The 72,089-nt window shown below is 36.8% G+C and overlaps 1 protein-coding gene across 1 annotated transcript; it reads right to left on the reverse strand.

Moving 5' to 3' along the window:
* Positions 1–1,488: 1,488 nt before the first annotated feature.
* Positions 1,489–33,714, reverse strand: MARCHF1 (membrane associated ring-CH-type finger 1). Its single transcript, XM_041427997.1, has 4 exons — positions 33,560–33,714; positions 21,221–21,401; positions 5,125–5,272; positions 1,489–2,889 (listed from the first exon to the last, which is right to left on the reverse strand). The coding sequence occupies exons 1-4, from the start codon at positions 33,712–33,714 to the stop codon at positions 2,588–2,590; spliced, it is 786 nt and encodes a 261-aa protein (XP_041283931.1). The 3' UTR covers positions 1,489–2,587.
* Positions 33,715–72,089: the final 38,375 nt, after the last annotated feature.

Below are 72,089 nucleotides of genomic sequence, written 5' to 3' on the forward strand. Positions count from 1 at the left end.
AGTGCCAGAACAGTGTTTGAAGTTGAAGGCATTGGTATAAAAGTTTTCATATTGTCTTTTCTGTTGCTGACTCTTCAGTGTATTTTTAAAAAATGTAAAATCTTGTTGGATGCTACAGTTCTGCTTTCAGAATCTTCAGGTATTTTAGGTGAATTTTATATTTGTTCAAGAAAAAAACCCCAGTGCGAATTACTCTCCAGTAAACTGACAAAATAGGGGATAGGGTACTTCCAATGGGTTCATGATGCTACTGTAGTCAAAGAACAAGCTGGCTAGAGCAGCAGGGTTACTTTCACTTAGTAAGAAACTATTAGTTCAGAAAGCTCTTAATTATCTTTCATAATAATGTTGTCAGTGAATTTTGCCGAGGTTTACTGTAAACATCCTTCCAAACATTCAGTTAGTAATTTTAAGTGTCTGATGTCAGATATCATGAGTTACCTTTTAATGAGTAGCTTTTTGAAAACCATGCCATTGCAGACTCTCTTAAGCATGTGCAGTTGCTAGACATTCCTTAATTGTGTCATCATGCTCTGAAGACCTTCTGAAATCTCCTCCACAATTTTAAATGGAGAAATGATTTGGTTTTTCTTGTATGTCATTTCAAATAAGAAGCTGCTACAATTGGAAGTTGCAGTTGTGTAGTTGGGAAATTATTTTATATAAAAAGTGTGTGCCATTACATGAAAAAACTTCAAACATTAATCCAACTCACCTGGAGTAACTGACAGCAAATATTAACATGTATTAAGGACCCATTCAAGCACCAAGGTTTTGTGTCCTGTCTAGCCAGATAACCATCACTTAGTCACAGCCAAATTACAAGAGCAATTCCAATACAAAAGAATGTAATGGTCTGATTAAAGACATATTTCTTGCTAACACTGCTACTTCTAGTATTCCCTGAGCCTTAAGCCAGTAAACATTCACAAAGGAATACCTAGTATATAAATTCCAATACATCTTAGGCCCTAAAGCCTGGGTATTTGCAAGAATGGGATGAGTCTGTTATTTCACTGTAAATACTTGAGTGTACAAAGAGAAAATTTATGAGTAGAAACTTCAAGGCTTCTGTAGAACTCTAGTTCACTTGTAATTGTGGCAGATACCCCACCTGTAAGTGAATCTCTACTCTCCTGTCCTCATTACTCTGGTTCTTCATTTGCTTTTCCTCCTTTACTAAATACAAGATTAAAAAAAGAACTTTCAACTTCTTTTTAAAATACACATGTTCAGGCCCCAGACTTGTGCACACCAGTACAAAGCTACTCTGAATCAATACTTGCTCTTGTGTCCTTATAGTAAACACCACAGTTTTGCAAAGTGAATCACAAAATTGGTTCCTTATACATAATTCACCCTGTTGGACACAGGATTATATCTACATTCATTTATCTATTGCACCTTTTAATGCTATTCACACTTCATTTTTATATGCCAGTGCTCAAAACACGAAATTAACAACTGAACTGTTCAATCTCTAACACCTTAAGTTTACCTGTACAGAAGGAAACCATTGATCTGTTTTTTTCAGTCAGGAAGATAAAAACTAGCTTTTTAGAGCAAGGAGATAAAAACTAATGTTTTCTTAAGATATATAGGTAGGTATGTTCTCTTATATCTACCTTTCTGTATCATGAATCTTAAAAAATAAAACCAAAAGTAGCTTCCATCTTCATCCTTTTTCAGACCTTTGACAACAGACAATTTACTTCTGTGTAATTCTGCAGTAAACTGCTTTTTTTTTAATTTACAATTTTGCCTCAATACTTTGTGTATCCAATTGATGCCTAATTCATTCCTATGAAGTAAAATAAACAACGGAGCTGCTCTTCTAAATGCATATCTCCATATTCTTCCTGTACTTCCCTGACATTTAAAAAAAACTGTCTGCAGCTTATGGAGATGTGAGTTTATATTGGTTGGAACTGCTTAATTTTCAAAAATCCAGCCATAGTTAAAACAACTGGTTCAAATATCCATAGTTGACACAGCTGCCCAAACATTCAGGCTCCACTACAGTCACATGAAGGTGTTGCCGTACGAGGCTAAGAGAGGGAGTGCTGCAATACATCTCTCTGTACTTCGATTCTGTTAATGCATATTATTTGGATTGGTACCCTTTGAAGTGTATCTTTGAAAAGGTAAATAGCAAATACAACTTTTAGTAGTAAACAGATGAAAGGTTTTGTGTCTTCTGTAAACAAAATCATTGTATCACTTCTGTTTTCTACTTTCCCAGCCAGCCCAGTTAGGGGAAAAAAAAAAAAAAAAGTACATTGTTACATAGGTTTGGCATTGTCTGTTAAACCTGTTCTCTATTGCACTTTCTACACTTCCACTTTCACTACACTTGCTGACTAGTTGCAGAACTACGTCACGAACGGGCACATTCCATACATTAACAAGTTGCTTTGCTGGATCCATTTTCCTTGTACGGTTTTGGTTTTTGTATGGGGTATTTTTCTTGTTTGGTTGGGGTCTTCTTTAACCGAAAAAATGCACAGTCATTTCTACTTTCTTGTAGCATTTGTAGTGTAGCAGACACTACAGCTTACTCTGCAAGGAAGAAGCAATGCTGTCCGTGTCAAACTGGCATGACCTCCGACATCGCCTCTTCCGCCGCCGGCTGAGAGTTTGTACCTGTGTGTGCTACTGGCACCACCACCGCGTCCTTCACCTCCGAGGGCTGAGTGCACGGAGAGCTTTTCTCCTCCAGTTTTTTGATGGTGTCTGGGCAGTTCTGAACAAAGATCACTCTGTTGTAGGCTTTCAACCTGCGCCACAGCTGGACGTAAACCTTACACTGCACATACATGAAGACCAGGCCTCCTGTGAATCCAATGGCCACCACAACGAGTTTTGTCCAAAATGGCCATTCAAGGACACCTTTGAAATAGAAAGTTTATGTTATAAATTGAATATCAAGCACTGTTTCAGTAATGTCTAAGAAAATAAGCCACTGGCTAAGAATGCCCGGGTATGTGCACGCTATTGGGGCAGTTGTGGCTCTAGAAAATAGATGGGGTTTCCTATTCCATAGGCTGGCCAAGAAACTGCCCATGGAACACGAAACTGCTTCCTACTTTTAACTGATTTGACCACCATTTGGTCAAATAAATCAACCAAAAAATCAATGCCACTCTCAAAATCTTTCTTTCAGGATTTCTTTCACCTTTTACCATTAAAGATAGGCTGCTGCTGCTTCTGTGGTAACACCTTTTTTTATTAACTGGTATGGGACAGAGAGTTTTGTATCTTTCATTTTTTTCCAGGATTGCCATGTTTTCAGACTTGAGCTTTCTTAGGAGAAAAGTCAGCTGAACCTAGACCTCTTTCTTCAAGCAGAATAAATATACATTAAACTTGATTCCTTTCTGCTGGTGCCATATAAATTCTAGAATATTTTAAATATACTTTAAATCCACTTTTCTGTACAGCAGTGTCAGGTTTAGCAATTAAAGGGTTTGCATCATATACTTCCCTAAAGAGAAAAATAACCCCAACCCCTTAAATAATTTGAGTAGCCATTTAAAATGTGATTTTTAAAGTAGAATATTAACAAACAATACTACTATTATTCAGGGTTTCAATTTTTCTCCTTCTCCAAATATGTTTATAAAGTGTTTTTTCTCCAGTGCTTACTTGTCTTTGCCTTGGCAATTCCCATTTAAAGAGAAAAAATGGGGAATAAAGCAAACTACATGTATGTCCCTCTTATTCTCCACAAATACATGTTTGCTTTTGTAACAGTACTTTCCCCTGCAACAAACAAATTTTGGACCAAAAGTGTCCTCTTCACACTTACTTCTGCATGTTGTAAGTAGCTCCAGGGCATCTCTTTGTCCATTTTTCAGTGTAAAGAATCAACCACTATATTGGCAAATACTGAATGCTACACAAATCATAAATACTTTTTGAGCCTACCAGGAATAATTAACATGATTCTTATGCATTGTGTGTAACAACAAAACTGCCTGTTAGCTGTTTTGTTATGGAAATTCAGCTAATCTACAGAAATAGCTTCCCCTTTGTAATGAGTAGGATGATGTAGTTGTACTCATAAACAGAAATTCAAAGCCATCCCTAGTCCTGTCCTCTGGGCCAGGTTTTTTGAGATAAAAAACAAGGTTACCCATTTCAAAAGAATTCAAAACAAGACTTTGTAGTGTGTATTCATCTGTGACTTTCTGAGGTTTGTTGCTTATTTTCCTCTCTAAGGCAAGAAAGGCAAGCATCAGGAGTATCATCAAATATTTATCTAACTAGCAAGGCACAAAGCTTCACCTGTTTTGTTTTCCATGTTAACTTTGGAATATAACACAAAGCTAGAGACCTTTGTTCCTCTAGGGTGCTTAAATTCAATTCAGATCAAAACTCAAAAGCTTTTTATCGTCACATTTAAGACTGAATTTAAGATCAAATAAACTTAGATTTGAAATGGAAAACAGTAGTTAAATTTAGGATATATTTTCCACATATGCTAAGTATGGCTCTTACTGACATTAAGCATGCATTTTTTTACACGTGTCCAGTTGGATTTTCAGTATCTCTGCAGATAGAGTCTCATGACTTCTCTGTTCCAGCACGTAACCAATAAATACAGCTGGAACATGGACATTCACAGTGAAATTCTATTTGAAAGGACACAGGAATGGCTTTCCATGCTATCAAGTCCAACATGAAGGACTCAAACAAATGGAAAACAGTCTCTTGGAAGTTTGTATTAGGAAGGCGGTAAATTAAGAGGCTCTACTGTACTTTACGTCCTATCAAAATTCAAGTGATTAATATAAATAAATTGCTATTTAAGGACCTGAACTTGCACTGAGCTGTTTGAACTTGACTCATCTTTTTGCCTGAGCTTTAGAATTATCTAGATAATGGGAGATTAACCCAGAAAGAACCAGCAGGCCAGTTAAGCTGCTGTAATGATTACACAAAGCAGAGTTCTCTCTGTTGGGGCATAAGGTAAGATTGACGCATTCAGAAGTTCTGCATTAAAGCCTCTGGTGTAGGCATGTGAGCTGTTATTTAAGAACAGAATGTGACTGGTTACAGAGCTGCCTTTCAAAGCCAGGCCCTGCATTACCAGCAGCACTGAAGAAGGTAAAAGATACTTACCGTTATCATTGCCTTGTTTAATTTCTTCAGCCGTTCTGTCAATTAAAACATACAATGACCAAACAACGCAGGTAATTGCAATTATATGGAATGTGACTGAACAAACAATTTTTCTCCTCTCACTTGTTGTCATCTGTAATTTCTCCCACTGAAATTAAAAAAAAAAAAAAAAGTAATTAAAAAATCTGACTGGTAAAATTTTACATTAAACTGATTAGGCCCATTGTGGCTCCTTCTACCAAAACCACAAGCAGTAATAAAATTAACAAATCCTTTAGTTTTGGTAATATGCATTACAGGAGTGTGTCCGTTGTCCCTGTTAAATTCAAAATTATCTCATTTTCACAGATTCAGAGGAATGAAGAATACTGTTCTGTTTCTGTCTGCTTGTGAATGATAGCCTAAGTAATTTCATTACAGTACAGCCATAAGATGTTAACAGACAGATAAAAAGATTAACATTTACTTTAAATTTGCATTTCTGGTGGTGAGAAGAAAAAGCCTAAACATCTGTTTGCAATATGTATTAAAATTATAGGAATACAGCTATGGAACAGTCTTCCCATAAAATAAAAGCACAGGAAATGCAACTGCATTGAGGATTAAATTCAATAAACTCAAAAAGATGATTACATGGAAATGATCATATGATAGCAGTCAAATAGCCTCAGTAACGCAAGGAGGATCTTCCAGGCACGTGTTTGTGAATTATGGTGCTAAATCCTGGCTTAAGTTAAGGCTATTTTAAGATGAAATAGGCTATTTTCTGCAACTGAACAATGCAGCTCTTGAGGTGATTTTTTTTAATCTCACTTGTGACATGGGGGTTTTTCCCAGCACTTGTTCAAAACAAAACCCTTCTCTCCTAAAACATTTGCTTTTGAAAACAGATGAAAGAACAGAGCACTTAAAAGGAAAACGCCTCAATTCTGATGGATAATCTTGGAGCCAGTACTGGCATCTGAGGAAGGAAAGCAGTACAAAGCATGAGATTCGAGTGCCACCTCCCTGTGGCTCTGTGAACACTGGACTGAGCTGCACTCAGCTCGGTGACACAGCACTGCTGCCACCTGCTACAGCCAGGACAGCAGCCACAGCCTCTGCAGAGCACTGCCATGCTGCTCATTTACTGCCAAGCTGGGAGTTTGTCTTGGTTTTCCTTGTTTGGTTTTTGGATTGTTTTGGTTTTATTAGCTGTTTTCACTGTTTGGGATTTTTTAACATTTTGTTTCCGGGCAGTAAAAAATTTTTCTAAATTCCTTAAGGCTAGGGCTGGAGATGCCATCCAAGCTAGATGTTTAGCCTTTAACCTAAACCAACATAGCCATTCTACTCTGAACATTCTTTGCAGTCACGTTATGTTTTGAAGGAGCACAGCTGCAGTAAAACCTGAGGAGGGTCAGTGTCATGCCACCAAGGGGAATAACTCTCAGAAATACTTCTTCCTGCTTGTAGAGCAGGACATACCAGGCCAAAGAAACACCAGTTTTAATGGCAGCTAAATCTTGCATGTTTCAGGGCTGTTGCCTCAAAACACAATCTCTAGAACATTTTCTAGCCCTTGTCAAAATTCCATGAATCACAGAATACTTTGGCTTGGAAGGGACCTTAAGAGTCATCCAGTCCAGCCCCCCTGCAATGAGCAGGCACATCTGCAATTAGACCAGCCTGCTCAGAGCCCCATCCAACTTGACCATAATGTTTCCCAGGATGGGGCACCTACTACTTCCCTGGACAACCTGTTCCACTTTTTCACCATTCTCATAATAAGAAGTTTCTTCTAAATGTAGTCTAGATACACTCTTTTTTTTTTCTTTTCTTTTTTTTGTTTTGTTTAAAATCCTTACTCCTTGTACCACTGTAACAAGCCCTGCTAAAAAAGTTTGCTTTATCTTTCTTACAGGCCCCATTTAGGTACTGGAAGGCCACAATAAGGTCTTGAAGCCTTTTCTCCAGGCTGAACGACCCCACTTGTCAGCTTTTCCTCATAGGAGAGGTGCCCCAGCCCTCTGATCATTTTTTGTGGCCTCTTGTGGACTCTCTCCAACATGACCTCAGTGGGCACCCCAGAGCTGGATGCAGCAGTCCTGGTGAGGTCTTTCAAGAATCACTTCTCCCACGCTTCATGAACACAAAGCATAAATAGCTGTTTAGAAAAATGTAAATATTTCCTGAGTAATATACAAAAAGTCAGAGCCATTGGCTTATTTATTAGCTGAGACCTCATTTCAGTTTCTGATACATCTACTTTTGAGTGAAAACTAAGCTTGCTGGGTTTTGTATGGCAGTCTGGAAAAATGGGAGTTATAAAAAGGTTTGTTTTGGTTTTCTTTTAAGTAATAACCCCCAAACTTTATATTCATTATAGATCATGCAGGTAATATTCAGTGGTCAGACCAGACAGTATGTGGCATTATCAGTCTTATACCACTACAGTCACCAGGTTACACAGCCTTTGACCTGGAGATTTTCGGTTTTTTGCAGTGAAAATTCAATTCAAGTCTTCTAACAGACTTTCTTTCCAAAGAAAGAAACCTTGTCTTTGTCCAGGTGGAAGAAAGAATTTTACCTTAACCCTTCACTTACCTGTGGATGCTTTGTGAGAGATAACACAGAATAATGAACAAAGATGTGTTCTTAAATAGATTTTGTCTGTTATCTCAACTTTGATGCTACACCATTTGGTCTGTTGGAGAGAAGACTCTCAAAATTTTCATAGTCATATATATGTGCAGTCTCTTTATAGCCATTTTGCTCTCTAACATACTCAAAAGCCTTCGTGTAGATCTTAATGCCCAGGCAAAGACAAATGCTGGTCCCATTAGTCTAAATGTAAACATTGGTAGGTGGAAAAAAATCAAACCACCAACAAAATCAGCCAACCAACAGGCAGGATAGGTAAATAAAGGTTCAAAAACACACTACAACACCAGCTCACCGAGTTCTGCTGAGATTTACAAGAAAGGTATCTCAGGACAGGAAGCCAGCAGAAATTGGCCGAAGCAGGCCTTTTTGCTAACATCCCATGATCAAATCCAGCCAGAAGGCAAGCCAAGGCCTACTGGACTCTGCTTCTTCCTCCAGCTGGCCCCTCTTCTTCTCCCACAAGAGCCTGCCTTGCCTGCCCTGCCTGTCTGTCTATTCTATCCACATACTCATTACCACAGCAGACAGAAGGTGACTGCCAAGACACTGGGAGAGGTCACCAGGGCACAGGTCATTATGGGACTGGGAGATTGCAGAATATCTCGTACTCCCAGTTTGGGATACAGGAAAGGAATAAGGACCAAGGAGAGACTCCATCTGTCATGGACAGATACCTGGGAGCATTTTACAGCTCTTAGCGTGCTTCAAAGCTGCTCTTTTGTTTTGCCCTGCCCTTGCTTCAGTCATAATTCTCTCAACTATGGTGATGATGAGCTGAACTCAGAAGAAAAAAACCAATTAAACTTTGTGCTGTACTTCTGGTGATCCCAGTGGTAGCTGATGTAACTTCCCCATCCTACTCATGTACTTTAGATTGGCTGAACAGAGAGTACTTTGTGAATCGATGAATCATGCTCTACTACATGAGTGATGTTAGTAGATGAGCCAGCAATTTATGTCATCCTGCAGCAGAAAAGTGCAATTCCCTATTTTAGGATTTTTGCAATAGGCTTGTATCAAAAAATTAGCAGTTTTAGCACGGACTTGCTTGGACAAAAGCACAGTTATGTGAAATAAAAATTGCTTGAAAATCCCCAACAAAGGATGAGACAACAATGTAATGAACAATGAAAGCATCAGCCCCTTTTACTTTGTAGTCCAGGACTTGATACAGCCTAAAGTCGTGTGGGGAATTTTGGCAGGCGCTGCCTTTCATGTCACACAGTGTGTTAATGCCTCCTTAACCTCTGATAAATTCATCCCTGCTGTGTTTTGAAGCTCCTGCAGTTTTCATGGCTTTCCACATTCATAATAGAAAGATAAAAATAAATTGTGTCATGTTTTATTTTCTTCATCAGTGATCTCCAAGAAAATACAGCAATCGGGTTGATGACACTGTGACATGCCATGGATAGAATATCAGATGCTACCAAGAATAGAAAACAGCACAAAATTAAGTACACAGATGCAATTTTCTTTGAGAATTTAGATCTTAATGCTCCTAAGGTGCTTTAGATACTATAATGACAGAAATAAATGGTAACAGCCAGAGGAGACATTTATAATGACTTGCAAATTATTTAGTCACTAAGTTCATAGAAAAAGCTGTAGTTTTTGCCCAGCCTCCTACAAAACACCCCTTCACCGTTGTCCATCCAATTGTCACACCCACGGATTCTGTAATCCTGGAGCAATACAAACACAGACTGGAAATCATCACAAATGCAGATGGTTTAATGTCCTGCAAGCAACCGCATGAGTATCATAAAGCTTCACAGGTGTGCTAGAACACTTTGTAGCATCTAACTGGAACCAAAAGATCTTTTAAGCAAGTCACCAAATAAATCCAAAGTGTAACAAAAATCCAAATGTGTCCCCAGCAGAAAGCTTGGAATATTCCCAGCCCCCTTTTTATTTTCTGAATAAGCTTTCCGAACATGTGGCTTGCACTGTGCTCTGAAAACCACTGGAGGGTGGTAGGAGATTGCCTGACTCACAGGTTCCCAGCAAGAATGGAAAGAAGCTGGACTGTAAATGTGATCAGAAACAGTCGTTCCACCCCAAATACTACTTACAGCTGCTTCTAAGACACATTGTGCATCTCAGCTGGAATTCCTATGCTTTACTGCCAGAGAAGTTTGGAATAATCTTTAAAGAGGCAGCTGTAAAACTGTACCTATTCTAAAAATAAATGTAAAACCCTATTCTAGGTTTCTACCTCATGTTTTGCTTTTGTTTCCTAAAGAAAATTTCACTCAAACTTCAAGAGAATGGTTACTGATTTCAAATCCCACTCTTGTAATTACAAAATGTAGTCACGGGTCTTCCGGGAAAATAAAAAACACCCCACCAAACCCTAAAACATACAGGGAACTTTAAATCATGTGTAGCCAACCACTTCCTTTCCTGTAAAGTAGTTTGACAAAATCTCTCATACTTATTTTAAAGAACAAAAATCTACCTCCCTGCATACCACTTCTAATAAAAGCTTGATTAATCAATATGCAACAAGTAATTGCATATATTTATTTTCTTTAGTATTCTCTGGAAACACTCCTTGTGAGTGTGGGGGTGCTGCTTCATGTCCTACATACCAACACAGCCTCTCGCTTAACAGAAGCAAATCTGCAATTTTAATTCCCTCCATACATTAAGTTTTCTGCAGAGTGGTTTCACGACGGCCAATGCAGAGCCAAACGCTCCACATTGCTCACACAAAAGCTGTCCCCACACCTCTCAGTGGCACTTATCAAACTCTGCTGCCTGGGTTTCCTTTCCCCACCTCTGCATTGTCCATTTGCTGCCTGCCTGCTCCCATCCACCACTCCGTGCCCACGTGTTGCCTCCTGTCCATGGTAATATTCTGTCACGCTGGCTACAGATTTTTGTCTACACTGATGTCCTGAGGCAACTGCAGTTCTACTGCAGGTTTGCAGATTCACACCTCTACAGCGCAAGGTCTCTCTGCTGCAGGGGCTCAGCACTGAGGATGCCAAATAGTGAAGGTGAAGTTAATGGGCTGCTTTGCAACATATGATGAATGCCTGCACTTTTTAACCCCTGGGTATTTTCAGAAACCCTGTTTTAAAAATTGCATGTAAGGAGGTCTGACAGGAGAAGCTGGTATGGGGGGAATACTGCTAATGTTAAATATTTTTTGTGACATTTTTCTGCCTATCCATCATTTAGCAGAAAAAATGCCTATGTATAATGTAAACAACACCCACAGGTGGAAGAATTTCTGCTCTCACCTAGAGCTAAAGTCATGATGCAATATGTTTTGAATTCTTTCTACAGTCTGAAGAAATACTTTCAGCCAAACTTTGTCTTAAAGTAATTATGCCAGCAAAATAAAGGCTAAAATTATTTACTAGAGGCTGTTGTAGAAACTGCACTCTGCATACAGACTGAAAAACACACAGAAAAAGGTCTTTATCTGAAATTCAACCCACAGGATTTAGCCAGCACTTTTGAAAAAGAACTGGTTCAGTGTATGCTGAAGTGAACTGAGCAGTGAAGATATGTCAACAATGTGAACATGTAGCTCAGAGTTATTTATATTAGGGAGGGTTTTCTGGTCACTTGTTGCAGTACTAATTGGCTCAGGCTCCACAGTGAGCTGTTCACTGCTATCAACCTACCAGCTGGAGGAAAGCAGCTGCCATGGCAGTTTTCGGAATGGAATTTGTGCAGTGGGTGGAAGAGGAAGAAATAATAGTAATAAAGGACAACAGGGCTCCTCTCATGTTGGGAGAACAAAATAGCCTTGCAGAAACTGGAAGTCCTCGTAAGAGATGAGACTTCAAACCTTGTTATTTGAATAGAAGCATTCTGGGCCTCTCTGTGCCATCTAAACAACATGTGGTTGCAGCCTGTACCGTGGGGACAAGGCATGTGTCCCCACATCCTGCTCCAGTGTGAGAAGTGCCCCTCAGTCCAACAGAATGAGCCAGGTCTGATGGCTGACAAGAGAAGGGTTTGGGCCATGAAAACACCTACACTGTCTTCTTTTCCCCAAACATGTCCAGAGAGAAGCAAGAACGGAGCAGGTTCACAGAAAATATAGAAAACATATTTGTCATCACCTTTTTTCAAAAGATGTATCCCAGAGAAGAAACTCTTGTAAGGATAAAGAACAGAAGACCATAATTTGACCCCTGCTGTGTTAATTGCTGAACAAGGAAAAGAAAAGAATTTTTAAAATCCCATGTCACCTGGTGGATCATATGGCCCTATCTATGCACAACCTTACCTCCACCTAGTTAGCTCATCAGATGTTCCAGTATAGATCATTGTCTGGCAAACCTGTCTGAAGTTTGCTCAAAATCTATTTCTCTCCGTTAGGAGACACTAAACAAACCTGTCCAGAATTAAAAAGAATGTCTGTGGTGTATTTAAAACACCTATTAAAAAAAATTAAACTGAATCAGAAATGGGTGCATTTCTGAAGACAAACACATTTACTTCACTTTTGTATGATATGCATATCTACAGCAATAAAAGAAACACATAATGAAAAATCTCACTTTGATGAACACCTTAAGATTATCATCTGCAAACTAATAATTCAGTTTTATCATAACCAAGATGGCATCTTATTTCTTTTTTGTGACAATTAGAACAGACTTAAGTGATATAATCAGCATGCACTCTTCAGAAGCTTATGCAACGTTTTGCTGTGTACGTTATCAATTAGCAAAGCCTCAAATAATGTAAAAGAGAAGTGTAGAAATTAAGTTTTTGCTATATGAAAGTGGTATTGAGGATACTTGTCATTTGCCAGCTAAAAGAACTTCAGTACCTGCACCCTAATCATCCCAACAGAGACTAACAAAAAAAAAAAAAAAAAAAAAAAAGCCCAAACCAAAACCAAAACCAAACCAAACTAAAAAACAAAAAAACCCACGAAACAAAATACAACACCTATGCTTTGGAAATACAGGACTTCATGGCCCTCTCATCCAGTGCTCTGTCTCGGACAGAAGCCAACACCATATGCTTTGGAGAGATGTGCAAGAAACCCTGTGGGAAGTAATTACAGCATTTGCTTTACATCAATATATAGAATGCAAAAGTACGTGACCAAGTGTTTACTTTCCAAGCATCTTCTTCGAATGCTGAAGACATCAACCAATCTTTTGTTCAACAGAGCCTTCAGTGCTATCATGAACTCCTCATTCACAAGTATTTTTCTTTTCTTGCCTTGTAAGACCTTTAAGAAAAAGATCACTATCTCCGAGCACAGTACAATTTAGCCACCTTATCTAAAAAATAATCCTGGCAGAGAAACTGCAGGTAAAACATTTAACCACTGATCAGGAGTGAACTACCACCATAATGTAAACTATGGGGAGTATCTGGTACTACGAACAAGAGGCACATATCTAGAACTCTAAAAAATAATTACTTCAGGTATCTGGACATATGACTTTACTAGTCAAAAATCAAAAAAGAAGCTACATGTTGGTAACCCATAAAGAAACAGGGATAAAAGGGGTAGAATCTATGTCTCCATTAACTTTTATCACATTTAGTCAAGAACAGAAACGGATGCTGCTGTTGTCTGTTCTCCCTACAGCACTTCTATGATTGTTCTATCAAAGGATCACTTTTGTTCTCTTTACAGCTGTCGACTCCTGCCTCTGTCTACTCTGTATTTCCAAAAGAGCAGCATATCTAATTGAAGGCACAACATTTGCTCCAGTCACTAAGTAGCAAATACCTTTAAATCACAGTCCAGTCCTCAAACAACTTAGACACATACACACACGATGAAAACCATTAAAAAAATCCATCAGTCGAACTGCCATACCACAAGAGCACAGACCATAATTCTGCTAAAACACCAGTTATGCTGAGATTTCCCTTTCTGACCAAAGCAGGTAGGGCTGCTGCATTTTGTGGTATGTATTCCAGAGGCAATATAAAAGCAGCCATGACATATGCTCAGTGGTGGACTTGAGATGGATTCTGCTGGGGTCAAAGCAACCACAAGTCCTTTCTCCACTACAGGAGCTGTAACAAACCATCTCCCAGCAGTCTGTGCCTGAGTCTCTGTTTCTGAATACCAAGTAGGATTTCGCTTTGCACATCTGAGTGCTTATAGTGTGATGGACGTGGACAAAAAGCTCCTACAGCATGGGAGAAATTGGAAAAGGAGAGCAATTAGAAAAACTGATATAGCAACATGCTGGAGACCAGCATCCTATTACATGGTTTTGTAACCCTCTCCACTTCCTTTAGTTCTTCAGTCATGTCCAGTTGCAGGAATTTTCTCTGAAGAGATCTGTTGCTTTAGGCACTTAAAACAAGTTGTAGGATATAATTACAGTTTTGCTGGTCTTTACTTCGATTATCTTCTCTCCAGTATTCATCACAGAGCTTAATTTCCTCTATTTCAAATCGTCCAGCCTGCTGAGAATCAGTTCAAATTGTTACAAGATGTGCTTTGGTTTAAATGTCTGTTTGCCAAAACCCTGGTATTTTTAAATACATTGTTGTTTAAACATACCTGGACATATCCTTTTTTTTGCAGCTATATACACAGTATCTACACATATGTCTGAAATTCCATGTAACAAAGATTAAAAAAAGGAGTTGATGCTTTTAATTATCTATAAATATGGCTTTAGGAAGAATACTGACTTTCCAATGAATAGCTACAGTTGCTTTCTCTGTCTTTTAATTTTCCCACAAGAAAGATTCTTTTGATGCAATTAAATAGAATTAAAATAGAGGAAAGTTGTGCTGAGGAAAGCTATAGTAATTAAAATAAAACTACAGCCTAGTGCTCTAATAAAGAGCTGAGGGAAGCTATTCAATCTGAAAAAAAAAAAAGAGGAAATTCTAATTTTTTTTCCCAACAATTTTAATAAAATGCTACAGGAATAAAATTAAATTAACAAACACCATCAAACCGGAGTAAAGTAAAAATTATCCCATTTGGTTATAATTTAGATCCACCACTGGAATTTCTGTGTTCAAAAGAACATCACATCATCATTTTTCAAAAGAAAACCCATTTTTAGCATGCATTCCACCAACAAGCAAGCATCAACCTGTGAACAGATCATTCTCACATCAATAGGTCCCAGGCAAAAAAAACTGAGGCAGGTAACAACTGTAAAATTGTACGTGTTAATTATGTGACAGATAATTGCCTGCATTAATCAGATCATGAATAGCAGCGCTCTCCCATGGGAGCTGGTAAAGTTCCTAACTTCAAAATTAAACAGTAAAAATGGCATTCTTAAAAAACTCCATGAATTACAATGACTGGTTTAGGTCAATGCTTGGGTTGATTATGCTCTTTTAATTTCATATTACTAGCTATACGTTTTGTGTTAGCATTCCATTTACACTTGCTTTATTTGTAAAGCCAGAGATTCTCTTAATCATTGTCATGCTTCAGCCAGTCCTTCCTTGCTTATAACTATTGATGAGGTCAAGCTGTAAAACAAAACACTGAAAGGCCTGAAATATAAAAATGAAAAGGAGGCCCCAAGTTCTTAAAAAATAAGAGAGGCTGATAAACTACAGGATTGAGTAGGGCTCTCTAACTAAAATGGGAATTGAATCTTTTGATGCAAGTTTCATCTGTAAAACAACTCAGATCAAACTGTTTATTTCAGCCTCAGAAAGCACAGAAGATTTGTACCTCCCAGAGCTCATGTTCACAGGTCTGTGCAATAGTGGATAACACTACTAATACCCAGAGCAGATCAATCTCCCAAATTCCCTTTGCTTTTGCAAATGCTGCTAAGCAGCAAAGTAGCCAGTTTGGTTACTGGCCTTTAATTAGAAGAGGACACCACTTTCATTTAATTTTCTAGTATAATATTTTTTATTTGTTTCTTAAAAGTTCAAAGCAATATCTGTACAAACATCTTGCTCTATCTCCAGGAAGGATGCTGCACATGGGGGTGTCCCAGCAAAGTGTCACAGTAAGATGTCTTTTAGCAAGTCTAGGGATATGTTATGATGGTTTCAAGGTAAGAGGCACAAGAATCTTTTGTCAGAAGTCTGTGGGAACTGCTGTGTGAATAAAGCTGTGTTCTGAATGGAAGAGAAAGACATGTGGAAATGGCAGGCTAGCACAAATTCTACCACCATAAGAAAGCTAAGCTCTAGTTTGTTTTTGCGGCAGAAAATGCAAGACAGCAGTATTCTGTGAACTACAGCATGCCATCTTTATACACATAAATTAGCAGTAATGCTCTATTATCCTCAAAAATTAGGAATACAACTGTCTGAACAAAGTAGTCCCTTGCATCCCCAAGGCATCACAATAGGATATAAATGCTATAGAATCATTTTTACTTTACAAGCTCTAATATACACATTGTCCCTTGAGCCCAAAGTTATTTGCTATAATGACATGATAGCCAACAAGAAAGTAATAGCTTTGTGCCTTTGTGCATACTGGTGAAGTGTCTGACCCCACATATTGCAGGCAATTATTTGAGGCTACTGATGTTTTGAGACAGTTTACTGGAAGAAAGAATGCTAGAGCAGGTTGCCTTGACGACACTATGTAGCTGCACCAGAAATCAAAGAAAAATGCAGGAGCTCCTTCTATGTTGAGGACTGCAAAATATTCATCAAATTGGGTCAAAAGGGAACTAGTCCCACAGCAAGACCTGTGCAATATTTGATAGCACTTCTTATCACTAGCATTATTAGAAAAGCAACGACAAAGCCAGGTGGTTCATACCTCACAGCACAGGGCAGTAAGAACTGAACAGCAAGCACTATGGTAATGACTGCCTAAAAGTTTGGGTTTTTTTCTTGTGAGACTCTTCTGGTGACATCTGGATCTGAGAGTTTACTCTGGAAAAAGTAGTTTCTAATGGCCAGCACTTTTGATTTCAGAGCAGTATATCACAGAAATGTCACAGCAGGTTCTATGACTTTTGGCAGTGATCACCATACTCTTAAAAAAGAAATGTAAATATGAATTACCAAGCTAGCATTGAATCAAAAGTAAAAAACACCCTTACCATATTTTGCCATCAGTGAATGTTTCAGGCATGCTATGAGTTTTTTTATATCAGCATATAAGCAAATACAGAATACTAGAGGGATAAAGACTTAGAAGATACATGTACACATTCAAAATAAATAAGATCAAGTTTATTTCATGATCAGCATTTTCTTTGCTTCTGTTTAATTTAATAGAAACCTATCACTCTGTACTAAAAGAACATTCCCAGTCCTCTATTTTTGAAAAGGCATAAATTCAGATACTCTTCCTACCAGAAAGAAAATTAACCTCAACTGCTTCATAACACTTCTGTAAACAAAAAAATTGACTTGTGCTTCCTTAATGACCAAGAGCAACCACATGGTAACAATGAGCAATATTGCTTATGCCTCACATAAATAAGACTTTATTTGTAAATCATTTAAAAAATAGAATTGGGAGAGAAAACAGACATCTCTGACACCACACAATAGTCTGTTGGGATGATGCATCAAAGTAAGACATCTCATCAGATACTAGATGTCTTAAATAGACAGCAAAATTTAAATAAGAAAAGTATTTTGAAGTATAGCAAGGAAGTGTTGAGAATCTCCATTTAAAGACATTTTTGTGTTTAAAGCTTCTTTTAATTTTACACTTTAATCTGTTTCATTCTCACTGTATTTTCATTCAATTCTCATTTCTATTAGTCTTCAAACACCAAATTCAAGAGATATGAAATGCAGGTGTTAATATCTAGGATTGCATCAATTTTAAATAAGTGTTTTTCTCAGGTTTAAGCTATTACCTGATAGAGCTCAATAAGGAACTCACACAAGCTTCAGCTTCTTACCACTTTCTAATTCCTTCTGTGATAAGTCAACCTTTAAATTCTGCATGATGGATTGCAGATGCTGAGAGGCAAAGGTACAAATGTAGCTGTATTATTTATAGTGACAGACAGATGTAACAGAGACCATGAGAAACAAATCAGAAACACTAAGCAATGCTTAATATTTAATTTCTTTATTTATCTTGAGCTGAGTAATTAGACCTGTCCAAATATATGAAACACTTGCAATGTCTGTTGATCAATGCTTCAAAGGATTACCTCAATGCAGAGAGGCACTAAAATGATTAAACTGAGTTTTATTTGATGTCTGGTGCTCTCAGGGATTCTCTAATTAAATAACCGTCACATATTGGCACAAACCTATTGATTTAATACTGATTATCTTAATTCATGCTAACTTTGTATGTTCTACTTTGTCACTTATGGGTGCTAACAGATATGGCATGACATTCCAAAATGATTGTGTTATAAAACCTTAGACTTTGATAAAAAATCTGTTATGGAATATTGAAGGTGCAAGAAGGGCTGAGGCATAAATAAAAATGGTAATTAATTATTTAATTAAATAGTTTGTTTTATATTTAAATCATGCTTTTGTGATTCTGCAAAATGCAAAACTATAGATTGCTGTAATTAAGTTTGGTCGTCTCTAATTTTCTCCCTTCAGGAGATCAGCAGCAGGAATTTTACAAAGATATTATGACAAAATTCATCATAATGAAACAATGCATAGTCAGGAACCAAATTTTAGAATGTTGTATAATAAGTGATGAGAGAGATTAAAAAACAAAAAATCAGAATTGATAAAGAGATGTGACCCTCCCCCTTGTAGAATGTCACTTCAAATCCAGGTCTAATGGCCATGGAAATTGTATCATCTGGAGCTGGACAGAAAGTCACTTTAGGGGAAATAATTTCCTTTGTTTTTTTAATAAATTATTTTTTTATGGAATTGAATAGGCACTCCTTTCTTGAAACAAAATATATGGTCTTTTGTTTAGGAAGCATGAAAAAGATCTGTTTTCAGAATTCCTCAAAGCTTATTAGCAAAATTAATAACTTTTTTGGCATCAATTTTGCTGTTCCAGTTGGCATCCAACAAAGCTGACAAGAATTGTGTTGTTTTCAGATACATAACATTCCTGCCATCATGCCAAGAGGATTGCAAAAGTTTGGAAATTTTGATTCACAGCTGACAGGCCAGACTTAGGGGACTGAAGGCTCTTGAGGTCTAGTACAGAACCAAGATTTAGCAAAACCCAAAGCTTTCAAGGTCTGGAAATCCCAGAGTCAGTAGTGTTTTCCAGATCCTACATCAGGGAGACAGGATTGTGGAGAGCTTTGGTGTTAGGAGCTGCCTGTCCCACAGAACTTTGCTCACCACCCTTTGTGCCAGTCCTTTGAAAACACAGGAACACTCCAGAACTGAGATCAGAACTGAGATTCTGGGCTTCATAAAAGCTGCCAAGAAATTTGACAGTGTTTCATTGGGACTTTCCACTTTTGCAAAACACATTAGGTCTGACAAAAAAAAATCCTAATCAAAACAGTTTCAGTGATTTTTATAAAGGATGTTTGGGTGGAAATTTACCAGTCAGCTCTACTCATATGGCAGGTCTCATGATCATTTTTTCCTCCCTTACTTTAGCTTTGCTACAGGAGTCAAAATACTTGGTTTGCAAAACAGCTTCTCATAAACAGTTTAGTGTTTCACAAATTTTTGAATGATGGTGATGATAATGCTCACACTTAGTAAGGATCACATATTTAATTAAATGTAACACGTGAAGGGTGTCACAGTTGAATGCTATAAATGCCAAAGGACAACCAATTTTAACTTTGAAATCTTTGGGAGCTTTGGTTTCTGAAATGTGTGACTTACAAGAAAGGAATTATAGTTAGATGCTGGGCCCATTCCACACAAATAAGTATTTGTTAGCATTTGAAGGGAGGAATGTTACCAGCACAGACTGCCAGGCAGATAAACTACTTTTGAGGAGTGGTTCAAGCAGAAACAAAAATATCCTGCCTCAAAGAAGAGGTGAATCTTTTCTATGCAGAAATCTAAACCATACCGGATAAGCTGAACAAGGTGGAAATCATTAAATTAAGAAATTGCAGACTTGTTGGAATTACATTACCACTCTAAAAGGAGGAGAAGATGTGGCACTGACCACACACAGAGTTAAAACTTCTGATTTCAAGTTATGCACATTTTCCACTCCTTTTCTCCTTGGCCACTATAAATTTTGTTTCCCTTTTATAGAAGATGCTATATTATCTAACAAAACCAGGAAAAAACTTTTGTTAAAAATACCTATATCTGTGTATTCTCTTGGGAAAAGTAAGTGTTGTGAGAGTACCTGCTAGACGTTAAAGCAATTTTGTTTGAAAATAGAAACAGATAAACTGAAAAATGCCCCCAAAGATATGCAACAGGCAGGGGGTTTTTATACAATTATCTCATCCTTACATTAGTTAAATTTTATCTGCAATTACTAAAACTGAAGTAAATATAATTAAGTTTTTAGCCGTCTTTTTTTTTTTTTTTTGTTTCAATTTCTAGCATACAAGGCCAGATCTACCTGGCATTTGAGAACTTTGTCTTTCCCTATCACAAGCTTTACTTTCCAAATTAGCCCCAGATTCTTCCCTCAGAAGTGGTTTATCACCATGGATTTAATAGAAAATTCCTCTGAATGGGAAGTGCGAAGGAATTGCGTTGATTCTCCTTTCTCTGAACTACTGCTACCTGTATAAGGCAAACAAAAACAAAATGTCTTTTGCCATTAGAACGCTACTATATAGGCATATGCTAGTCCAAAGCAATAGTTGCTGTGTGTTTTTCATGTAGAAATTTATTTTAAATCAAAACTTGCCCAGCTCCAGATTGACTCAAACTTCAAAGATTCAACACGACTCCAGAAGGATGAGAGCATTTTAAAATAAAAATTTGAAGAGAAATTATCCACTCCAAAGAAAACAGAACCCACATATGTTTAATAAACTCTTCACCTTCGCTATACTGACAATCTGTGTAGCATTTTATTGATTTATCTTAGAAAACAGATGAGTGGAGATAACACACATTTGACATTCAGAATGCAAAGTCACCGTGTCTTTTAAATTCCATTAACTAATTTTAAAGTAGAAGTGATTAATTTGCCCATGAGTGCCACAGCTACAACAGATGCAGCTAAATTGACTGTGTTACTTCGTAACTGCTGTCTCCACATGGGTATAAGCATCATTCTCAACCAGGAGTTATGGGCTTTGTGTAAAAATTGCTGGGTGAACTGGACTGTGTTACTCAGGAGCAAAATATGAAAAGATTTCTTTCTGGCTTAAAAACGTGCAGATGAACTCATAACAAAAAGCTGAAGATAGAAAGCCTAAGCCAAAAGACCATTATTTGTGCATTTATATTGTATGTGTGAAGAAAGAGAGTCTTTAAGTCAATTTTTCTCCTGCTGAAAATTAACCAGCTTACACGTAAGAATAAAATCACCGTGACTGATTACCAACAGCGCATACAAAGCCATTCTGGACAGATGTTTCTTTAACTGTGCTTGCAATTTCCACTACCATCCTGGAGCTCTGACACCTGAGGATAATTAGACTCCAAAGCAGCCTACCTTCCGGAGGGGCTTGAGCTTGGTCTCCATGATGAAGTCGTACTTGCAGAGCTCGCAGCAGCGCGTGTCCGAGCTCTTGATCCACTGGTGCAGGCAGGCCTGGTGGACAAAGCGCAGCGTCCCCGTGCAGCGACACGGCGTGATGAGGGGGCTTTCATCATCTCCCTCACAGTGACAGATCCTGACAGGAAGGACAGCAAGAGCGAGTGAGCCAACCCGCCAACCAGCAGTGCAAAGGCACTGGCTTATTTACACTGCTTTCCCATCTTCACGCTTGACATTCAAAAGATGCCAGGTATATGACCTTTCAGATGGAGGCCCAGGAACCTTCTCCTTGCTCCTTTCTGCCATTTAGCAGCTTCTCCTCACTTAGTTATAATGTCTCTTTGAATTTGCTACGTGGTCTGAAGGTGAATCAAGAGAAATAACAGCGTTTCCCTTTTATGCATGGCAAAGCCTTTAAGATAAATACCAAAAGAGAATAGTGCTTGGTCTGTAAGCAATGCCAATAAAACCCTCAAAGGGAGAGAATTCTAACCCAAGCTGAAAATATCCAGCATGTGAAGCACAAAAAGTTCCTAGGATATTTCTTTGGAGTTACTCAGCTAAAGAATCAGAGAATAGTTTTGAGTACTCTGGAGCCATGCATACGACATGGTACATACACACACGCACACTTTTTAGGAGGCAGGTATTGGAAAGTCATGGTAATTTCTTAAATTCTTCACTGTCCCTTTAGGCAGACAGCAGCATTATCTGGGAAAACGAAAAGTATTCTGTAAGCAGACCCTAAGATAGAGATTGGACTCAGAACTGCTTTACCTTATGATGGGATACAGAGCTTTTCATGTTGTGGTTTTGCATAAAGTGATCAGTAGTCTAACATCATCATCTAAAGGGCTTCTTCCGTGACACATGGCCAAGTGTCCTGCTGATTTTCCCCTCTTCCAGTCTCCTGATTACATCAGGAAAACATTCACCCATCAAAAACAATGTCATATTTATTGGCAAGCATCTTTTTAAAGGCAGAGAAAGCTTTACAGAGAGCAGAAGGTTTAACCAAACACCTGAAGTTAAGGAGGTTCACCTCAATGAAGAGTAATTCCCTCCCATCCCCAACCTAGAAAAACACTACAAAGCACTACTGTGTGTCTGAGGTGTCAAGGTGGCACACAAGTGAAAAAGAAAAAAAAAAAAAAAAAAGAAAAAAGGCAAAAATAAAATTCTAAAGCCTGAGAAATTCTATTTCAAAATAAAGAAGTAGCAGTAACAGCACAGATTCTGTTGTCACACAAGTAAAATTTAGTACTTAGTACATGGCACCCTCAGACAGTGCAGAGGCAGAAGTGTCTGAACACATCTAAGGAATAACTTGCCCTTCTACAGAGAAAACTGTGACTGCAGCACCTCTGGGGTAGGAGAGCTTCAGGATAAGATTGTGTTCCTACTGGGAAGATGGGTGACATTTCCAGAGCAGGAGCCCCTGATGTATGTCAGGAGGCAACTTGAGAAAGCCATCCCAGGAAAGACTGGCTACTGCACAGCTCTGAGGCTGCCAAGCCTATAAGCACGGGAGGAGGATATTCCAATGTCTCTACATGAAAGATCTACAGATCAAAACTGGCTGCCCCACTATTCTTTCACAGTGTAGCCCTGAGCCATGAGAAAATCTATCTATGATAATGGGAAATCAGAACAAAGCTGCTTTGCTGGACATACAGAAATAAAGAGACCAAAAAATTCCAACAGATAAATGAAGCTCTGAATACCTGGCCCACAAAAGCCAGGTTTCAATTTCTGCAGTGGTGCTCATACAGGATTTCATGCCCTACAGCAGTGAAGAGGAGAACAAACTACTCACAACTTCCTTCTTGCACATTTTGAGACACATTTTACAGGAACTCAATTTACAGTCTTGTCTTTACTAATCCAGCTGAGTTAGGTGCATCAGTAGCTTAGTTCTTAGATGGGAATTACCTATATGTTGATTTCTTTCTGAGCCTCTAGCTCAAACAGAACTGTATTTTCAAAACACTGAATAGTTATTTTTCTAGCACGCATTCCCAACTGAGAGTTACATAAAAACATAATTTTCTTTTTAAATTAAAGCTATTCCCCAAAGGAAGACCAGCATTCTTTGTTCATTTAAATTCAAGCCATACATAATTTATTTTACAGCCTTAGCATTTAAACTATTTACAAATTAGACAACTAAGCTATGGATCCAACAGCTTTCTTTTCTAATACTGCCAAGATTGTTTAAAATTATTTTCAGAGCTAAAATACAAGCCTAAATTTCCACTGGGATCTTCAAATAAAGTGACACTGCAAATTTGAAATGAATAGAAATAATCCTTAGTAGAAATACTTCTACAAAAAAACTCTACATGCATTATACATTCTATTTGGGCTTTCCTTGTACATAAGTCACAAACCAATTGCATAAACAACAGGGTGACACTAAGAACTTACAGTACGAATAAGCTCAAACTAAATATTTTAATGGCCTCTTCTAGCTTTATAACCATGAAATATGTAATGAGAATTAAAACAATCTTTGGTAGGAATTTAAGTCTAGAGAAAATGACCAAAGGCATGGCTTTCATTAGCTTGAATGCTCTTTGGTCTCTTGGGTGCAATTTAACTCTTTGTTATTTGTTTAACCAGAAGAAATGAGCTTAAAAGATGATTGTGTACCTGGACTCATAGTGACAGTCTAAATATTTTTGGTGCCCAGCACCTGTGGTAACAGACTGTGGGCTAAATGCTTAAACATCTTTTAAAGACTTCGAGCAGGTAACTTGCTCTGTCTTCCTCAGCCATTAGAACTGATCCACAATTTTGTGTGTTCATCTGTAATGCGCATCATCATTATCACAAATCAGAGAAAGTAAATTGTTAATGATGGTTTTGAGAAGTTTGTTGTGCAAACAGAACAGAGGTAGGGATACAAAGCACAGACATACCTGAACTATGTCTGAACCAAGCTGGAGGTGGAGAACTTTCATTCTAGTTTCCTGTTGCCAATGATCACAACTGTTTGAAATTTTCCTGCATCAAATTGATTATTTAGCTGGCTGAACTTGTCCTGAGAGTAAAATTTGTTTGCATACTTTAGAAATTAACTGAATCGAAAAAAACCCAAAACACTCTCTATGATAAAGAAAAAATACATAATTTGCTAAATCTATACATATTTATTTACAAGTTGTAGTACAGCACCGATCACTGTTAATAGCTACAGTTTTAGCTGCGCAGACACACCTACAGAATTTACATACTCAACTTTTTAGTCCTTTAGTAGATAAATGGCCTTTATTATAGAGAAATACCTTTGACTTTTTTTTTTTTTTTTTTTCTGACAGCTTAGTGCTTTAAGGATTCCTGCCTATGAACAGGACCTTTCTTTTCCAGGGGAAAAGATGAGCACAAGAGTCCAACGTAGCTTTTGCTCTATGAATCATGTGTACACGAGACAACACAGGATATATAAGCCATTAGATGATCTTCTGATTGAGATATACAAAATTTGTGTGTATTTGTATACACCTACAAACATATCCCTACACACTGAGATCACAGAACATCTATATTTCTTTCAATAAAACTCACTGTGAATCCTTATGAAATAATACTCTGACAGTGCTATCTTATACTTAAATTTTTCGTTTATGTCATTATTTTAATTACCCAGCACATATTTTTCTAGCACAAAATTGTTTCTACAACCTTCAGCAAACAAATGCACCAAACACATTTGTCATCAAATTAAAACTTTTTGTCTTCCATACAGACAAACATTTCCATTTTCCCTACTGACAAACATAATCTCAGTTTAAAAGGTCTAAAATCAGTATGGAACAAGGAAATCACTTGGAAAGCTTTTAGGTTTTCCCAACAGTTATTTATTCTGGTAAAATCATGGCAATTGAAACTGCCATCTAGATGGTTAGCATCAAAGCTGCTTATTGCAGGAGATACAGGCAGATTCCAACAGATTTGTAGCTTTTTCTTCACATGCAGTTAACAGTTTTATTAAAGAGAATAGCTGCTAATCTCCACCCTCACTGGCAACCCAGCAGTTTCCCTAACCTGTCATCCACTAATCCACATGACTCTGGAAACTAAGAAAACAGGCTGATCCCTGTGCCTCTGTAGTAAAGTGGAAAACACACTTATTCTGCAGGAGTCCTATGGGATTTAGTGCTCCACTCCTACCCTGCCAGTGCGCTCCTCTGGGACAGCATCTACCCAGCTGATTCCCATGGATGACTACCGCCAAAAGAAAGTGATAAAGAGTAAAAATCGTTCAGCATGTCCCTGCTTCTGCTGCAAGGCACATTAAGAGCCTTGTCATCAGGAGCAGTGCTGGAGGGGAAGTGTTTGCAGTAATTCTGCATCACCAGAACTCTCTGCGGATCCCATATTTGCAATCGCCGCCTCTATCTCAGTACCTGGTAAAACTGTTAAGGTTTTTTGGCCACTACACATAGACCAAGGGTTTAGCTACAGAAGCTTTTATAGACTTCCTTGAAAATACACCAGGTCAAATTTTACCCACATTAACAAATGTAAAATGTAGGGGAAGGCCTCTGAGGCTTTAAAAACCAGAAATGTATATGGGGGCATGGGAACACTGATAATGATGTGCAATAATGTTTAAGGGCTATAAATTATGTAAAACCTGTATTGTTACTTAATTTTCTGGGTGCTGTACAGCTATGTCCATGCTAACAAGCATTACAGTGAAATTGTAACAAATCTCTTGGAAAAAAAACCAGCTAGTGCTAAAACCTGGGGTATCGACACCAGACCCACCCTGGTGGGTGTTTCTTTGATTTCAAAGTGATTTTAGACTGGACCAGGAATACACTCTGAGACAAATTCTCAGTGTGGTCTATACCATGGCAAAAGTAAGGTTGATCACATGTGCTTCAAAAGCAGGATCTTTATCTGAACTAAAGAAGGCCCCTTCACTCATCAAATTAGGAGGAGCTACAGCCTTGTGGCTGTGGCACGTTTACACCAACTGTGATGCAATTTACAGGCAAAATGAACTGAATTTACACAGATGCCTAATAACCACATTGTCATTTTCCTGAAGATGGAAGAACATCAGTACAAGAGAAATACTTTGGAACTTTTAACGTATTTCCTTAATAAAAGAGGGAAATATTTTCTCCATATAAACATGCTCAAGAAAGATAATAGCTATTCCAGAATTATTTTTTTTTGTGAGAAATTATTGAAAATCTTGCCCTTCACTGGAAAGCACATATGAACTCATAATGGTTATGCAAAGAAAAATTTTTACTCTGATGGGTACATCTCATCACTGTATCTCACTGTTGCTAAAGGGAGCTTAGTCAGGAAAAACAGCAGAGCTTGAAAAATGTTGGAGCAAGTGAATCCCTGGATTTCATTTTTGGCTGTGGGGATTATTAGCTGCCAGCATGAAATGCCATGAGCTCCTAGGTTATCTTAATTGGACCAAAAGGATCCAATTTCCCAGAATTGCAAAAGGATGTAAAAAATTGCTGTCGCCACTGTTAGATTTTTTCTTAAGGAAACTATTCTGTCCAAAACAGGTCATTTTCTCTTTTGCCAATGATAAATTCCTTACAGTACTTTCAGATAGTTAGAACCTAAAATTAAACAGCTTTATGAACAATTCATAGCACATAACTGTCATTCATAAAAAGAATCCACAAAAATATGGAACTCTGCTTATGCATGTTTCATCACTTGGAAAAAAAAAGGTTAAATCCACTGAATATATTCACCTTGCAATAAGCTACAGAGTGCCATGTTTCTCTTACTTTCATTTTACAGGCTTTTCTTTTTTTAAATCTCATTTCCATTCTTTCCACTTTTAAATCACAAAGCAATCTAAATGACAAATTGGTCTTCCTCTCCATTTAAACATGGTGCGAATGAGGTACATTAATTCTCCACACCAAATGTAATCCATTCATATACCTCTTCCCTGTCAGTCCTGCCCTTCCATTATGCTATACAGTCAGCTGTCTTTACCTGACTAGAGGAAAAACCATTTTTAAAATGTTTTCCACACTAGTGGAATTTCATAAGGGCCTAGTTCATAAAGCTTTCTCTTCCTTTCTGCTAAAAGTGATGAGAATTTGTAAGAGCCCCAAGAGCAAACAGCATTAGCAAAAGCACATAAATATTTTATTTTGTCGACTTTTCTTGTCTTTCTATTAATCTTTATTTATAGGTGATAAATAGGATATCTAAAGAGTTACAAGTAATTGCTGCCTCAGATGCACTGTTAGTGCAAGATACGTGTCTAACAAGATTTACTGCGCTGAACAAGTTCAAAGAACTAGGGACTGAATCTCAAAACAGGAATAGATTTCCTCCCACCCACCCAGTGAAAGTCAAAGCTTTAAGGAACTGAACTCCATACACAAAATATGCAAGATTTAAGTATTCAACAATGGGACCCTTAAAACCAAGGGTAAGTTTCTAACAGGAGGCTGTACCATTTCATTTACTTCCATTAAAAATAATAGTAAGTTCTGAAAGAAACAAGCAGAAACAAGGACTCAGTTCTCCCCCAGACAAGTGAGCCTAATCACAAAAAAGACATACTTGCCTCATTTTGGCTCTCCTTGCATCCTTGTGAATCATGGAGAGCTTCCAAAAGAGATTGCACAACCAGATGGCTGAAGAGGTGACAGATGGGGATTTGAGCCATCAGGCAGATAATAGAATTAACCAGAATTTCATACTGCTTCAAAGACTGATGAACCACCAGACCATCAAGCAGAGGAGGAGATTCCTCAAAAAGCAGGAGATTCCTATCAAAAAGTCACTTTGCAAAAAATAAAGCTCTGAACAGGGAAGTAAGCAATAGTCACAGTTCTTTTTGAGAAAGGGGTGAGGAATCAACATGCAGGACAGATTCAGAGACTTAGCTCCTAACACCCTGAGATCACAAGGTACACACTAACATCCCAGGGAGAAACAGGATAAAAACCCTCCACAGAAACACCACAGTCTGGGAGTAGACATTTTCCATTTTATGGTGATTTTAGAAGGCTCTGGATGTTACATCAAGTCTACATATTCTGCATTACAGTTTCTTCACTAGGTCCAACATCAAGGTTGCAGCATAAGTATTTAGAATGAATGTTAAAATTCAGTGGTAGAACTTGAACCTATATACCTATCTTCTGTTCAACTTTCTATTTTTTCTTCCTCAAGGACTTATTTCCTACCAACCACCTTTCTGTCTGCTGATCTCAGGAGTATGCTTCTACCTGAATATTTCAGAATGTAAGTAATTTCAGGAAAAATACTGTTTTTTGCAGGTCCTACTAAATAATATGAAGAAAAGAAAACCCTGCTGAAGCACTTGATTTCACAGAGAGAAACTACATAATCATATTGCCTCTTGTCAGGCACAGTATACACTAGTTCTTCCCATCTATAATGGTGCTAACACAGAAAAATGCCCATATTAAGTTTTCAACGGCCTTTTAATTAACACACTAGATTTTGAAAACTGTTTTTTAAAAATTATGCGTGAAATATACTCTGCAGACTTCATGAGTCAACCTCGCCATCTCCTTTACTTCTCCCCTTCCCTGCTTGTTTTCTCACATGCCCTACTGTTATGTCCTACTCCTCAAATGAGGACCTGCCATTATACCTGACTGCAGAAAGAGTCATTCAGAGTTCATTCAACAAAATCAAAATTTGACTTCCAGTAAGCATCGTTTTTTTTCAAAGTGAGAAACTCCACTTTATTTAAGTGCATGTGTTTTTGCTGAAATGACTGAATCAGCACTACAAAAAGACTGTACACCAAAACCCTAACTAGTTAAACAGAAAATATCTTTCAACTATATAATCATTAATAAAAATGCCATAAAATGTATTCAGAATCAATACACAAAGAACTTATGATCCACTAGTGGGACTATCAATGACTCAATTTTCTTTGCTTAGTGATTTCCATGTAAAAATCCATGGGACTAACTTCTCACAATCCATTCACTTTGTCATATCCAATACACAGCTGTTCCCTTTGGGGAGATTATCCACACGCAGACCAAAGAAAGCTATTTCTGAGGCTTTGCCTCAAGCCATGGCAAATTCCAGGATAAAGTATATATGAAGAAAATCTCAGGCACAGGGCAACTTAGGAAAAGGGGTATCCAAAGATAGAAAGCCTAACCTGTGAATCTTTTAAAAATAATAAATTAAATTAGGTGCCAAAACAACTTGGCACAGCCAGAACTTATGTTGTATCTCAGAAGAAGAAACCTTGCCTCCTAATGGACTCCAGGAGAAAGTAGTTGTCCAGGGAAGAGACTGCAAAGGTCAGGATTGATGCCATGACATTTTTTCAGCATTTTGGAAAGAATCAGTGACACTAGAAGGGCAAATAATTCACTGAAGTGACCAAGAGGTTCCCTTTAGACTAGCTGAAGAACATATTGCACAGTGGTACTGTACTTTATCTGACTAATGTGATTATACTGGAATTGAGTGTGCACTGTCACATTCCCGCTCATGCTGATAAATGCAGAGTGAAGAAACTGTCAGCAATCCAAGAGGAAATGAAGGAAAAAAGTTGCCTAGCCAGAAACTAAAAGACAAAATAACTGTCACCATGAGACATTTATGATCCCTGTTCCTCTGCTATTTCCACACAACACCATTTAGGTGAGGGCCATTCCTCTCAGCCAGTGCTGACACATCAAGCAAAAGACACAAATAGCTAGGATGAAAAGCTTGAAGAAACCCCCCAGGAAAAAAAATGTTCCACATCACAGCCAGCTATGCTAACCCAGTCTTAGCATAAAGATGACAAAACCACCCACTTTTTTCCATTTCTCATGCAGAAAAATGAGTATATGTGCACATCTACACTGACATGCAATTATTTATTTGGGTTTTGTTTCAGATTGAAGGTTGTGAATTTTAAAAAGAAACATACCACAGATCAAGAATCAATGAATTGCATGGACATGTCCTGAGAAATAGAAACTACAGTCTGTTCTGAATTGGTAGTAAAAAACATGTCTTCCTTTTTCTTCAGCTGTATACAAACTGATTAAGTAAGACAACTTATCAGCTATAAAAAATTACCAGGCTTTTGATTTTGCTATGTTTTTTCCTAGATGCATTACAGTCATTATAATACATCTGATAATGACAACAAAAAAAAAAAGTATTATCCCTGACATAGAAAAATGCGTTTCTGAATGCCTTGAGAAATTTTGCAAAACAGGTCTCATCATCAACCATACTGAGTTTAATGCTGGTTGTTCAATGAACATCTCCACTGATACTGAGCCTAAGGACACAACCTATCAAAATCTTTCAACTTTCCTCAACTAAATAAGAAAGAGCCTGGCTGAAAAGTCTGCATGCACATCCAAAAGGTCCGTCCTTGAACCAAGCTCCAAGTCTTGCAAAAAGTTCCTGAAAAATTATAATAAAATAATATTATTATAATATAATGTAGTATATAATTAAGTGGGTTGAGAAGACAAATAAAAGACTGGGATTCACTTTTCATCTGAAAGCAAATTCTAAGTTTGGTGACTTGGGCAACAGCTAGGACTAATTTACGTAATGCATTTACAGAATTTTATTTTTCTATATTTATATATAGACATACACATGTGTGTATATCTATATACCCACCTAGACCTTTATTTGTTTATTTGTGTAATGTTTACTACAATATAATGAAGCCCATATGAAGACCCATGCTGAAGTGGTTTTTTTCAGGTTTTGTGTAGCTCATGTTCTTAACACTTATCAAATGATCTGTTATGTATGTACTGCGTGTACTAGACTGGATCTTCAATCTGGGTGGTTCAGAAAAAGAAGACAACACTGAAGCTGTTGTAGTTATCTGTGTGCACCTCTGCATCATGCCCTGTTGATAAATTCCAATAACATGGTTTACCACGGTTGCTGTTTCTTTGCATTTCCATAAGGCAGAGAGAACCCAAGCCTGGTCCTAATACACAAACTCATGCACAAACACAGCTGGACTTTGAAGAACCTTAAATTATTAAGACAGACAATGGACAGACAGAGGAAACGTGCATTTTTGCTTGGTAAGTATAAAAAGGAGTGCATAGCCCTAGCTGTGTTAGTAATGGCTTATATCTTCTGCTGAAGAAAACCCCACAAAATACCTCCATATTACCTTTTTTCTTTTGAGAAATAAGATCTCTGCAGTGTTTCACTAGGTTAAAGCATACTGTGAGACTGCATGATGTGGCATCATGAACTTCCTCATCCTCTGTTTACATTTCCACGCAAATTCTTCCCAGCAAAGCAAAGTGAGAAGTTTTGGGTTACCATATGAAGAAACTAAGCCTGATTGTCACTTTGTAGATGAGAGCCAATGCTGGCTCACAAGTTTGGTGAGGGAGAAAAAAGGAAATACTTGTTTCAGTTCTGTTAGACTTACGGGATGGTGCATTTTCATTTACCACTGAACTAAGTAACTCCAGTGTTCCCAGCTGTGTACTCCAAATTTGAATGTTAGCCCAGAAGTGGCTAGCTTCATCTCATTTCCAGGGTAAAATGCTCACCTTCTGGTTGTATGCTTCACACCAGTGCATCAGATTGTCAGAGGCCTGAACTTCTGAACTAAAGAGAACTCTTGGTGTTGTTTTTTCTTTCCCAAAACTTATTTTACTGCTTATTCTGCCCAATCACTCTTTTGTATCATTCCAGTCCTTGAGAGGGGTGATTGAACTAACAGCCCATACACATTCACAGTGTGACAGTGTTTGGCCGTGCAAAATCACAGACAAATTATGCCCCACTAGAGACAATGTTCTCCAGGCACCATCCACTGGCTTCCTGAGGCAATGGCAACTCTAAGACCATAAATTTATTTCATATAAGTCATTGAAAGATTACACAGGGGGACCAAAGCTGGATTTGAACTGATCACTTAAGGAGGAAAAGCTCCATATCCCATTGTATTGAACTATCTGGCATTCTGCTTCATTCCCTGCCTCTGGCTGGAGATTTTAAAAAAAAAAAAACAATACTCTGCCAGAGGACAGAGTGGGTCCATCTTCATGGAGCAAAGACAAACATTTGATCCTTTTTAAGATTGCTCTTTGCAAATAAGGGAAGTATCTCTTCAGACTGAGATATGCTAACTTCTCTGTAGCAAAGGATCTTTGTTGTTTCCTGTGCCCTGCCTAGCCTAGTTTATTACTGAAAAATAGTGATAGAAAGCAGTCAAGGGAAAGGCACTCAAACTGTGGCAGGGAGAAACTCCTCTTAAGAATGCTAAATCCTAATTAGGGACTAACCTGCATACTTCTAAATCATCAGACCAGTCATCATACAACACTGGAGGCTTCTGAACAGCATGAGGCACAGTGGGCCCTGCCCCAGCAGGTGCTCCATGGTCTGGGGCTGCCAGAGCATCGCTGCCAGAGCCTGCCTCTGCAAAGGAGTCCTTCGTGTGTCTAAGGAAAGGTGCAGGCTGCCGGTCTCTGTGGTAGCTTTTCCCTTTGCTTTTCCCACATTTTCTTGAGGAAATCCTCGCTTCCTGAGATGATGCTGAAGACTGTGATTCCTTAAGCCTTGGAATCCTTCGGCGGTGATTTAAAGTAGGATTCTCACGGTCAGACACCTCTTGTTTCTCTTTTCCCATTGTCCCCAAGGTGACAAGTTCAACAGCATTGTTTGAGGACCCATCCTGGTTACTGCATGATCTATTGTTTCTTCTCCCTCTCCTGGCCATCCTGGCCTTTTCTCTCGCTCTCCTCCTAGCCTGAGCCCACTGACTCTCATCCGAAGATGATGATGAATCAGACGCATTCCAGCTGGATCTCGGAGGCTCAGGATGCAATTTACAGTTTCTCCCCTTGCCTTGCTTTTCTGTGTGCTCACCATTGTCTCCAGTCTCTCTTTTCCGCCTAAACCTTCGTTTTATGAGTTTCTTACCACCAGGCTCCCTATTAGAAGGGGCCAGCACCATGACAGTGGTTGCATGTTCAAGCTCATCTTCTGACAAATCATGCAAGGTAGTAGATCTAGACAAAGCAGTAAGCAAAGGAAAGGGATGGAAATGGTAAGGGTGGGTGGAAAGAGAAATCAAACAAAAAGAAAAAAAAGAAAAAGGATGAGAATGAGAACATGAATTTTAATAAACACGAGACTAAAACAGAAAAACAAAACCAAAACAAAGAGAGATCAAAAGAAAACTAAAGTCTATGTCAACTATGAATAAAGTTAAGCAGAAGCAAGAACTACATGATATTTAATAAAAGCAATTAACAAGTATCAGCCAGATGAGAGTATATTTTTCTCAGCACATACCTACAAATGTCCTGAGTGGAGGGGCAGACAGACAACCGAGACTGACTCCTGGGAGCTGTTCCTGTTGTAGGACTGCTTGCCTGTTGAAATAAGTTAGACAGTTTGGAATCTTTGTCCATGAAATACATTGCAGATATTTTACTACTTTGCCACATGATCACAAAATCAAAATAACTGCTTCTGCTGTTCATAGCGCACTGTTGAACACACAGAAGCTGGCAAAATACAGGAAGCTTGAACAAAAGTGAAACCTATTTGTGGAACTAAGTACGACTGAAGTGTTTGAGCTTTCATTCGCTCATGAATACTTTTTGTCACTGTTTGAGGAAGCAGTTTTCAGCATTTGAATTTTCATTTGGCTCTACTGTAGATGTCTGAAGGGAAAAAGTACTGGTTTTCTTTCATGCAGCCAACCAACCATGATGATACCTTTCCAAATCACGTGAAGTGCGTTTGCGATACACTGAGTGATGAAGAACACAACGCTAACTTGGCTTGAGTGGACTGGTAAAACAGCAGGAAGATCAGAGTGTGTTTTAAAAGGTTTTCAAGGCAATCAGATCTTCTAGAAGAGCTGAAAATGTTAAACTGAGATGAGCCAGAAAAATTCAAAGTGCATGCTGCATCTCTACAGAGCTGATCACATTCTCAAACAGCAGAAGAGATATAAAACATGTTTAGTATGTGACATTTTGCTCACAAGGTTGTTGCTACAAATTGCAGATTCAGTAACCAAATACTTTCACTGAAAACATATTTTGATGGCGTTAACAACAAACCATTTCAATCTGCCTTGCTATCTACTGGCAGCAGAACTGTATGGAATCCAAATGTAAATGCAAGGCTTTGTGATTCTTCAGAATCCCTCACAAGACACAGTATTGTGGGAAGTGGGTTCAATACAAATCATTCTTAAGGCTGTGACCTTCCTGTAGCTGATCAGGGGTATTATTAGCTTTTAGTATGCAACCCCATCCACCCCATTGTGATCACCACTTCCAAATGCAGACAAAATACTACAAGCCTCAGAATTCCACACGATGAAGCCCCAGATGCAAGGGAAGGATGACTGTTAAGAAAGAGTACAAAGTACAAATCATACAAATATGTAAAGCCTCTTATCCAAATCTTTTGTAATAGCAAACCAAATTCAGTCAGATAATTGAAATTATTTCTAGCTCAACTTTCACAGACATTTTTGTGGTGTTAAAAAGGTATTGGAATATTAGTAGTACAAGCAAAAATAATTACAAATAATTACGAACAGCAAGTACCTGACAACACCTCACTTTTAGCCAAGGTTCTCAATATCCATTCTATTTTATACATCCATTTTTTGGAACCATCAGTCACCACTATGTGGATTTTTGCTTTTATATGGATACCAGCTGTGCCTTAAGAATAGTGTTTTTTCATGAAAACATTCTTCTAGCTTCTGGAATTCAAGTAACCATTTTTACCTGTTGATCAATATCACAAAAATACACCAAACCTACCAACAATATTACTAATTCTTTACTTCTAGTTCCATGAATGAAAATCAGAGATACAACAACTAAGCCAAAATGAGAAATTAAATTGATAAAGCAATTGATAAATTAATTGACACAATCCTTGTGTTCTAAGTTTTTGCCATGTCTGGATTCATCATCAAAGGAGGAACATTAGTGTGTATAAATCCAGCATTATGCTGGAAGAAAAGGACAAGTATCTGTAAGAGAAATTGTATTCCATATCTCCTTTTCTACAAAGGCAGTACTTCAATTATATGCATTGGGACAGAGTATGAGTTTTTCCTACATACATATTGGAAACATATGTCAGATGCATGGTTGGGTACATCATCTCCTTCCATCTCAGCCTCAGAGATTAGCATTAAGTAATTAGGCATGTCTTAAGCTACTTAATCAGGAAAGATGCAGACATCAGCACCAATAACTAATGTTATAGAGTTACGTGCTGCTGCTGCATGAAGGAACATCCCGCCAGACTAAGCCCCAGTGGAAAAACTTCTGAATAAAGCCAGCCCCAGAGTCGAGTGTGGAATCCTGAATTCATGCCTCATGATGAGCTCATTTCTTTCTTCCCCTCACAGCTCCAGGACTGTTACCATTGCTTATTTCGGGATCTCTGTACTACATGGGTTTGGCCTGGTCTTCAATGCTGGTCAGGTCAACTCCATGCAGTAAAAGGAATTTTTACATCACCTTGCCCCAAGCAGTACCCTTTGAAGGGATAAGGAGTTTGGCTAAGTTGGCCCAGCAACCATACAGTAGGTCTGCACAAGTTCAACAAACTTTCAGCAGCTATTAAAGCAGGAAGCCAGCTAGACAGTTCTTAAGAGAGCTGAAATAAAGCCAAAAACTAAACAAGCCCCTTGAAAAGCTTTTACACTTATGATTTGGAACTGCAGACCAGCAGAAATCTAATTATTTTAAGATAAAAATTACATTATCAGTTTGACTACTTAAATCTTACATTTCACTTTCAACTGTCAAGAGGTCTGGACTGTTTCAGCCCTGCTCAGTCAAATTTACTTTCTAGTTCCCCTGTGCAGGCATGATTCTATGTTTAGTTGCACATAACTCATAGGAAAGTTTATTTCCTTCAAAACCAATTTACATAAATATCTTTTACAAAATGAATGCTTTTTGCTTATTTGTCTAAGTCCTATTGGAGCAAACATGACAACTGGCAGGCAAAAAGCCAATGCACCATTTAAGTCTTCAAAAACAAAGCATGACAAGTCATATACAAGGTAATACAGATTCTTACCTGTGATCAAATATAATTAATTCAATTTCTACAACTTTGTAACACAAATTTTTATCTACATTATCTAAATTTATATGCATTTATCTACATTAAATTAGCTTTTCATGGTAAAATCATAGATTCATAGAATACCAGCTTGGATGGAACCTCAAAGATCACCTAGTCCAACCTTGCCTGGCAAAAGCACAGTGCGGACAACGTGTCCCATCACCCCGTCCAGCTGAATCTTAGAAGTGTTTGATGTCGTGGAAAAAAAGAAAATGAACTGATGGAGTGATTTCTAAAACCAAAAAGGTTAGTGTGTCTGAGATTAATTTTCTGATGTTGATTTGTGTCCCTCACAGGAAATGGAGGCCCTTAATTTGTAAATAAATCCAGTCTTTGTAAATTAAATAGGAGTGGAAGGACCTGCTAATGTCAAGTCTGTCCTTGCTACCATGTCATATGAATATAACAATTCACAGCTAGATGAGCTGTTTTTAAGAACCTGTAAATTTCAACTCATCTGGAGGCCTAGTCCAGATCTCTATCCCCAAACCCCTTTACTTTTTTATCCTACCCTGTTCTGACAGCAGTAACTGTATCTGCTTTCTGCTACCAACACTTCCTCTAGGTTTACCCCAATTCTTTCAGCAATATTCCCTCTTTGCCATCTCTTTTACAAGCCATACATCCCAAACTAAGTTTAAAAATTTAAATAATAATATCTCTTAAATCCAGTCTGAGAGAAAAGATATCTAAAGGGGCATTTACTTGGGTAGTGCGTTTACAGAGAGAATTGTCTATTTTCAAGGCATATCTGACAAACCAGAACATGATAATTTGAATATATTCTGCTCATGTCTTATCAGCCCAGCTCTTTTGGGAATGTATACGCAACAGATGTTGGAAACAGTCTCAAGCAGGCAGATCTTATTGCTGTAATCACTATCCCATTGCTATTTTGCTATACAGCACACTGAATATTTTGAGATACTGTATTCAGTGAATAGAGGGAATCATACTGATGTTGAGGACTCCAGTTCCATTGGGGAGGCTGAATACCAACTTTTTTTTTTTTTAATAGTATTCCTTGAATGAATGTCTTCTTCAGACAGGTATATTGTACAGATCACTGGAATGGGAAAACTAAACAAGCACCGTACTAATTTTATCATAACAAATTACATCAGTAGCAGAATTAAATGTGGTAATTCAAAATAAAGCTGTCTCACAATTTATAAGCCAGGCAGCTCATTTCTCTATGCCATCAGCACAAGGAAGAGGTCTAAGAGAGAATGCCAACTCCAGCTGATCAGGTTTGGCATTTCAAAAAGATTGTTAAGACAGAGAGATTCCCCAGCCAGCACCTTCTGCTGTCTCGGCCAGTTTAGATGAACTCTCTTGTCAAGGATAAGTAATTCAATTAACAAACATGACAGGGCACTCATCCATAATTATTTTTGGTATGTTGGTAGTGTGCTTTTCAAGCAGAATACTGGTAAATGCGGAGTTTTCAGGATAAGTGAGATGATAATCACCCAACACAAGGGGACTTCAGTGTCACACACACGTGTCTGTGTTAGAAAACCAGCAAAGACAGAAATGGGGGGCAGAAATAAGTACAACTGGTGAAGACAGTAAGAATTTCAAATCAAGACTACCTTTACTTAGGTGTTGTTCAAGATCTGATAGAAGTTTCCAGATAATAAAAAGATGATAAATAAAATAAAATAATGGGGGAAAATGGTCCTTAGAGGCTGTTGCTTAACCTGCATGTTGAAACTAGTGCAAGAACATGAGTCAAGTTGTGCTTTTCCTGAGAACATAGAAGGGATCTGCTTCAGCTTAACAGAAAAGCTGAGTAAAAGCAGATTCCAGAAGTGCAAAGAATCACACAGTGATGGAGTGAAGCTTTAATTTGACAAGCTAGATGATGTAATGGGCAGCTTATATAAAATGGCCTCACAGCTATCACCAGAAAGGCTAATAAACCCTCTCCTGTCTCTGTTCTGAAGAGAAGCATTTCCAAAAGCTGGTCAACTGAGAACACTGCTGAAGAAGAAAGCTGCAGACAATTGGTGGGTGATAGGGCAGACAGGGAACACGTCTAATGCTTTTATTCTCCTGCTGAGTTTGCTCTAGTAGCAGTGATGCATCACAGAATACTCCAGATCCCACCAGCCATTATAGTTAAAAAGCTGAAACTCTATCCTATTTGAAAAACAGCACACAAAGGAATGGATCCCTTAGAAGATTAGAGCAGTTTGTCTGGCTATAAGCTCAGCAGGAGACCCAGTCTGTGTATTTTAATCTGAAAATCTCTGCTTTGTAAACAACACAACATTCTGCAGAAAACATCCACCTTTATGAACTTTTATGTGGATATTTCCTCAGGTCTAAAAAGTTCCAAAACATGGTGAAGGTGACCCAAGGTGGGTGTTATTTTACAAGCTCAGCCTTGATGGCAACTGAAATTTGTGTGCATGAGTTTGGGAGAGGGGGTTTCTCGTTTTGGTTTGTTTGGCTGTTATGTTTTTCTTTTCTTTGTTCTTTTATGATAGAGTTCTTGCTTTGCGCTCAGATTTCAAAGTTGTGTTAATCCGATTGATGTCTTTACAGCAACTGTTACATTAACTGATAACTGAATTTCTGTTAAATTATCTTTCACAGATTTTCTTTTTCTGTAAATTATTCCTTGTACAATTCTTCTCCAAACCTTTTCTTTCTCTCCTCCTTCCCCTCCTTTCACCTGCCTCTGAAGAGACGGAATTAAGGAAAAAGTAACACTCAAGGAAGGAGCAGAAAAATCCTTAGGATTCTGCCAAACAACACCATTCAGCGCCTTTCAAAGTCAGTATAATCATGTTATAAAGTGGATTGAAATCTAAAATCAAAATTGCAAATGGCAAATCCATACTATCATTTAAAAAATGAAGCAAACGAGTAATTACAGCTTTAACTTGTAAATTCAATCAGCTTGTTTAAGTTGTTTTCTCCTGCCTTACTAATCTATGTTAATCTTTATTTTCAAGGTATGAGTTTGACTAAAAAACCCACTTTTTCTATAGGCATAGAAGCACTGCTAGCTAAGCTTTGAATTATCAGATGGATTATGGTATAGAAAAGTCTTTGTATCGTAGCAACACAGTATTTTCCATTCATGATTCTGTTCAAGGATGCATCTTTCTGGTCACTATCACCTTCTTAATAAAAATGTTTCATACTTCTTAAAAAATATATAGATATTTGGAACAAAGAATGAGCCAGGTTTTATACATAAGGTGCAGAGCCATGAGACCAGCAGCTTTTGACTGTCTGGAGGGAGCTTAAATGGAAATTTAGCCTATAGGAAAGGTGAAGCAAAAAACCTGCATTTTCTTTGTTACTGGATTTTGCGGCACTCTGTTTCTAAAGGTAGGCAGCAGTCAGAGAGCATTTAGAATTTCTGTTCCAAAGAGGGCATCTGTTTTCACACATCCCTCTATCTGTAAGACTGAAACCCTCAAAACATTTCTATACCCTAAACAGCTTTCACTCAGATGACATTCCTGCCATGCTCTCACAAGTGCATGAGAGTGCACACACCCACCATGTTCTTCCTTGGGTCTGGTGGACTGTGCAGGAGACAGACTGGATAAAATCCCATCTGTGAGGATACCATTCCTATGTTTGAACAACTCCATTCTGGTGTGTTTGATGTCTATTTATTCCAGCCCTAAGGGAGAAGCGAAGCCTAAACGTACCCAAGCAGAAGAGTTGTAGTAAAAATATTGAAATGACTCAACCGAAATAAGTGAAATCCTGAGAATGCATCATTGTGCAAAACAAAAGATATTGGATTTTTATGAACTGCAATAAACATAAAACTGCATGACCCCCCCTAATTTTTTACCACTGTAGAAACAAAGTTCGCTTAATTGAATTTGGTTTTAGGACAAATATGCGAAATGAGCTTCTGAGCGCCATGGTGAAAAAACCAAATGCCATGCAAAGATTTCCAGAGTATATATGTAAAAGGTATGTTACAGATCATAATTAATATCTATAATTATAGAAATAATTAAAATAATTATATCTAATAAGCATATATAATAAAACTTGCATGCTCTATTTACTGAAAACAAATCAAAGCTGCTTCTGTATGATAGGAATACTATGAATAGTTGGTAAGAAATGTGATTGAATAAATCAGAATCAGTAAAATTGTACGCATTCTTGTAGACATACAATCACACATTTTTATGTATTCCCTCTCATTAGAACAACAGTGTATAACAGGTCCAAAAAAAAGGTGTATTCAAGAGTGAACTGAATTTGAATTATTTCTAATGGTTGTCCCCATGTGTTTAATACCATCATACATTCATGCAATTTCTTTCAGTTCGATTTTCAGGCAGACTTAGGTAAATTCTGCTGTCATGCCTTTTGTTAAGCTTATTGTAAACAAAGAATAAATTGTATGGACAAAACCACAAAGCATTCTCTATGCATAGAAATCAAAGATTCATATCTAGGAGTTTAAAAAAGTGCCGAAACAGTTACTACGCAATGGATGTACTTCTAGTTTCTGGTTTTGTGTCTGTTTTTTTTTTTGTTCAAAATGAATTCTGCTCTGATGAAGAAAATCTTTTCACTATTTTGTTTACTTTGCACTGTTGTTTTCAGTAAATGAGAGCTAAGTGCTAGGTTAGTCTTCAGCTTTCATAATAATGATTCTGTTTATGAGCAAGAAGAATGATTTGATGACTAATGTAACATTTATATTCATATTTTAATGCCAGTTTTGTATACATCATATTATCTACTGTAAAAGCACCTATGAAGGCTGACATTTCATGCTTTACAAAAGCGAGGACTTTTTTTTTCTTGATTTGTTTTCTTTTTTTAAAGCCCTAAGTTTTCCCTCAGTTGCTCACTACAATAATCTATAACCTACACTTGGAAGGGATGGAGCTTCATGGTTCCTTGAAAAAAAAAAACAACAACCAATCTGGAAGAGAATTTTCACTTGTGATTAGCATGAAATTGGCAAAGAACAGTAAGAACTATGGATCAACTTGGAGCATTGTAGTTGCCTGTAGCAAAACACAAGGGGCCACACAACTGGTCTTTAGGATGCAACAGGTTATCTTGGAAATGCTGCATTCCTGGTTCTAGCAAACAAAGTCCACAGTAAGAACTTCTTTAAAAAGAAGACTTAAGTTCTTTTATGTTTTTTTTTTCACCATAAAACCTATGGTCACTGCCTAAGACATGGTGATGTTTGGCCATTACAAACACTTAGAGTGTGTAATAGTGAGTTCTGCTTCAAGCTGGGTAAACCATTCAAACTGCAATACAATACTCTTCATACAATCACCTCATGCTGACAGAAGATGAAATATTTGAGAATATCAAAACACCCAAGTAAAAGATTATTCAATTTTAATGGAAGAGATTAAATGGTAATTTATAACTTTTATAAATATTGTATTACTTATTACTATTATACTATTAGTAATATTATTATAAATAGTGTATTACTTACAAAATTTGATGCCCTGTTTGTGACATTTATTTCAGAGTCAAAAAATGAGTGATTCAGATCGACAATCAATACATTGGAAATGATAAATTTTTCATCTAGATTGGCATCCTGGAGCCTTTTTGTTTTCATTTGTATCTTATTGAGGGGAGCCCCACCCAACACAAGAAATCAGAAATTGCTAACATAGAGTAAAAACAATTCTTTCCTTCTTTCTTTCCTGTATTGCTATTCATATTCTAAATTAGACATGTGAATATTATCACACAGAATATTCCAAAACAAGCACCTCGCCTCCTGATATAACTCGACACAGTTTTATTAGATGGAAGCTTCAGAGACTTGTAAATAAAAAGTGTTCTAACACCTGCTCCAGGCTTTTGAGAAGTAATTGAGGCAAATCAAAATTCAGGCAATTTGCTCCAAGTCTGATTTTCTCTGCACTGAAAAATAAGCCCAAGGTTCCCATCAGAGAATTTTAGATCTTGCTACTGAGATAGCATCCTTCTCTAATGAGCTCTTGAATCATAATTAACATACAGAAAGATAATTACAGTACTTTAGCAACATTTCCTCCAGAAAGCATTTTAACATAACCAGGCAGCCTCAGAAACACATATAGAGCATAAAGTCTACACACTGTAATTCAGACACAAAATTTGTTCCACTGGCTAACCACAACAGAAAACAATGAATCCTCCAGATCCTTCTCTGACTACCCTTCCTCTTAAATTACACATCTATTTTGGAAGACATAAGAATTTTAATGGAAGAAGTTAGTGTGCAGAAATCTAAGCAATGGCAAATAGGTAATGAATGATCAAGGTCAAGTTTTTAATTTACTTAGATTTTAAACATATGCAGATAGGATAATTTCAACTCTGAAATCTGCACAATACCATCTTTTACAAAGAATAAATAAGTTCCTTCTGCTGCCAGCAACATAGGAAAAAGGTGGAAAAAAATTTCTAATGCTTAAGAAAATAGTAATTATTTAAAATCATCAAGGCTGGTTCATAACTTACATTTCCAAGTGTTTCACATTTTTGTTTATGTGTATAGGTTTCTTTATGTAGATAGGTTTTGAAAGCCATAACTACTAACTAGGGCTACATTTTGTCAATACAAGATAATGTGAAATACTGATCAGTAAAAAATACGACTTAATAATCTAGTTATTAAATTATTAATCATATCTAATTAAGTGCTACCAGGGCAGAACACAAAAAGATTGTTTATTTATTGATTGAACAGAAGTGCAGCAAAAATCAGGCACTGATACATTTTCCTAATTGTCTCTGATTGGAAAACTAACAGAAGCAGTTGCTTCTGGAGTTTCAAGGGAGTTTTCTTGATAGAAATAAATAAAAGGCTGAGGTGAATGAACAAATTCCCATGTTGCTGTTCACTGAAGAGAGACGCAGCTGTCAGTCAAATATTTTAAGTTTTGTTCGTTCATTTGCCTTAAATAGTCTGTCACCAAAATTTTTGACAGAAAATTACATGCAATAAGAAAAATCCTTGCAACATGCTAAACTTCTACACTCTCAACAGACTGCAAAACTGGATGGTAAAATTGAGGTGCTGATTTACACACACATACATCCACCCGTCTTGGGAATGTTTGATTGTAAAACCTCTGCACTGAATAGGTACATACTAACCACTATCTGTAAAATACCAAATCAAAACCATTCCTTCTCATTATAACTAGATAAAACATATTCAGTGTTCAACAATTCAGTTTAATCTGTAATACCACAAAATTCAGACTTAAAATTCACGTAGCTAGCATGCAAAATTGCCCAACCATACACTGCAAACCTCAGGTGTCCTCTCCAAATAAACAACTTAAGAGCATTATGAACTAAGAATCTGAATTTACAGAATCTATGATGTATTTCATTTCACAAATAGGTTGGTACAAAATCCAGTGGTATCTGCTCTGGGACAAGAGCTCTACATCCAGCCAATGGTGGAATACACAAAACATGGTAACTATTAAGATATAATTCCATTTGACCCTTTTTAACTTACACATACAGGCAAATGAAAACAGTGAAAGACAATGTTTTGATGACACTGATTTATAGCTTTACATAAAGACTATCTAATTTTTCTGCCCATTGATATTTTTGTTGTGTGCAAGATCTGACATTGCACAGAACACAGTTCTGTGCAATGTCAGAGGCATGCATCTTAGGCATATATTGTATCTGGCCTAGAAGCTTTCAATCTTGTTTTGAAGTGGAGTATTTTTTACTATCACTTTCTGCCATGCAATATTAACCTGCAAAGTCAGGTGTTTGCTTTTCTGCGTATACACACACACAAAAACCTGTTTGACAAAGAAAGCATTTCAAGTCAGACAACAAATGAAATTGGAATTCCAATCAAAGGTCTTTCAGCATTTGAAAAACTTCATTGGTATGTAGCTTCACACAGAAAAAAGTGATCCAAAACAGTGCATGACACTATACATCAGAAAAAGATAAAATACATGACTGAAAACCTGGGTTTTTAGGTTGCAACTAAAACCAGTGCAAATATCACTTTCTAATAAGCAACTGTACTGATTTCTGCAGAAATCACTTCAAAGTAAATGCTAGTCACTGGTATGTTTCTCATGTCAGTGAATATATTTATGCTTTGTCACAGTGCAACCCATGCACCTGTCTTAAAAAAAGCAGGAAAAGTAATATCAATTCATAATAGATTTACAGTAACTATTGCTAGACAAAAGAATTTTAGACTAGTAATTAAAATAACACAATTCCCAGTGATCAAGTTTGTAAGCACATAACTGTATGATTTCTGAGGATAGGCAATAAGCCTAGAAGAGTTTCAGCCATATCCTACAGCAGACTGGATATATTCTACACCTTTTTCCTTGCCTTTCTTCCATTCTTAACCTAAGAGAGCAAAACCTAACATGGAACTAGTATTTTAACTTGAAATCACAGCTGGGGTTTGTTGTCTTTTTTTGTTTCTTTGTGGTTTTTGTTTTTTTGTTTTATGTTCAGAGAAGAAAAAAGTTCTACAGTGGGTACCCCAAAGACAAAAATATTTTGGGAAGAGGTTTAAGGATACTGTGCTCACCCTAAATGCAAAATATTTAGAACCAAACATAATGCATGGCAAATGTTTAGGCCTGGATTAAAAAAAAAAAAAAAAAAAAAAAAAAAGTTTTTCTCTTTTACCTCCTGTACATCCTGGATCTTTGGCATAAATTTCAGTCACATCTGAACCAGAAATGCAGAAAAAAGGGGGTTAAAACCAAAGAACTTCAGTAAAAAAATCACATTTTGCCTTTTCTAAAGTTTCTCTTCTCTTTCCTAAAATCCAAAAAGCATCTAGATGTAAAGTCCTGGCTTCAGTGAACAATATATCCCTGTAAAAATAATTCAGAATTCAGGCTGAAATGAAGATAGATTTATAGCTTTGCGCACTACAGCTGTTAGTATTTGGGTAATGCAAGAGGAGAAAAACCAAGCAGTAATTCTATCTTAGGATGGAGTGCTAAGGTAACATTAAACACTTGGGGAAAGCAGGTAAAAAAAAGTGCTTGGGTTATTAGCTTATTACCATTATTACACATTTTTCAGTAATGACTAATTGTATACTTATGATGGAGTTTACAGGGTGACCCTCATGTTCAGCAGCAAAACTTTAAAATCTGATTCCTATAAATAAAATACTACATAAGGAATATAATGGAGTAAAGTATTGGTTTATATTTAATTACCTAGTTTTCTTTAAATTCCAGAAAAAGAAAATAGATTTTGCGTACCTTTGAAATATTACTTGATCGACTTGTGGAACGCCCTGGGGATTTGTCATTCTGGAAAACAAAATTAAAAGATGAAAAAAGTTATGTAATTTGGATTTTACCTAATCTTTTCTGTGATTGTGACTGCACAAAGGTTCTCTTCTATTTTTCTTCTGCTTGGCTACTGACTGTACAATGGAAGACAGTTCAAGAAATAAACCATCACAACAGTCTTGCGAATTACATGAATAAAAGTTTTTTAAAAGTTCTGTAAGAAATTAATCCTAGCATTTAATTACTGTTTTATTTTGCAGTTTTTCAGAAAAAAAACATTTTGAGTCAAAGATCAAGGAATCATCACAGCTTCTCATGTAAACTGGTACTTATGTATGGAAACAAACTTCCAATGATAACAACTCCTCAGTTACACTGAACATACTCCTGCTTGAACAAAAAAAAAGTAGAATTTATCCTCTAGGTAAATTAGCAGTACTAGACGACTTCCTGGACAGATACATTCTGAGAAAAACAAATTGAGACCATGCAAAGATGCAACTCAGTTTAACATCTACTCCTCCATCCCCTCTCACTCTTGCAAACAAGACACACACACAAACCAACACCACAGCCTGAAGTGCATTAATGAAGTGCATGTCAAAGAGCTGCATTTCCACGGCACATGGTTGTTGTGGGGATTTTTCTAGCAATCCAAAGGAGGGAATGGAGAAGGGACTCAAAAATTTCTTCAGTATTTACACTTTCCTGGCAATTGAATCAGCTTCATTTACACTGAAAAGGTAAGACATTTCAGAAATAGAAACAGGGCTCATCCCCTTAGTAAATGCGTGTATCTTAAGACAATAATGAAAATATTTTTCTCAGCATTTGAGAATGTAGGCTCAAACACTCAAGTGGAACATTCACATCATCAAGACTGCTTTTGACCTAGAAGGAGTTGAGTTAGATATAATGTGTGTTAGACAACTGAGATAACTAGATATATAAATCTGTTAGATAACCTGCTTGGAGGAACATGGTGTTGAAACCCAAAGCAGAGCTTTTGCTTCTGCAGCTTTATTTGCAATTCATGCATCATGCAAACACATGTCCACAAGAGGCTTTCAACTTGACTATGACCCATCTGTCCTCAGCCTTTATTCAATAAAACTACAGAAAAATACAGAAGGTGTCAGCTACCAAAGACTAAATTTCCTCCTCCATTAATGCATATCTAGTCTAGAATTTAGTATTTCCCCAATACTTAATGGCAAAGAACAGCTCTGTGGTGGCAAAAATGACCAAAAAGAAACATTAGGCAACTTGTTAGCAAACATTTAGAACAAAAAAAAACACTTTTATTTTTCATTTTTGTAGTAAAAAAGCCACTTTGCTCTCAACCCCAGTAATCATATCCATATGAAAAAATAGTTTTAAAACTACGTGTTTCATATACCTATTTATCTTTCTTCCTCCAGAGTACAGATGGTTTAGGTTTTCATTCCATCCCTCAGTGCCATCATTTTTTGTGTACTGCAAACATAAATATCCCGAATTATCTCTCTCTCTACTTTATCTTCACTAGCACTAAGTAGCACAATGGACATTTGTTATCAAAACCAAGCATCACCCAGTTCCCTGACCACACAGCACTCTGCATTTTATTCTATCATAGAAACTAAATCTCAGGACTTAACAACCTTCAGGTTTGTTTGTAACTACTTTTTTTTTTTTTTCTTTTTTAAAGAACAATTTAGAAAAAATAAATTCTTCAAGTTCTGCATTCATTTCTTACATTTTGTCCTTGAGGCTGGGCCCATTTTGAACAGGGATGTGGAGTAGATGATCCTTTCTGACCTGAAGTGTCCTGTGATTCAAATATTACTTCTGTGGTATATTATCCACTGTAGCTTTGGTAATAAATTCATAATTGCTTATCCTTTCTCAATGACATTAAATATATACAGTTTTGAATGTCTGCATTTATATCCACAGATAACACACTTTGTATATTCCGGGTACATCATTTAGAGTAGCTCTACTTTGACCTCAAAATAATAGAAGTTATGGACCCATGAAATTAGTTCCCATTTTGTGGTTAGAAATTATGAACAGGGATCACAGCTGAGAAACTCCCCACTAAAAGCATGCAGCCTTTATTGTCCATCCCTTGGACTAAAAAATACTGACAGCATAGTGAACCCTGGAACTCTAACTTCTTTTCTTTCGACAATCCATCATTCAAGATTCATTTTCAAAATCTGTTTCTTGACTACAACTCTCCAGGCTTTTTACATGATTCATTCTTCTCTCTGGCACATTATCTCCTTCACTTGGGTTACAAAATTCTGACTCTCCAAACTGAACATTCACAGCATCCACATTCTGCAAAGTACTGCTCCTACACTGAATCGTCTAAACTGAGAGAATGAGTGCTGTCTCAACAATTTTTTTGAAAAACAAAGAAATAAATTTAATCATCATTACTAGGTTCAAGCATTTCAGGGTGATTTATCATGAAACCCACAGTATAAATAGAACAAAAAGTGTTGCACTAAATTACAGTACATAAATAAAATAAAGAATTCCTCATTGAAGTTCCTATTCAACTTGCACACCTACTCATACAACAAAAGAACAGAATAGGAAAGTTACGGCAAAATCACTTTTGAAATGTGTCATTAAAGTGTCTGCGTGCTTCTGTTTTAATGATTTATGTTTACAAAGAACTCACATTGTTAAGAATAATTGATTTTTGTTATAACTAAGTGAAGAGGAAGTGCAGAATGCTTTCCCTACAAGCTTGTTAAACAGTAAGATTATATTTTTTTGCACAGATTCAATACTAATTTACATTTTAAAAGTTAACAATGAAATAGAATATGCTCAGTTGGAAGGGACCCACAAGGATCATCAAGCCCACCTCCTGGACCTGCACAGGACATCCCAAGAGTCACATCATGAACCTGAGAGCATTGTCTAAATGCTTCTTCAACTCTGTCAGGCTTGGTGCTGTGGCCATTTCCCTGGGGAGCTGTTCCAGTGCCCAAACACCCTCTGGGTGAAGAACTTTTTCCTAATATTGAATCTAAATGTCTCCGGACACACCTTCAGGTCATTCTCTCGGGTCCTGTCACTGTCACCACAGAGGAGAGATCAGTGTCTGTCCCTCCTCTTCCACAAGGAAGCTGTAACTGCAGTGAGGTCTCCCCTCAGTCTCCTTTTCTCCAGCTGAATAGACCCAGTGACCTCAGCCACTCCTCATACAGCTTCCCCTCAAGGCCCCTCACCATCCTTGTGGCTCTCCTTTGGATTCTCTAATGCCTTAATATCTTTTTCATATTGTGGTCCCCAAAACTGCACACAGGACTCTAGGTGAGGCCACAGCACTGCAGAGTAGAGCAAATACATAACCAAAGGATTTAACCCAACACATATATATTCAAATATCTACACATATTTTTGTGCATCAAGGAAATCAGATTCAATTTCCCTAATCTTTGAATCAGATTATTTCAAAGAAAATAGCATTCACCTTCCAGAATTACATTTCTCCGCAGGAATTATTTAATGTCTGTAAAGAGCATTTTTGATCTCCGTGACTGAGTTTTCTAAATTCACAACACACACACATAGAGTCCTGGCCCTTGAACAAATTGAAAACAAGACAATTCACATTTATCTCTCAATAAAATTTTTAAACTGTGTTTTAATCCAGTCAACAAAGCAGCAAAACAGCTCCTCCCAAGAGTCCTCCTGGACAGGCACAAGATTTTTGGGTTGTCTTATATATGAGGACCACTCTGAAATGCCTCTCCTCACTACCAGATGTCCTGTACCACCAATATCTCATCTCCTATATCCTACGCTACACCCTGCAAACACTGGTATCTTTTCTAAAAAGTTTTAGCTGAAAAAAAAGTTCCTCCAACTATTCTACTTGAATATCAAGAAAAATCAGTTTGTGTTTGTAAATTTCCTAAGAATTAGGTTTTACCAAGATCAACTTCTAAAGATAGAACTGAAAATGTAATTCAGCCTTCAATATAAATTCTGGCAGGAAGACAAAGGAGAAATAATGCCACAAAATTTCAGATTATGACATGTTAATGAAAGTGCTTTGGGAGGAATTTTCCATGTACCTGTCCCCCCATATAAAAACAAAAATCTGTATGCAAATAGCAATTAAAATCATTAAAAATAAGTGCAAAATCTGGGTTTTTTACAACAGTAAACTACCTTCCAAAGCTTCATTTCAACCCAAAACTGTTTTTGAAGTGACATTATTTTCAGGGACCATCTTAAATCTAAACCCATTAAGCTCTCTAGTACTTAGATACAGCTTCTTTTCTTTTAATTTGCAAATGCAACTTACACTGCCTATAAACACATTTTTGATTTTAAAGCAAGAGAATAAAACCCTGACTGGGCAGAGGAAGAGGTTAGTAATAACAAATTTCTAAACTACTGCTGTGAACAGTTCAGGCTCTCATTATAAAGAGGAAAGTAGGAAATTAGCTAGTTGCTTTCTGGCTCACATATAAATATTCATATGCACGGTTAACGATTTTAAGTCTTGCTGGGCAGCACAGCACATCTTAAACTAATCCATTTGTCTGGTTTCTTTCCTTAGCTGCCCCTTGTTTGCTCTGGCTACGAGGATCACTCGGGCTGACCCAAGCACCTTGCTAATGAATTGCACTTCATCGCTCTGAAGTGAGCACGAAAGCATCAAGAATTAATCAGAATATCTCCGTTCACTGGAGAATCTTAAGCAACAGCCTTCCCCACACAAATACAACCAACCCACGCTGCAAAAAAAACCTTTTACGAAATATTTTGTCATAGTTTTCTTTTTTGTGGACTCTGATCTTTGCATCCCAGTGGTGCCATGTGCTGCTCCGCACATCTGCGCACAGCCTTGGAGCTCCACACATGACTGCAACGACAGATAGCCATCTGTAAGTCATGGCACAAAAATAAATGCCTCCTAAATGTAAGCACAACACAGGCCAAACAAACAGTTCTGCCTGCCTGTAGTGCCTTTCCACATAGCAGCATCTCACTGGATCAGCACAGGAGCCTCCTCTCAGCACCTTTTCACTTCCACAATTCTGAACAGGAGCAGAAACTGCTTTCCCTTTATGGTCTGATCTCAAGTAGGATGATCTTAAGTAGGAACATCAGTTGCTGAAAGAGGAGGAGCTGACATTATTAAAACAAATGTACAGACTGGATACACTTATTTCAGTATCTCAACATGAAAACAAAAGAAAAAAATCACAAACCAGGCAACATTTGCTTTAACTGTTAAACAAAAACGCCAATGCTCATAATTATCTAAGACATAAACACACTGTAATTACTGGGCATCATGCATAATTTTACTGGAACCCAGAATTCTTTTCAATATGACAGAACTGCTAGATTCAAAGTGCCAAGTGACAGGAAAAAAAGCTCACTGTGAATATTAAAGACTGTGATACAGATACAACCTTTAATTAAAAGAACAAAGTACAGACAACAATGACTACTAATAAAATTACATATCAAACAAAATACACTGAATATTACCATTTGTATTATTCATATATACTGCATCACTTATATATAAATAAAACACCTAAAAATAAATAACTATCTCTTGATCTATTCATATGAATCGATGTGTAAATGTATTTACTGTGTTCTCTGCTACTGCAAATAGCCAGAGCCAGGATAAAGCTGTCTCCCATGGTGTGGCTATTGCTGCATTACTAAAAACTACTTCAGTTTCTTGTGTTGGGGTCTATGTTTTTAAATCAAATACAAGCATAATACTGTTTATTTTAAATTATTTATGCCAAGAAGATAATGGCAATGTTACTACTGACAGAGCATATACCCTGCCTCCTGGCCAGTTTGGACTTGGACGGTATTTCTCCATGGGAAGGAAGAGGGGGAAAATCAGATGCTGGTGATAACAGCCTAACAAATTCAGAGTAACTGGCAATTCCTAAATAGGTTTGATGTGGGAAATTTATATTCTGAAAGGAAGTCAAAGCAGATTTTAGCTCTAAAAGAATACTGAGAAAAAAGCCTCTCATCAGCTGACAGTTACCTTTTATTTTTCATGCAATTATTATCTGTGCTGTTACATATTTTATCTATTTGTTCGTATTTTCAAATATTCAACATTCAGACATATAATTCCCCTTATCAATGGATCATACCATTAAATCACCAAGTATAAAAGTATTGGTAATCAAATCTATATTTGAAAATGTAAAAAAAAAACCCTACATATCTCCCTTCTTTGTAAACAAATTACTAGCTTATTCTAAGACATTTTAACTTCACTAAGAAGTTCAACATTAATGTCAAATCACCTACCAAGTCACCAGGGGAACGGCAGAAGAAGAAGATGAATCTAAACAGACTGAAGGTCTCTGTTGTAAAGCACAACTGTGCAAAACCAGCTAATTGTCACAAAAAGAGTTATGAGGATGCTGAAGCATTTCAGCATGCCACTCTGATTGTCATCTGTGGAAACAGACTACATATTCCAGTGTGACATAAAAATTAGCTTAATTACCTTAGAAGTTACATATATGCCACATTTCTATACGGGCAGGAGAGTACATAGAGGAACCTATCTCTTCATGGCCTATTGGGTAACCTTATTGAAGAAAAATATACAGGCTTAATGTCTTGTACATGCCCTGTGTAACTACGAAATCCCTGTTGCCAGATTTGCAGCACGTAAGACCATAAAAATTTTACATTGGTACTTCCACTGTAATAAGGTTCAGAGTTAAACATTTTAAGAAATTATCCTCTTTTTCAGCATTTTATCCTCTAAACAAAAATTTGCAATGCTACCAACTGCATAGCACAGACATATTGCTGTGTTACTTATGGCTGCTTCTTGCCCTGGTATCTCCAGTGTGCTAGATTCCTAGCTCCACATCAGTCTCCGTGTGTCAGGGTTTTTTTCAGGGTAAGCTGCTAATAAATATGATAAATACATCAGAATCTGATCCACCATCCTTTTGAGTTGAAAATGCTAATCACGCTTTAATGAGGCTCAGGGCATCTTCCATCACAGGCCAAGATGAGTCAATAGCATGATTCCTGTTCAGGCTTTCACAGTGATGCTTTTACCTGCAATTACATCCATATCTTCCGTGTTTCAGCATTCAGTTACTTTCTCTATGTTGCACAGATATTCAAGGTCAAAGCTGTTTTCAAATGGGAACAAATGCACCATTACAATAAAAAAAAAAAAAAAAAAAGGAAAAACACAGAATTGAATCAGCCTCGAAACAAAGCACAGGCATGCACAGAATGCAGTCAGAAAACACTATGCTAAACACTCACCTGATCTACTGATGTAAGTGAAATCCCTTTCTCAGACCACAAAAAGGGCCAGATTTTAATTTGTTCTGCCACATGTAGCAAAAATGAAAAGTTCCTAGAAATCCTCACCAAAATTAGAAATTACCATGAAGTTGGGAATTTGTTCAACACAAATCAGTTAACAGACAATGTGTGTCACGTAGCTGCCCTTGACTAATCATGAGGTAAGAATCTAGTCAGAGGCTTTTATTGGAAAATCATTTTTGGCAGTGCCTACTACAAGTGAGAATGAGGTTAGTACTGTTTTGGCTGAGATAATTTTCTTCACAGTATCTGGTATGGGACTGTGCTTTAGACAGTGTTGACAATTCAGGTATGTTTTGGTTGTTCATAGAAACAAGTGCCAACAAAAAGTACCAGTATTTGCATTATTCAACACAATGCATCCCAATCTGACAAATGTCTCCACTTAGCTCTACCAGGACATGAAGCAATAAGTAGTACAATGCTGCATGGGAACAGCTGGGCACAGTGGATCTTTCTGCTTCCTTGGTCCAGGGCAACACATCAGACTGAACCTACTGACACAGAAGTTTGTGGCACTCCTCTTTTCAAAAAAAAAAAAACCCATCTCATAACATCCAGCACACTTCCAAATGACACAGAGACTATGGACAACAGTATCCTACCCACTTTCTAGGTTAACATACTCTAAACCCCCCCTAGTTTCACATGATTGTTTTCATTCTTTAAATAGATGTCAAATTTTCATACACCACTAGCTTCAATCACTGAATCCATCAGCTGACTGACAATACTTTAACCTTAAGAAAAATCACAAGTATCTAACCCAAGGTTGTTCTCTATCATATGGCATTCTAAAATACTTAGTATGCAAAAAGACACATCTAAAATAGTATCTGCCCTTGTTGACTCAGGAACTGTGTGCTGAACACCATGCATTAAGCATAGCACTGCATGAAAAATCTAGTAAATTTAGCTGCCCGTGCTCTTCAGATTATACCTTGGCTGCCTGTTTTATCCAAAGCTGACCACACAGCTAAAAATTAAAACCTGCAAAGACAGATAATGGACAAGTGAAGCTTGCCATTATTATTTTATTAAAATGTCACAGAGAAAAAGCAAGGAAGACTATAACTTAAAAATCAATAAACTGCTACTCAGTACTATAATGATATACCCTGGGATTACCAAGATGTATTGAATACTATTCACAAAGGTTACTAAATAAAAAATACAGAGAGATAATATTAATTACAACTGAAGAAAATATGAAAATAATTTTTTTTAAAAAAAGGAAAGGGCAAATATAAGGGAAAACCGATAGAATGAAAAATAAACATAGGAAAATGGGTCCCCGGTTTTCTCAAAATATGGAACAACATAAAGAGTTTTCTCTACGTGTCTTGTAAATGCTTTATCTATGCACATAGGCATTTTAAAAAGCTTGCTCTTTAACACAAAGGAGAAACCTACAGGGAGGGTGAGCATTTGCACGAATTCATCACTGTTAAGTTTTTCACCAGTGAACTGTGCACTTACTGACACTCAATACAAGGCTCCAACTTCTGACACATAGTGTCTGTAGATTTACTTGTCACATTTAGAAACACAGCTTGGCCTCCAGAAATCTTATTAATGTTTTTCTTTTCCACTGTTATTTGTCAAGTTACTTCTCTTCAGCAAAAACACAGAGCCTTTAATTATTATTGTATCAAAGTGTAACTGTACCCTGTTTAATTTCCACCATCTCACTATGTTAATCAGAGCACTTTAGCTAAAACAGGTAAGCCACAAAATTTGAGATAGATTTCCACATCTTTTCTGCTACTTGTTTGTTCATTTTAAAATTACCTGGCAACAACCTGCATGATGGCACAAACACTTGATTTACATTTATTTAATACTGGAAACTGGGATTTTGTGGTTTGGTGTGGTTGATAAAGACACCTTCCCTTGAAAAACTGAAAATGTTTTATACTTCCTAACATTTCTCAGCTATAGAAAATGAAGAAAAACAGTATGCTCTTCCCCCCCCCCCCCCCCCCCCAACTTTTTTTTTTTTTCCTCCAAAATACAAATGCAATTAACAGTCTGCAGGCTTTAATTTGTCAATCTGTTTTTCTAATGTAAGACTAGCAGTCCAGCTTAAGTTTTATTACTTCAGGACAGGTGTGAAGTGTCACTGTATATCAACCAAGATATGTCACTGTACATATCTTGATTTCAGATGCGAAATAAAGCAACTCCTTAATTATCACTTATTTTCACACCATATTATCCTTTTTAAATGGGTGTGACCTATAGAACAAGAAAGTGAAATAGAATGCTCCTCACTTTGACATCAAGCTACCATTTTGTCTCTCCCAGGGAGGAAGAGAAATGCAACACAATAAATTTCACTGCAGCACTCTTAAATCAAATGGGTCTATTATGTACACATTACTATCATTTAGAGATGATGTATTTAGGCATTTCCATCCTTAATCAATAAAGATCTGACTTTTCATTCCGTCTTGTACAACATGACAGTACTTCAGTACACTGTGATCCCCAGTCTGCTTAGTGGATTTAGTGGGAAGTGGTTGGATTTACTGTGGGAATTGTGCAGGAAAAGGAGCATTCTCAGGAGGTTCGAAACAACTTTTTCCTGCAAACTTCAGACCATTCTTATGGAATAAGGCGCTTCCCACCTGGTTGTTTTGATCCTCTTCAATACACTAGGCACTGTATTTGTTTTCCTAATCTCCCAGTACAAGATGCAACTTTGTTTTTCCATAAAATTCAGTGAATCTGAAGAAAAGGCTTTTCATTGCCGTGCTGAACTGATGGTTTGCTCCATTATCAGTCTGACTGCTCCCAAACATCTGGTCTCTGCAACTCTCTATTGTAAGAACACTCGTGGTGGTCAGTGTAAGCTTTAGCCAAAAGTTTTAAGTTCTTTACAAGAAAGTAGATGTGGTGCATGGACCATGTAATTTGATTTTATTTCATAGAACGATATGCATTCCAATTTATCTTCGTTAAGCATGAAAATATGCTGATTTGTAAACTGAAAAGACCAACTAACACATTTCAAAAGCTGGAATTCAGGGATCACTTTGCAGTCTGTGTTTTTGTGACCTCCTGGATGCCAATCAATCAGAACTAGAGATGAAAGCCTCTGGGCGGTCAAGTAGTTTTCTAACAGCCAAGTGTTTATCAAAGGATAAAAGTTTAATTAGACACACAAAGTCAAAGTGCCTCAATTACAACAGAGCTCTAAAACATTACTTGACTATGTTCTGTATGTTCAATACCACCCCTCTCATATCTGCTATCCAATTAAAGTTTTATGTCTTTATGTTGCACATTGGTGGCCAGGACTTCCACTTCTGAATGTGGACAAAAAAATCATAAATGTTACCAGCTGAGTAATTTATTTTGTACCAGCAGGCCCTGTAAATCTTGGTGCTATGGGCTTAGCATGTCTGAAACCTTACAATCACAAGCTGAAATTAAAAAATGTAAGAACATGAGGAAATTTTATGCCAGTTGAATCCAAGATGTACATAGATTCCATAGATATCATCATTAGCAACTTTTCTATTTCTTCTGGAAATCCCTAAATTAATCTCAATGTGAGATCAGGTTAATAAATAATTAAGCAGATTTTGACTTATCATTTAATATAATCAAATTACTTATTATGTAGTTTGTAATTTTCAACATAAATGTGAACATTGCAATTCATGTCTCTTTAACCATCAAAGCAAAATATCAACTTTAGGGCCTGAATGACAAAACTTCTATACAATTATTTTCAACAAAGCTTTACATGAAAGCTACTGGAGTGATATATATATTCACAGTAAAAGGTGTAGAAAACTGGAGAAAGACAGGTTCAAGTTAAAACATGTCTCTAAAGCCACTTGCCTGCTTTGGAACTAACACTGAAGTTAACTCAAATCTTCTATGTACTTCAATCCATCCTTCATAAAACACAGAATCATAGAATTGTTTGAAAAGTGCTCTGAGTTCACCAAGTTAACCCAGCACTGCCAGATCTACCACTAAGCCACATTCACAGGCACCACACCCACGTGCCTTTTAAATAACTCCAGGGACAGTGACTCAAACACTTCCCTGGACAGCCTGTTCCAATGCTTCATCCTTGTTTCAGTAACCTCTAGAGTATCTTAGGACAGCATTTTTTTCCCCTCTGTTTTCTGAAATATTTATTATATTCATTAATGAACGTATGCTGTGGGAAATTGTAATTAGGTTGGGCTTATTCTTAGCACTCACAAGCCCTAACTAATACCATCTACTCATTTATTCAGTCAGGGAATGGAAGGAAACTATTACACAGAAGATTTTTTTGGTTATTTTTCTCTATCGCTACCTTAATGTTTAATCAAAAGGCTGAAAGTTGGTTCTATTTTCCACATGAAATAATGCAAGTAAAAAGGAATGAGGAATACAGCATACACCTGTTGTTAGCAAACTTGCCAAGCAAGTTATACATATTCATGAGAGAAGGTTTCTACAGACAGACGTGACCTACATGTAGACTCAAAGATGTGTGGAGAGATGGGCACATACAGCACAGCATTTACTGACTGCTCCTTCTTAGCAGATCTTGTGCTACAAACAGAAATCTCTCAGATGTAAAGAGGAACACCAAGGGGCTAAGGAGGAGGAAGGCTGGGGAAAACAGATAATAATGACACTGTCCTGATGTAGACAAAATGTTACACTAGCAAGAGAAGATTTTACTGTTGAGAGCACAATTTCTGATTCTAGATGTGACAAATGAACGGACAGAAAAATAAGACCAAAATATAAGAAGCAGCTCTGCCAAGATATCTGATAAACTGTAATGCAGAGACTGCAGGCAGTTATTAATTCCTCCCAGTCAGACCTTCATGCCTAATAAAAAAGTCCCTGGCACAATTAGGACAGACAATAATTCAAACTTTCCCAGGGTGGCTATAAATAACTACTTACCAGAATATGGAATAGACTACATTTATTTTATTAATATCTGTTAATTACCACACAGACTAATGTGTTTAGACTAATGTGTTGGGAGTAACATCCTGACACTGTAATTGATTTGAGTATTTGCCCACAATATTCTATGCATTTATGTGTGTTTGTCTTCAGGGCTGCAGCTGCAAAAAAATGCCACTGAAATTATCCAGTCTCTTATTCATGAAACATTCTAATTACTACCTTATGCTCTTCATTTTTTCCATTACTGCAGGCAATAATGAAAAATGTGTGATTTCATTCTATTCTCTTCTTGCATTCTCACCAAAGAATCCTGTCTTGGTTAGTCACTACTAAGTGAAATAACATTAGAGCCACATCTCTAGCATCATTTTCTAAATACAATAATAATAATAAACACCATACTTCCTCACTTTTCAATAGATCTCACTGTAATAAATGCTCTAAATTTTCACACGTTTCCCGATTTCCAGCAATCTATGTTCAAACAGAGTTTTATTTTAAGAAAATATACAATATTCTGCCACAATATCTGAAACAGGTATTTAACTGCTGACTTACTCAGAGTCAAATGGAGACTTTGAAGATTTGGCTCATTCATCTCAGGTAGTGGTCCACAATTTGCAGTCTGATGCTCATACAACATCCTCAGCATCATGAGGTTTTTGGAAACCTCACCTCTCAGTGCTGGCAAACATTGACTTACACAAATATAAAAATGTAGATGGCATTCAGGTGATTCTCTTTTAGGTCTAAAATACCATCTTTAGCTCTAAATGAATTTTTTTCCCTTGTACCAATTATTACTACAAACAAGCAAAACAAGGCTTTCACAGTGTGAGATTCTAGAGAAGAAAGTATCATAGAGAAGAGTCTCAGGGGAAGGATTAAGGATTCAGTTTTAGGTCCTGATATTTTTACTACGCATTTAACTAATTAGAAATGATGAGTAATCAAGCAGAAAACAAAGTAAAGGGATTAAATCTTTTTTTTTTTCTTTACTTGCTTCCAGAGTTGAGTTTCTATAAAAACAGCAACAAAAACTAATTCCAAAAAAATATTTTTGTGTTTTAACTTAGAAGGGCCATGGAAAAATACCATGAGCTAGAAAAGAGGACAGGTTAGAGAAAATGTCAATAGACAACCAGTTTCATTATCTTCTCTGCTGTTCCTATTTCACAATAAAGACAAAGCACGAAGATGTAATTTCAATATTCTGTTTTCAGTTTACCTTAGTTCTTGCCAGCTGTGTGCTCCACCAGTTCAGTAATAAACTTCTCCTTTTGTCTAGTTCAGGACAGTGATAATGTTTCTGGATACCAATGTTCCACTACTCCAATGTGACTCCCAGTAGTATTTAAAACATATGGCTTCTTGAGTATGCTTCAAATATGTGTCCTAGCTGGAAGGTTAATTAAACTATGATTCTATCTGTTTTTCCAGTTGTAAAGGTCAGTACCCAGATTGAACCTACACTGAAATGAAATTAACCTTTTGCATTCAAAGAAAATAGATGTGCTAAAACCACTGAACTGTGATACATCCAAGCACTACAGCACATAACTCAGCTTACTCATCCATATTAGAGACAAACTAAGGAGGAAAGATAAGGACAAACTGACAGAACCTCTGAAAATGGTGCCAATTAGCAGGATGATGAATATAACCTCTTACTGTGATTACATGGAGAAACTTTACCAGTGATAAAATATGAAAATATAATCCCCAATAACAGCTCCGATATGATTTCTCTTTTAAAAGTAATGCACACATGGTCTAGTTGGACAGAACAGTGGAAGCCCCTTCCCCTTCCCATTATTTACAAAAAGACAGTGACAACAACAGTCCCTGTGAACATGAACATCTCAGCCATTAAATTCTCTTAGCCTGCACTACTCACAGGGAGCACAAAGTGAGATCACTTCCTTCCCTGCATCATGCTTCAGGGAAATTGGATTAAAATGTGCTCAGAAGGCTCAGATAAAAGCAGAAGATTAAGCGCTGCACAGGTACAATATGTTAAGCCTCTGTGATGTAAAGGATCTACAAGGCAAAGAAAAACAGCTCTTTGTGTAAGGAGATCCATGTAGGAGAGAAGTCATGTAAATGTCCCAGCTCTTCTCATACAACAGATAACACCATCCCCCTGGGGTCACTCTCTGACTATGATATGTTCTCATGGTTCAACTGCCTCTGCAAGTAACTGCAAAGAAATAGCACAGCTAGATCTTCTTCCCTTCTCAAGTCTGTATTTCAGCTGCTCAGTAAGTCTCCACAGTGTAAGAAGAGAGCAAGTGAGCTTGGCTCCTAACTGCAGAAATATTAGGGAATACTTCCAGTAAAAACAAAACACTTAACACAGCCTTGCTGTCAGTCCCTCAGTGGTGTCATGGCAAAAAATTAGCACCAGGAGCCCAAATCAGCTACAGGATGTGAAAGATGCAAGGAAGAAATCCCCATCCTGCCTCTGAGATGCTCAGTCAGTACCAAGAATCCATTGTTCCACTTCAAACATAAAAAGAACAGATACTTGTATATCATTCCAGATCATTTCTGCAATGCACTCCTGCTCTTTGAGTGCCCTCGTGGATGCAGCTTGAGTTCATATTTACATCAGCTTCTCAGTTCAGTTTTTACGGTGCACTTCTCCAAGGGTACAGCTGGTACAAGTTCTTTCATGGTGCTAAGCATCTGTGACATGGAATTGGAGCAGTGAATGCAAAGCCGTGTTTTTACCAATACTTACTGGAATTTGAGACTAGATACTGGGATATTAGTAACTTCCCCTGCATCCTAAAATAAATGTGTTCTAACACCTGTAGTTTATTTACCTGTTTAATAGAGTCAAACATTTACCTGATAATCCAGTGAGGTGCTCCCTTCACTGGCACTGAATCTGGCATCTGAGCTGTGCACTGATCTCCATGACAACAAGCTTGTATATTTGGCAACTAAAAGAACTCAGGTAAATTAAGGTCAATTCACCCTCCTCTCTTACTCCTAGCTACTTTAAAAAGCATAGAGAGTAAATATTGACAAATACAAGAAATGGCTCATGATATTTTTAGCGATGAAAATAACACAAAACAGAGGGCCATTAAAATGTTTTTCAGTTAATTCAATGAATTAATTACAACAAGATTCATATTTATTAAATATACACTTAAAATGTAATCTGTCAGCTCTGCTGTAACAACTGCTGTACAGAAATTTCATAATACAACACTTTTTACCTAGAGTAGACAAAATTTCAAAACTAAACAAAAAAGGTGCTTTCCTCTCAAAGGTTCTTTGCCTTTCCCTTAGTCTTACCTTTGCAAATTCACCTTAGCCACCATGAAAAACTATTTTCTTGCTTACCATTAACCATCCATTGCCTTTCCTTCTACTATGATCTAACCTTCCTGTGAAACAGTTTATCAATTAAGCTAGTCCAAAAAAATCCTAGTTTCATCCTATCCTAAACAAATTTCTTTTTGTTGTTGTCAGAGGTGAGCAAGATTTTTTCATCATAGTATGCTTTGAAAAACTTGGCTGAACACTCCAATATAGTTCTGAACTAACCTGATTTCAGACATCACTTCTGCACGAGATTAAGGAGAATCATCAAGAGAAACTATATCCACTTAGTAAGTACCTTGCTAATGGGCAGGATAATCAAGAAGAGTGGTTCTCCTTCTCATTCTAATTTAATAGGTCATAGAGAAAAGTACTGTGTAGCACACTAGTAACTCCTTCCTTTCTTAATGTCCTTAACTCACCTAACAAAAGTTTCAGAAAAGTTTATTTCAATACCTCAGCTGCTTTTTTGAAAAGATCTTTGGTGAATTTAGTAAAGATTCCAGCTACACTTTGATAAATGAAGCCAGATGCTAAATAGCAATGTGGGAATATAATTTCATATGATGCCAGCAAAGAGGGATGGAAGGGAAAGAGAGAAGAGTCATGCTATGCATGCCTCATGTTGTGACTCTGGAGAATAATTATACTGAAAATCCTGATGATTAGATTAGTGCTATAAAATTTCATTAGACACTACACTCAGTATTGTACAGAAAACTGGAAGGAACTGAATGAACAAGCAAGTAAGAACCAGCCAAAATAAAAATAAAAGAAAAAGCTGATCTTTATTAGTCCTAAAGACCTCTATTGGGCCTAAAAACTTAATTCATAGCCCCACAAGCCCTTAAGATAAAAAGAGATTTCAGAGGAAACATTTAAGGAAGGATATAGAGTCTCAGGGGTTTTGGGAAAAGAAAGGGAACTATAAACAATATGGACAAATATTAATTGTCTTTTCAGCCTCTTGCCCCCAAGTATAACTTTGTTTGGGGGAAAGAAAGAGAAGATTAACTCCACATAAAGCAAGGAAAGACCTTCCCACTTTGGTACTGACAAAATCATAATTCAGCCCAACCATAAAATTAAATCATATAACAGTACCTCACAACTTGTTCTGCTGGGAACTGAATTACAGCTCATTAGTCAATCTTCCCTTTCTGGAACTCTTAAGTTTTTTCATCCTTACCCCAGCTGAGTAGCATCTTGACACTGTTAATCAGATCATAACAGAAAATCCTGCATTATAAGAAAGTTATAATATTCCTAAACCAGTTTGTTATGACATCCAGTATGTGCATGGTTTTCCCTTGCTGCTCAGCAATCCAGCCTTATCTTTCCTTGAGCTGAATGCTATTTCCCATTTTGCTACTTTTTCTTCCTACCCCCCCCCCCCCCGGCCTTGAAGATTAGGCTCAAACCTCAAAATATAATCTAAATCTTTTTGAGCTGGAATTTCTGAAATCTGGACAAATGTATAGTGGTCTAGAATTTTTGTCTAGGCCTTAATACTGATTTACATGGTCTCATTCCTGTGATTTACTCTCATATTTATCAATCCTCACACTTACAGTTTTGAAGAATATAGATTCTAATCCAGTGGAAGATTTTCTGAGGAATGCGTAACAGCACACCAACCATTTTTCTGAAAGTGTTTATTTTGGATGCTATAAAACCCATTTTAAAATACCATATCTAACTTTCATTATTTGCAGTGGTAAAACAAAATAAACAAACAAAAACCCAACTAGTTTTGTACTAATTTTTTTTTTTTTTACTTTTTGTATAATGTAAAGTTTTTTATATCATAGGAAGCTCCCTCCTGAACCTTCAGCCTCAGTATCTTTGAAAGCAACTAATTTCCAGCTGAAAACTTAAGTTCTTTACTTGCCTAAACAATTCCTTCTTTTCAAGATTAAAATGTTAATTGCTATTCTTATTACATGACACGTGGTTTAGCACAATAGTTCACAAATAACAATTTTTAACCCAAATTCTTCAATAACCGGTTTCTTTATAAGCCTTTTATTAACTGGCACTAAAAGAAATACACATCCTTTCTGAAAATTATCAGGGAAATGTTATCATTGTGCTAGGCATTGATGAGATCACGACTATAGTAGCATGTGCAAGGAAAAAAACATGAGGAAGATTAATTGAAACTGAACTGGGGATAGAAAGGCTCTATAATCACTAGAGAAAGCCAACACTCCTAGAAAGTCTTAAAGAGCTTGACTGGTTTAGATTACCAAAATTATGGCCACAATGGGACAGCTGATGTGTATAAAGGTATAGCTGGAATAGGTAACTAGGGGTAGGACAATTTAAGATAAGACACAATTTGCACAAAATAAATGGTTTTAAAATATCCACAGAGTAAATTCAGGTAGGACACAGAATATTCTGAATTGCACAATTTCTCAGTAAAAGGAGAAAAAATAGAACTGTTGCCAATAGATCAAAGAATAACATGAAAATTATAACAGCACATGACTGGACTACAAGATGGAGTAAGTCACCTCTAAACATATATTTTATTTTGGAAAGAATGTTTTGTAGCTTTCATTAGAGAGAGTGATTTATTTTCACCAAAAATTGCTGCTTAGTAGGAATTTTTTCTTTCTAACAATCTGCTTTCCACTAGAAATACAATTTTTTAAAACTTCAAATTATTAACATCAATAAAACATAAATTTTTGTTTCAAATTTGACCAATATGTAGAATAATTAATGGGCTGAGCAATGTTTCCAATGCAAAAATTACCCAGGTTTTGGGTTTGAAATTCATATGAAGCACAAAATGGCACAAGCACTTTCCTGCCTTCTGCTCTCAAGCAACTGTGTAAGTACAACCTCTCAGAGCTCAAACTCCATGTTGTTAAAGGACAGCTTATTAAAGATTTTGTGCCTGTAATGTGCAAAATACAGTATAAGTAACACAGTTGCAGCAATTAATGTAAATTTCAAAAACCTGGCTCTACATTCCCCTGTTTCAAACACAGAAGCTCAATTCTCAGCTGAAAGCTTAGATACACATTTTTGTTTAACTGGGCAGAAGAGCTCAGTTTTCAGCAAGAAACACACATTTTTTAACACTAGGTATTTTGCTAAGAGCATTCTTCAGGAACAGAAGGCAAAATTACATACTCCATCCAAGATGGAAATCTAGTACTACATCAAACCTGAGAGCAATAGTTAATTCTTTTATAATTTATTATTTCCTGTCCACTGAATAATCCTTTAGTATCAACAGAACTTACCCCTTTTGTTAGTTAGCCAGTTTCAAAATAATTAACAAACACATAATCCTTGACTCTCTATCTCCTCAGTGTTTTCAAAACCACTCAAGGACCTCATTAGCCTCAGAAAGGATTTGGGTTTGTCTAATCTAGCATTTCCCTTTGTTCATCCAAAGGTCATTTCCATTCATTGTTACCTTCTATTTCTCAAACACATTTGTGATTTTTCATTCTGCCTTTCACACACTAAACACTCCAACAGAACTTTATTCGTGAATATTCACTCAAATGAACATTTAGAGTTTAGGTACTTTAGCTAGCTAAATATTTATTGCCTTGTACAGCAATTTCCTGTTAAATTTGAAAACTAATTACTAGTATTTGTAATAAATACACATTTTGTCAATTTTTCTTTAGAATAATTGCCAACAAAACTATTGTTATACAGAAAAACATTTTTATTCAAAATACACTCTATGCCAACCAATCATTATCCCAGCTATGACACAACATTTGCACCTTTCAAGATGTTTCCATTAAAATTTTATAACTATGAATCCTTGATTACTTCTTCTTTTGAAAGTGACAGTTAATTCCATTATTTAAATCTTACTCTCAGAACCTATTATTAAAAGGTATAACAATAAACGAAATTCTGGCCTGCTCTTTTTAAAATACCACCATTTGAATAAATATAGCAAATTGGACTGACTCCCCAGTTTTCATAGCAAATTTTGCATCTTGCTATTACTTTAATACTTTGAAGGAGCACAATTTTCAATTCAACCTATAGGAGAAATTAGGCAGCAAAAACTCTGTAAAGGAGACTTCACTAGAGCACATTCATCCATTAATAAAAAAGATCTATTTTATTTATGGGAAAAAGTTTCTTCTTCCCCTGCAGCACTTCTGTACCCCACAGATGATTCCACAACTGTCAGCTCAGTTGACATGAAACTATAAACACAAACTGTTCCAAAATCTGTACCACTTCATATTCAAATTTCATAAACAATGCAAACACCAAAATACATCGGCTTTGATTTTGTAACACCATGCATTTCACTAGTATATTGATATAAAACATACTAAGTTGCAAGATATACCATAAACCCTGCACTTTAGGATACTGGTGACTATCTAAACTCTCACCTCTGCTTATTCTATTCAGCTCTGGTAATAGGATATAACATTGGATTTCTTCTTTGATTTGGGTTCAATGATGAGCACTCAATTAAAAAAATTGAAATCCGCCACGCTGTTAGAACTCTGATTGCCCCCAACTTAAACCAGAAATTAAAACAGAAACTCACTTAACTTGTGACACTGGGGCAATGTTATAAGCATCAAAGTTAATTTTACTTTCCAAATCAAACCATGTCCAGTGGCCAATGCGTCACAGCACTCCTTTAACCCAACAGAATTCCAAAATTACAGTCTGACAAATAAACAAGTTCAGCTTATGTCATGTCTTTCAATACCTGCAGCTGACATGACACTGTGATGACTCTGCAGTATGGGATGAGGTAAGAAACTGAAAAAAAAAACAACCCAACCATTTTATTTTTCCCTAAACGAATGAGATCCAGAAAGGCTGATAATTTTTCTCTTTTTTAAGAGAATCTTGGTTACACACCTCTGGAACTGACTCTGCTGATACCTACTGCCTTGCTATGGTGCAGATTGCAATGCAGGACACGTGAAGATTTGTCCATTAGTGCATTATCTCCTCTCTATGCTCAGCATTCTGCTTATCTTATCAACCAAATGCAATGGTGCCACCGGTGATTCATTCAGGCTTGATTTACAATACAGAAAATAACATCTAAAATTTCCATTCAATTTGGTAACAACATCAAAGGCTTTAATGCAAATCTACACATGGAGTGTAAAGCTTCAGCTTGAATGCTGTGAATTGCTTATTGTTGGTTTCCTTTATTTCACTAGAAAACTGAACCCCGTGATGGGGGCATGGCTAGACAGCCACAAAATTGTTATGAAGCCATTGGAATACTGAAAATACACAAAATAATAGGAAGTGCCAGATGACACACTCACGCTCCTGGTGAATGCAGCTACCAGTGCTCGTAGTGAGTCCTGCGCCAGCCCACTGTCAGAAGGTGGAACACAACTTGAAAACTGAGATATATATTTTTAAGTCAATTTCTGTTTAAGGAGAAAAAAATTTGTGACCCTGAATATGCCCTAGCCCCTACTGTAACAGTCTAAGCATGCTTAGAACTACTAAAGTAAGACTATTGCTTTTAAAAGTTAATTTTTATTTCCCTAGTAAACTGAATCTTTATATTTTCCTAGCTTCTTTTTTTGGTAAAAGGTTTTGTTTACCTTCATGCAAAACCATAATTTTTCTTTTTCAAAACTGCCTTTTTGCAAAAATGTACTTAAATCACTCTGTGTTTGAATACCTATGCTGACTGAACTCTAAAAAGCCGGATATAATATGGCAAAATTATTTCTTATGTTCATGGATAAATTTGGGAATTTGGGATAGATAATCTTGCTGGTGCCATGGGAGAATTGCACATTTCCCACTAGATGTAAGCAATGTAAAATTTGTATCTTAGCTTGTTTTCAGCCATTTGAGTAGTGGAAAAGAGAAGCAATGTATAACCAAGTAGTTTATTTAGGGTGTTATTTTTAAACCATTAAAGTATTACATTAACCTCAAGAATTTGATCATATGGCTGGATGTAGCATTACTTGTAATTCAGTGCTGACATTTTAACATACACAAACAACACAGCATATGTTCATATTTAGCAATCTATCAGGAATTAAATGTCTTTTTTTAGCTCACTAAATTACTGGAATTAATAGGCTTTTTATAATCTAATATCTTAGTGCACACCTGAAAGAAGTAGTATTATGGTTAACAAGAACCTTGACATCTTAACTTGTAATTTATGAAACCTAGCACACTTTGGCATAGTAAACATACAACAGAATAAGAAATTATTAGATAAATATAAAATTATTGAAAAACATTTTTTAATTAAATACTCACATTTATACATCCTAGTGCCTGTGTGACAGAGAAGAGCAAAAAGCACATTTAACATTGCTCTGAATCTATCAATTCCCAAGCTATTCTGAAAACAGGCTGAATGTTTCAAAAGTGCTTGAACACAAAACCAAAGCATCTCACTGCTATTATCCCACTTAAAACCCTTAGTTTTGAAATATCCTGAGGCTGCTGTTAAAAGACAGCATTTTATGATTTTTCTAAATCACAGAAAATCACTTCCCTGTGATATTAGATTAATTGCATTAATTGCTTATGCAAACAAGAAAAAAAAATCATGCCTCTAAGTAGGGCATAATTAAGTTTAAAAGTATGTAAACTAAACAGGTCACCTGCAGCCCCGGATTCAGAAGTAGTCTGACAGTACTCTGCTGCTTTCACATGCAGCCTGCATTCAGTCCTTTCTCCCTGCACAGCTGCACATCATGATCAGCACCCTTTCAGCTTTTCATCACATTAAAATCACATCAAAAATGTTAATTATTGTTTTCCAGTGAGAGAGCTTTCAATGATAGCACGTGACTCCAGTAAAGCCATTGAATATAAAGTTTTCTCCATGTTTGCATGGTAAGTCACCTGTTTGCCTAAATCATGAAGAAAAATGAAAGACTACTTCCCATATAAATACGTAAGGTATAACTACTTGGAAATGAAACTAAGACGTAGATCAGACTTTGGGAGGTTAAATTCCCAGCAAGTGTTACAGTGCATAAGTATTGCAGAGGGTCTGCATAAACCACTCTGTCCCATACCAAAAAAAAAAAATTTTGACTTCTAGCTAAGTGTAGCAGGCAATGTACAGAGAACCTAGTTCTCTGTAAGCAATATACAATGCTGAGGCATCTCAGAATCAGGTTGTGTGAGGCACATCAATTGCTTTTGAAACACATATGACTATTCTGCCCTGCTGAATTTACAGATACAAGAAGACAGGATCAGTCTTTTAGTGATGCTTTTTGTACACACATACCATAGAAGATGTGTCTTCAAACAGAATCATGAACCTTTTAGTTTCACCTTTGATTATGCCTGATGTGAGAGACTCTACTGCCTAAGTACCAAGAACTAGCCTGGGAACAAAATTATTAATTTAACTTCTTCCTGCACGTGTTCAGAGAAAGGTTTACAAGAAGTAATAATCAAGGACAAAGACTCCTCCAGAGATTCTGCCCTAATTCCAAGAACCTTTCTGCCTAAGCATTTTCAAAAACCAAAAACTCTCGGTTAAATTTTAATCCAAAATCATCCCCCAAACTCATGCAGTACTTTGATACTAAAAAAATTAAAGGGGTAAAAAAAGTCAGCAGTTTTTATTTACACTGAACTTCCACCTCCTTCCTCAAACCCCTCAGCCATCAAGCCAGCAGCCCAGGAAAAGCTGCTGTTCTCTTCCCCCTTGCAAAGTATGGTGGAAGTGACACAAGCACAACCTTTATGAAGGTGGAACACACACATCTGGGTGGGAATCCCAGATGAAGAATCTGACTATTCATCACGTACTGGCCTCTCACTCCTGAAGGGACCAGGCGTGGCACCAAGGCTGCAGTGAACAGTGGAATCTGCTGAAAGGGAGCAGTTAATGCCACCTGCTACTCCTCCATTCCAATGGATTTTCAACACCCATCAATTTGCTGACAGATTTCATCCTACTCTGGTTTTTTGGGAATCCACTGCAGGGAAACCTGAAATTAGGAGCAGTACTCTGCTTGAAATTCTTTTAAAGGTATTTCACTTTCTTTCAAAAAAACCCCACCAGGTGTTTCAAAAACCCTGAGTTTAATTTCTTTAATTTTGACTGTCTAAGGGGTAGAATGAATAATTTTGGAGATAGTACCAGTAAGTGACAGTAATTTTTTCTTTGAGAAATTTACACAGTAGTCTCAAAATTGTTCAGAAACAGCAAAGACATGCCAGGCCTCAGAGACTCTTAAATTTTTTTTTAATATGGCCTATGGAAGAGGCATAAAGGACACTCTTTCTAAATCCATGTAAGATTTGACAATTTATTTCAATATGCATCTCAGTAGGAGCCCAGGGATTTCATTAACAATAACAAGAAGTCATTCTTCACACAATCCAGTAATTAAATCTGGAATTCTGCCAGCGAAATTGGTAAATTTTAAAATTTAATGTTCTATAGATATTAAAAGGAATGCAACTGATGAAAAAAATGAAAGTAGATACTGTTATCATGGGCTGCTAAATGCCTTGTGTTATCCTCTCTTCAGTTTTGGGAAGCATGTCACAGAAATAGAGATGTGTATTCTTCTAAAGACATCAGTTACTTTTGAAGGAGACATGACTATTTTTACGTCCGTCTTTTTTAGGAGGAGAGAGACGTAAAGCTCTCCCATTTAAATTTCATTATTGCTTTCTCGTTGTTCAACACTTGGAAAAAAATCAGAATACACAACAATTCCAATAGCAGCACAATATTTGACTTTTAGGAGCACAGTGAATAAAATCAACCTCTGACATACTGAAGAATCTTCTGATACCAAAATACAAAGTATGCCTTATTTTGTATCATACTCAGCCTCATATGAAAATATTATGCTTGTAGCTATAGCAAGAATTAAACTTAATATGAATTACAAACATATTTGCATGCCACTTCATATTTTGTACTCCGATGTGTTTGTTTGAAAGCTCTATTAACCACTCAGTATAACAAGAGGTAAAGTAATGTCACTGCTGTCCAGGAATTGAGTGATGAATGGTGAAGTCTCATGATTAGCATTTTCAAAAAAAGGCACCTGAAAAAGATAAATTAAAAACCACACAACAAAATTTTCTAGGAAAAAAGAAAAGAAATCTTAACAACAGAGGAGCAATCTGATTTGCAGACCTACATTTTTGCTCCTTGCAGATCTCCAAAATACTAGGTTGTCTTATTGTTGATTAGGCCCAGGTTGGCTTATTCCACAAGATCTGACAAGATCACAGCTCATGGCAGTATGAAAGGTTAATTTCCTCTGTTAATGTGCTCATTGCTACTGCATGGAGAGAGACAAATGGAATAGGGAAAAGGAATTTAAAAAAAAAATAAGATTAAAGTACTTCCAGCAAGTCCAAGTATATTTAGCTTTTCTCATCCCTCAGTTCACATGCACATATTTTAGAGACACACTTTAAACAAAACATGGCTAAGGATTATTGTTATGAACATGGTTACGTACCTTATCCATTGAAAACTATGCCCTTGTACAGCACTAAAATGAACATTTGGTTAGATTTCTCATCTCAGCTCGCCAAGTACATGATTACCATCTTGAAACCGAGAGGACTACTCAGGTAGAAAGAGTTGGGTGCTCTATCAAAATCAGTCGTGTATCTTTAATTACTCAACCTTCTACAGCAGATTTTCAGGCATGAAACTGGTTTTGCCCAAGTCTATTCTAATCTGAAAATTAGACAAGAACTTTCAAATCAGAACAAAAATATTTCTCATGTTTAGTATTTAAGCTTTGATTGCAAGTGAGACTCATTTAAAAATGTATTCATCTTACAAACATCATATGTGTGACTAAATTTCTTGAAAAATTATACACAGTTGATAAAATGAAAGGTAAAATAGTATAAAATTGTGTCTAAAATCTTCCCCTCCTCCCACAAAGATATCTGTGCTCTCCATTACTGAAATTTGAAAACCAAGTCCTACAATAATTCCCTCCTAACTGAAAAGACCTTTAGATCTGGTGAAGACAGATGTGCACAGCTGAGACTGGGTGGGGAATGATGAGAAATCAGGAAGGGCAATGTAGAATATTCCGAATGTGATTTTCAAGTTCAAAATGTTTGAAAGGTTTTATTTTTTACTATTTCAAAGAAGAACTTGGAACAATTCTGAAAACTTAAACCTTGACTTCAAGTAATTTTTTTAAAACTTTTCTAAGCAAAGGAACTCAACAATGACTCAACTTCTATTAAAAATAAATTTACTTCTTACAACACAAAGCAAAAGTCATGGTTTTGTTCAAAAGGTGAGCTTTACAGAACACAATACCAAAACATGTTTCCAAGAAAAAAGCATTCACATGAATGTCAAAAACAGCTTCACAGTTGTGGAGTTTCATCACAGATCTCTCTTGACAGCATAGGTTTTAGTGAGGATTATAAAGCAGTTTCAACTACACTGTTTCCATTAATATAACAATCTCAGAACATCCAAATCCAGAGGCAGTGACTGGAAGGCTATTAGAGAAAACTAATAAGCTTTCTTGAGCAGACATGTTATTCACAGACATCCTGCTGAATCTAATTTTTTATATTGTTTTAAAGATAACCTACAGGTCAAATACATGGGAATACATTAAATTTTCACTCTCAGCTTTCTAAATAATGTATTTAAAAAGCTGTCATTTCTTAGTCTTGAGTGTTGGGCTTCATTTAGTATTGGGTCTGAAGGGGAAAGGTATGCACATGTAAACCCCCCTGGTTTTCAGCATCACAGATATAATTCTCCTCACACACCCCATTTAGAAAAAAACCAGTAAAATGTATTTTCT

The sequence above is a fragment of the Onychostruthus taczanowskii genome, unplaced genomic scaffold (genome assembly GCF_017590055.1).
Source record: "Onychostruthus taczanowskii isolate IOZ18803 unplaced genomic scaffold, ASM1759005v1 scaffold12, whole genome shotgun sequence".
Lineage (NCBI taxonomy): Eukaryota > Metazoa > Chordata > Aves > Passeriformes > Passeridae > Onychostruthus > Onychostruthus taczanowskii.

Excerpts from the sequence above, each read along its gene's own strand:
- MARCHF1 (XM_041427997.1), bottom strand. The coding sequence starts at position 33,714 with ATGTGGCAAAGTAGTAAAATATCTGCAATGTATTTCATGGACAAAGAT. Across the intron at positions 21,402-33,559 it reads TCCACTCAGGACATTTGTAG|GATCTGTCACTGTGAGGGAG; the intron begins GTATGTGCTGAG and ends CCTTCCTGTCAG. Across the intron at positions 2,890-5,124 it reads TAAACAAGGCAATGATAACG|GTGTCCTTGAATGGCCATTT; the intron begins GTAAGTATCTTT and ends TCTATTTCAAAG.